General features: G+C 40.2%; 1 protein-coding gene across 3 annotated transcripts; it reads right to left on the bottom strand.

Moving 5' to 3' along the window:
* Positions 1 to 546: 546 nt before the first annotated feature.
* Positions 547 to 57,366, bottom strand: LOC129717879 (uncharacterized). 3 transcript variants are annotated; one of them, XM_055668145.1, is made up of 4 exons: positions 57,013 to 57,366; positions 30,081 to 30,270; positions 12,366 to 12,470; positions 547 to 961 (listed from the first exon to the last, which is right to left on the bottom strand). In XM_055668145.1, the coding sequence occupies exons 1-4, from the start codon at positions 57,019 to 57,021 to the stop codon at positions 639 to 641; spliced, it is 627 nt and encodes a 208-aa protein (XP_055524120.1). In that variant the 5' UTR covers positions 57,022 to 57,366; the 3' UTR covers positions 547 to 638. The 3 variants fall into 3 exon arrangements, with proteins under 3 accessions (XP_055524120.1, XP_055524126.1, XP_055524134.1); XM_055668151.1 differs by lacking the exon at positions 547 to 961 and adding an exon at positions 11,045 to 11,546 and having other exon boundaries at positions 57,013 to 57,359; XM_055668159.1 differs by lacking the exon at positions 547 to 961 and adding an exon at positions 11,236 to 11,759 and having other exon boundaries at positions 57,013 to 57,359.
* Between the last annotated feature and the right edge of the window lie 3,582 nt (positions 57,367 to 60,948).

Below are 60,948 nucleotides of genomic sequence, written 5' to 3'. Positions count from 1 at the left end.
AAACGTTACACTCATGCGCCACCATGTGAGCTTATTGCCTACTAACTTATTTTTGTCAAACGGTTTTTGTCTTTGCTAATGGGTGTGCACGCTTGCTTGAATCAATACAAGCGGCCTTACTGATGGTTTTTGTCTTTGATAATAAATGTGCACGCTTGCTTATAGCGACACTAGCGGAATTATTGCCCACTAGGCCAAATTTCAAAATTATCGTTATATTTCTGGTCGATGAATTCGTCATCGAGTGGCACGACTGTTTGTCTGCGCTATGACTATATCTGCAGAAAAGGACGAAACGGCAGTAACAAATTAACGAAACAATGAATAAAAAACTGCATACAAATTTCAACTTTCACTCAACTCACAGATCGCCTTTCTGTTTGCCAGAATCAATGGAGATGTTTAATTCAAGATAAATGCTAGTTCGTACAAATTCTTTTGAATCGTAATAAAAAAATTACAACAAATAAAATGAAGCTTTAGTTGACGGACTATTTCGGACTGCTTAGCGCTAGACACTTTTAAACTTTAAACACACTTGTTTGCTTTTAATCTTTGTACTTCACGTTTCTATAGTTCTATTTTTGTTCAACGATCTAAACAATCACTATTTACAGGTAACTATACATATACTCTGACTATCGCAGGTGTAAATCACTATTCACTATATACACGGGAACAACATCTGCTGCAGGATTATCAGCGGCCTTCATCCACGGGACGCGGGAATCATGAGTACGATGAGTGATTAATGGAGCGGGTCGCTGAGTTCGTCTATGACGGGATGGCTTTGGTTCCAGTAGTGCCTTGGGACGGCTGACCTTGTACGGTAACAGGGGCGCTGCAGGCCGTAACGGTTTCTTAATACCGCCAGCCCGTACAGGAAGTGGTGGTGGTTTTCTCGGTGGTTTCCGGTAGTACACAACTGGATGACGATGGTTTGGATGCTTCTTACGATACTCTGAAAATACAAGAGGGAAGGAAAAAAACGAGGGGGCACGGAAGAGTTTCGGATCGGTAGGGCGAGGATTTTCAGTCGGGTTAAAGTCGATTAGTCCACGATGAAATGGTTTGATGCAGTGTGGGTCTGTACAAGTTCATTGTCACCTTGGTAGTAAGGAATGGAAGGTTGTGGGTCCCGCAATCAGTTTGACAGCGTCCAGCTGTTTCCCTCCAACAAAACCGGTTCCCTTCAGGTTTGATAGAAGTCGGTTAATGTGATTCCAATCTATATACACATCCACGTCTAAGTCCTCAGTCAGTCGAGTATAGTATTTACATAACCTATAATCGCATGCGCAACGAACGACTTGAATCGATCTGTGGTGCCTTTCTTAGCGCCGCACAGTGCAACGTTCCATAGACAAAAATCAAAAAAGTGAATTTCTTATTGAACCAACTCTATATGCTGGTATGTTTTATACATGTTTGAGACATACTGTGATGATATTATTAATCTCCCAAGTTCACTAAGACGATTATGGCACGCATCTACAGCGAAGTGGTTTCAACTATTCGAGTGACACGTTATTTTTAAAAAAATTTCTTAGTTTTCCAATTAATTTTTTAATATACTTTATATCTTTTCATGTTAAAATCGAAATGGAAACGGTAGAGGCATGTAACTACTGCATTTCACATGTTACTAATGAGACATAACGTAGTGCGTTTGGAAGTTTAAGGCTTCTTAGTCATGTTTATTTATGCTTAGAGAAAAAAGACACTTTCGATTTAAAATCGATTGCCAAAAAAAGTACCACAAAGTACCTCTCTGAATTTCACTTTTTCCTCTTATTTGGAATGTCCTTCAAGCTTTGGAAGTGATTGCCATAGCTCAAGTTTGCTCTTTCAACCGAAATTCGCGTTTGCAAATGATACCTCTGGAACCAAGAGTGAGAACATTGTCGTTATTATTTCCCTTACTTCTATGTATAACACGTAATTTATAGGCAAAACACATAAAAGATTCCTGGATCAACAATGTCTAGATGTTTTGCAACAGTAAACCGTAAATAAACATAATTAAAAGAAGAGAATTAAATAGAAATAATCATAAAAACTGAATGTGATGGCGTTTAGGTCACTTTTTCATAGCCTAGAAATTATTTTAATATGCTTTTCAAGCCTTTTATCTCGAAATAAATAATATTATTGGAAAATTATCATTCTATGCTTCTGTACAAAAAAAAATGACGTTTGAGACATTTTTGCGATGACGAATTTGACATTCGTCAATTGTGCAAATAGTAGCTCTCATCGGTACTAAACATTTTTCGTGTCACATCAATTGAAAAAAAAATACTCGAATGGCTGTTTTGATTTTTGTCTCGGGTTCTCATACATTCAACGCACTGTGCGCCGCCGCCGGAGTGATTGTAGCATTTATATTATAATATACTAAGCAAGCGTCGAGTTTTGATGGAGGTTGAAGACTTCCTCGAACAGCAGCAGCAGTAGGTACCTAACTGGCGAATTCCAACGCACGGCAGGCGTTGATTGGCCGTGTCCAGGTGGGTGTCATTTCTGGCCCGACAATAGTCGCCTGCTGCGTCAGAGAACTGCCTTCATAGTGTACGGTGTAGTAGAAATCTTTAGCAAGCATGATTCTGACCATTATATAAATACTAGTGCAGCTTTTGCATTACCCCCTCGTTACTGGTCAGTCCCCTGCCAGAGCCGGTTATACATGGAGCGCAGCTCAAACATGTGGAATGTGTACACCGTGTGAAAAACTGACGCTGTGTAGACTGCTTTAGCGCGCTTCGAACAGGAAGCGCGACCCCAGAAGTTAGTGGCAAATTTGAATAACACTTCTTGTTGCAAAAGATTACCGTAATCACTAGGTGTATTATTCACATTTTGCATTTCTGATGAACGATGCTCTCACCAGAGTTTTAATAGATTATTAGCATAAGAATAAATGGTTTACCATTAGAACACAAATCGGGTTCTTGTTGGTCTCAATTTGTTCAAGTTTACTTAGCTTCTTATTTTCTGAACCATACTAAATCCGCTTGCTATCAATATCCAATTTTTTGAGTTTCAGAATATTGTAGATTCTGGATTTTGAAATTGAAGTTATTAAATGTTAGGAATTCCAGTTTTTGGTTGTGGGCTTCATGACTTCTACATACAGTGAGTTTGCTGTAGTGTGATTTGAATTCTTCATTTATATTTTTAATTTTTTATTCGTGATGTGGATTGAACACAGGTCATTCGTTCGGTTAATCTTCTAGTACTGATCATTTTCCCATCATTTGTACTTAAAATTCTCTTGTCTTTAAAAGGCATGCTGGGTGCTCATCTTGATCTTAAAGAGAAAACAATTTTCTCCCCTTTTAACAACTGTGAGCTCACATTCAATGTGCCTCACACTATCTGCTGTAGAGAGAGGCCGCAAAGTTAGAGTTTCTGTGGCGAATAAACGTTCCTAATTTGGCGAAGCAGAAGCCCAATAAAACTGTTGTAAATAGCTCATCCGTACACGCAAGATTAATAAAATAAATTGCCCAGCGAACATTTGAGAATTGCTCTACTGTTCTCATCGCTCTGGGGTGCGGCAAAAACAGTATGAAATCGAACGTTCTGCAGAATACGCACCCATGGTGAGTTCTTAATTTTCCTATAATATAAAATTCATAAACTGTTAAGATGTGACTTACACTCCCTAAACTGGATTTCGAGATCCGTTAAAAAAATTCGAGTATACTCGGCAAATTGGGATTCAACCGATATTTCAGCAAAGAAAATGCCGGGTCATCAGATCATTTTGCCGAGACTTCGCCGAAAAAACTACGCTTGACGAATCTCGTCTGTGTATTTTTGGCTGAATTGATCGTTCAACATTGTTGATGCCGAGAACAGCAAAAACATTACTGATATCTCGGCATGAATTTTACTCGTGACCGAGTTTCGACAACAAAGCTGTCATGCTCATTAACGAGTCGGCCGTCATTTTTTTTATTCAAATTTGTGTAAACGTGTTACGTGCGAGAAAATTTGTGCAAACTACAGGTGTTTACCACCCGAAAGCCGAGAAAGGTGTAGTACACATTCATGCGAAGTGGAACCCTAAAAAGTGTGGTTTAAAATCGTGTAAATGTAAAATTATTATATTTATTTCGAGGATAAGCACTAGACGTAGTTTTAGAGTAAATGGTTTGCTCAATGCCTTACTGGCGTACAAGATAAAAGACATACATTCAAATAAACAAACTAACTCAAAATGAATAAATTCCTTTACCTATTAAACTTCATCGAGCTTATAATTCATTTTTTGAAAGAAAACTTTTGAATTCTCAGTGAAATTATTTTCTGTGGTTGGATTCTGCTGAAAAATCGGCTCTTCACTGTGCCGAAACATTCAGATTATTTAACCGAAAGGTCGTTAAACTAGTTTGCCGCCTCTCGGTTAGATTAGCCTAGAACGCAGTCAAATGCGTACCGAGATTATTGGCGTAAAATGACATCTGTCAAAAATTGATTTTCCGAGATTCTCGGCACAATAGATTCAGCCGAGATGGTTGCCGAGCACTCGGCTGTCCAAATCTCGACACAAAATTTTTTAAGCCTGTACATGTTGTGACCGTTGACCAACTTCTCTTTTAGTAACTGAGAAGCTAACAAAAACTGCTTCCTAAATGTGATGATTGTGAGTGAAAATGAACTCTGCGACTAAATGTGGTTAGTTACTTACTCTGTGTGCGAGAAAGCCTACACTCAAAATAATTTTCACGTTATAATTACCGGAAAAGTTATGTCAATATTTTCCACTGTCATTTTCACATAGATTTCACGTGATTGTCATTTGAATTCCTCATGACCTGGTGAAATGATTTTTCCTCTGAATCTTATCTCTGAATCTTTCATGTGAGTTACACGTAGAATTCAACTACCGGTAAAGTGAAAAGTATTTGATTATGTGATAGCTGCTACGTGTTATGCAACATGTAATTTTTAAATTTTGTTTTCCTAATTCTTAAGAGACGGGAAATAGTTTTCAGAAATTATCGAATATGTTGATTAATCACATAGGCATGCGAAATTGCCAATTCGTTGATAAATTAAACGACATAAAATCTGATAAATATTACGACATTTGCCGGCGACAACTAGGTATTGTTAGCTGCAACTGTTTATGAACAGAAAATTTCTCGACCTTTGAAATGAATCGGTGTGGAACCTGTGAGCTCAAGACTCGATGTCAAATTCGTAAGGTTTTCAAAACCTACATACTTAGATTTTATTGCCGAGAACTCAACAGCTGATAAATTCAGCGAAATGTTCTACAAGTTTTCGGCAGAATTTTTAAGAACTTCGGCAAACGAAATTTAATACCTGCTGGTTTACGGTAGATCGATATATTTGCTGAATGTTCGTCGAAATATATTGCTGATATTTGCCGAGATAAATTAAGTGTGTACTTCAAAACCGCTCACCTGTTTTTTTCACTATTTTATGTTCAGGGACTGAATCAGACAACACCTTCGCCATTTTGATTGCTGTACATTTTCGCACAGAGAGTTCACGCGATATTTCTTCTATAACACTCAGTTTGACGACAAAACCCAAAACAAACAGGCACCATGTTGCCAAATATGTTGGAAACGGTTACACGATATTTGACAGATAGATCTCCCCTGGCTGTCACTTTATCAAATGTAAATACCGTAAACACATAATATGACAAAGTCCTCATTGCATTGTTCAAACAATTTTGTGGTCAAAATTAGGTAATTTTGTTTCAGAATGTCAAAAAACGTCAACTTTACATCTGGTTAGAAAACCGAAAATAGACAAAATGCAAATAGCGTTCGATTAGATAAAGATACAGTTGCTAAAATTGAGCAGAGCTTCGAAGAAAGTGTGTTTTTTTATTCACGCAGCCAAACGAACAAGGCTGTCGTGAAAAAGGCGAATCGAGATCGACGTCTATCAGCTACCAAAAAATAACAAAACAAATTTGAGAGTGAGAATGAGTATCCTGTATCCAAAGCCTTAATGCAATATGGCGTCTTTTTTCAGTAAACAATTTAAAAACCATGGTTTTTCTCGACCCCAGTGCAGTATTTACATGAAGATATTACCGCGTAAATGGTGTTAGCAAAATTATGACAATAATAATTGTCATTACTGGCAAATCTTGTCGTGTCTTGCTGTGGCGTGGTCAGTGCTGATAAAACTCATTTTCCCCAGCAAAATTCTTCGAAAATTACAGCCAATCATTTTCAATTTTCACTTCCAATGATCGCAGCACTCTTTAAGATACCTACACTAGATTTTCGTCCTAGTAACGTGCTGTTATACTCATATGAAATAGATCGCGCGCATCGTTCACGGTTACGGAATAAAATTTGACGACAAATCCAACCAAATGAACTTCACTTCAAAGCGAAAAAGAAAAACAAACAGTCCACTCAACCAAAATGAACCTCACCGAAACACTTTTTCACTGACACTGACCGATGGCTTGACAATCTTCGTTGACTGATAAACTGATTTTGTTGTCTTGCTTTCGTCACATGAAATATGATGAGGTGTTTTGACAGTTCACTTCCATGCAAAAAGCGGGAAGGGAGAACTCTGAAAGGATTGTAAAAAAATAACGTTTATGGATGCTTTTTTTGACTTTCACTCAAGAGTGTCAACAAATATCAACCCTGGTCGTGGTACCGCTATAAAATTTGGTAACGCGACTGTTATATCGGATTTGACGTTAATAGCAAGGCCCTGGTTTTCCGTCTCATGCACAAAGAGTGCGAAAACATTTTCATCAACAAAGTCTGAAAGGTAGAGCAGCCTTAAAAAAAACCTTGTTATTAGCAAAAAAAATGAAGGAACGGTTGACCTTGGAACTCCATCATTTATCACTTTCCAAAGCAAAAAAAAAACGATTGAATCCAGCGTCAAACATGATGGAGGTGACTTATGATAAATTCATTAGTTTTCAACTAACTTAAGCTGCTTAGATCACTTCCTATGCAGTTAGAGTCATGGTTCCATGGTTTTATCCGGTGTTGGAGAGCTTGAATTCATTGACGAAATAAGGAAAAAGGAAGTTAACTTGCACATACTGAAGTGAACTTTTCGCAACGTCTAGTCAGCTTATTAATGTTCTCTGATTATCTCCGGTTCTTTTTGAGAGTTGGTTTTTTGTACTTTTTATCTAACCCAAAATTGTTACACGTGATACAGCTTATATGCTGATCAGAGTAAGAATAAAATTAAGAAAGTAGGAATAATAGTTTTACGAAGTTTGATATTAGAAAGCACACGAAGTTAATTCATGAACTTCAATATTTTGAATTTTTTCGTTTGTGTACCGTGCTGGATCGAAACCCGTACAGTATCGAAATCCGTACACCTTGATGTTTTTCTTCAGTTTTAAGCATTATAAAAGTGAAAATTCATGTGATAGTTACATGTACATATCCGTTGAGTTGTTGGCCTTCTGTTAAATTAAACTATGCGCCAGTAGGCCATGAAATAAAAATATTAAAAATGAAAAATCAATCGTGTATCGGTTTCAGTTGTCATTTCGTTGTATCGTTAGAGAATTTACTAAGGAAACGTTCTTCAGATAAAAACGATTTTCAAGTGGGATATAAGTGTTTTACTCTGTGAATCTTTTTGAAATTGATGGAAAAGGTAAGTCTTAGTCATTTTCGAGCTGTATATTGTCTAATAAATAGTGTAAGTTGTATTTATTTAACAAAAACTCTGCCGTGCGGATTTTGATTCATTTTATTTGCTTGAATCGAAATCCGTACAGCGTGTGTATCATGCATATATTGTTGAACTTTCTTCTTGTTTTCAGCATATAATGGAAGAAAACAAATATAAATATACGGCAAACAATTTTAAACGAGCTGTGACTGAGGTGCGCAAGTGAAAGTCGTACCGGGAAGCTTCGAGAGGTTCCGGCGTTCCGGTTACTACGAAACGCTACGAAAATTGCACTATTTCAGCTGATGTCAAAAATTAGAAAACCGTGTGAAACTTTAGGAGCCAGTTGATCCTCAAAATATACTTATTCGGTAATTTAAAGATAAATTATAAATAGAAGATGTTTATTTTTGTACTTCTTCATCTATACGGAGTTTGATTTATTGTTGTATGGACTTTGATCCAGTCTATATCGCGTGTGTGCGGATTTCGATTCAAAAGTGTACGGGTTTTGATTCAGACAACCAACTGTGTACGGATTTCGATTCAAAACATGTTCTATTTAAACATGATTTTTTCGAGTTTCGGAGTGATTTCAATCATTTTGCTGGAAAATAGTGATAAAATATAAGTAGACCTATTACTAAACATGTCAGTTTAAATCAATATGTGATTTCTCGATTTCATATTGACCGTCGAAGATTATCATGTGCTTAGGTGTACGGATTTCGATCCAGCACGGTACATTGACGTTCGTGTACCTTATAACCTTTTGATATGTTCTGATGACTTCCATCATTTTCGGTTTTGCATTATCTAGAATACTCGCCATTTTGTTTTTTAAGGTAAAAAGGTATTTCAAAATTATAACTTTTGCATTGCAACCGTTAGAGAACAAATGTGTTCCACAATATTGTAGTACACTAAGGTCGGTTTTTACGCGGTTTTTTACGCGGCTTTTTTACGCGGATTCCGGAATTTACGCGGTTATTTTACGCGGATTCCAGAATTTACGCGGTTTTTTTACGCGGATTCCAGAATTTACGCGGTATTTTTTTGCCCGGATTTCGGTTTCCCTTCACTCGGAATGCAAAATTAACGTTGGTTTTTTTACGCGGATTCCGGATTTTACGCGGTTTTTTTTACGCGGCACATATTCCCCGCGTAAAAAGCGACTTTAGTGTACTTATAATATTAATGAAGTTTGCCTGAGACCTCAAGTTACCATAACTTCAATTTACTGAGATATGATACGTTCTCTGACAGCAGTACCTTGAAATTAGTTTTTTGGAATTTTCTATACTTTATTCACATTATATTACTAGGGTATGTTCAGCAAAGTTTGAGAAAATGGTAAATCAAAAAGCTCCAAAGGATGCTAAAGAAGAAGATCAAGGGAAAAGTCGCTACGTCGCTACGTAAGCTTGGCCGGGAGGTCGGAGGTCGAGACCAAACAGTGAAAAAGTACCTATATGTCAGGAAGCGGTAGTCCCGTCCACTGGTCTCGGAGGTGCAGGCAATCACGAAGCGGTAGCGGCTGAATAAGATGGTCGAGTCGATTTTCCCGGCGAATCGCGAAGTGGCGGTGGTGATGAACGACGAAATAATTATCACTCTGGATGGCAACGACTGGCAGGGCACTTCGTATTTTACTTCCCAGGCGAAGGAAGTGAGCTCTGAGGTAAAGTTCATGTCATGCACCAAGTTTCCCAAGAAGGTGCTGCTGTGGCTGACAATCAGCGAGAAAATGTCAAAGCCAGGCTTCGAAATGGTCACGGTAGAACCACTTTTCACTGCAATAATCATCTTCTTCTTCCTCTGACGCTACCAAGGCTCGCTGTCTGATTACATTCTTAAGCAAACATGTCAAATGAATTTCGCCATCACGACGTTATTTTCCTCAAACGTATTTTGACATTTTTTCTAGAAATGAGAATTACGCACGTTGAGTGCGTGTATTCTGGAAATTATTTATATCATTGATCTTGTAATAATATTTCTCAACATAAATGAACGAAGTAGACAGAAATAGGCCGAAATAACATCGCTAAACGATTGACAGTGTGCACCTCTTTGATACGCGAGTGTCGTTTGACTATCCTTTTCCTTCTGTGCGCTGAGCGGCGATGGTTTGGTTATTTTACATTTACGAGCGAAAGCCGACTGTGACGCACGCTAAGGAAGCGAGATCAAATGAAAATGGTGACCGTTTACAAGCCTGGTCAAAGCAGCTCTTTTTACGCTCCGGACTGGCCGTGAACGGAGTAATTTATGGTAGGGAATATCATAAGGACGTAAGATCTACTCTAACATTTTTGTCGTGAAAACTGAGGAGGAATTGATAAATAAAACGAAATAAGAACTCAAAAACACGTCTACATACGTGTTTTCGTTCGCCAGGGCCGGTTAACTATCGAAAGACCGCACGCAAGGGCGTAGAATTTTTTTTGCAAATAGGCTATAATTATCTTCTATGGAAATTTATTGAACTCAATTTGCTGTCTTAGTTCTTTTTTATCACCATCAGAAAAAATTTCATTTTATTGTCCAACGGTTGATTGTTTGCATGAAAATTGTATTGGACAAGTAACCACGCTGGTAGAGCAACCGCATCGAACCATTCTCCAAAACACCCTTCATGCGCACACAACCCTCCACCTCTTTTGCTCAAAACACACACACACCTTCCCACCCAAACGTCACAAGATTACGATCTAACAAGGAAGCTAATTTATAACCGCAATACCAATCGACCCACGTCGAAGCTCTCTTCGTTAAGCTGCGGTCAAACCCTCACAAAGCCCACCGCGACAGGCCCGGCCAGGCCACCTCAGGCCACAGCTGATGAACAAACATATTGCAACTGAATTGTCGCGGCGGCGATCGAATTGGCAAGATTATGTGTGTGCGCAAATCCTCACCCCCCTACACTCAACGGCCTCTCAGCCTCCGTTGGGTACATAATCGAACAGTAAGTATTACCACTGTTTTGTGAAGCAATTATTGCACCATAAAAAGTTAATTCTTTCTCCGGCACACGACGGCACCCAGAGCTCTACCGAAGGTATGTGATGTTGATCCTCGCAACACAATGATTGCTAGTGTGTCAAAAGCGTTTTATGATTGGCCTATAATGGAGCCAAGTTAGTTAGCAGCGAGCGGTTCGTTACAACAGGGGACTTTATTGGTCGACCTTGAGCGATTATACGTCTGTCCGGCGATGTTAAGGTGAAAGTCAGTCACTGTCAACGGTCCGTGTCGCCGTCAATGTCAGCGCCGAAAACAAGTAGCCTAATTAAAATTCACTCGCACGCGTCGTATTTACAATTGCCAATATAATTAAGGTTAATGTCCACGAACAGAGGAAGAAAAAACTAGATTGTTTCATTCGGTGTTTGTTTCTTTTTACAATGTCAACTAAAATAATTTATTAAATAGCATTGTTAATTAAATCTATAATACAAGGGTTTCCTACACACTTGGTTTGTTAACCGTTTCTCCTCATTTCCTTACTTCTGTTTTTCTTCGGTTCGGTTTTGTACAAAGCCCGCAAGCAGGCAGGCTGAGGTTTAGACATTGGTTCCAGAATAGTTCGCAAAAATATTCAAGTGGGGACTCGGGAGTAGAAATATTTCAACAGTTTTAACAGAAAATTTGATATGGCATCAAATTCCACCCGGGCGGCGCCGGGGTCAAGTTATCACTTCGCTTCTAACTTCGCTAACCTATAGAGTTGTTGTTTTTATACGATATTTTTATTTCGCCGAAAATGCCAAACTATTAGCTAGAGCGTTTCCAGTCAAAGAACGATGGGATTTACTTTGTAAGGTGGCTGGACTGGACTTAGAAGTATCTTAGATTTCTGAAAAGCGAGTTATAATCTGTGAAAAAGAACGGGAAGGGGCAATGCCAATTATCAGACTTTGCTTTTTCTGTGCTTTTGTTTCCTATCATTGCATTAAACGGTTAGCGTGTGACACAGGGGCTTTACGGGATTCTTTTGGTTATTGACGAACATTCGTTACCAAACAACGGGACTTGTTTAGTTCCGGTTGACCTTGGATTGGGGTTGAGCTAAGTGACTCAAAAGTACACTACGAATTATTAACAACAACGAAACAAAACAAAAAATAATTAGGAGGATTGATTATTTACATCGGATTTGGATTTGTTAGTTTGCTCAATTGCTTATGCGGTAGGTTAGAACCCCGGTAAAATTTATCGTTAAACTGGTCATTGTTACACATTCCTTGATAAATTCCACACGATCATGTAGTTGAAGTTTTTTTGTTGGCAAAGTATTAGTTTTTCATTCATGTTGTTTATAGTTAGCGATTAATTGTTGTTTATATTCTCTATGTGTATAACTTGGTCTCAGGGGTTATGGGATCCCACTACCTCATTCCCACGTAGTGCCTCGGCACCCTCGGTAGACTAATTGGGATTGTTTAGAGTCGCCATTCAGAAATTAGCATGAGAAAACCTCTCTCAGACATGCAGTACAAAGTATAGGCAGGGTTAGATGCTGAAATCAATCACAGCGGCAGAATTTAAATAATTTACGCTGTATGTGGCAGGCAGTTTGTTAGTATCAGCTTGACCAGACACTCGATTAGGCAGTGGTAGCAGTAGTAGTAGCAGTATTAGCACCAGAAGCCAACCTAAGGTGACGCAATTTTTCGATTACGACTCAATCTTACTTTGCGGGGTGTTCGGAGGCACGAAGCCGTAGCCGGAAGCGCCAACAATCACGCCACTGGATTCCATTGGACCATCGTTAGGGGGAGGAGGAAACACGACGGGACCTGCAAAAAATTCAAAGAATGGCCGGAATGTAGTCTATCATTAGTCTAGGCTTGAAAATTAGCATACATTAGTTAAGAATTCGAATGCTTTGTGCTATTCATAGCAAAAAGTCGTGAGAGACAATCCATGTGAGTTAAAGTTGAAATTATGTGACCCGTTTGAAACGTTTCAAGAATGCAGCCACAGTAACAAACGCCAAACTTTCTTTGAAATGTTTCATGTTTTTGCATAGCAACAAATGAAATACAGCAACACAGTACATAAGTAGTTGGAAAGTCGCTTCTACGTCGAAGTTGAAATGAAATTAAATAGAACTCTGGTTCTTATTACTGCGATAGACAGCCCAAAAGTGCGAAAACCGCACATCAAACTTGAAACTCACCACTTCCACCGTTATTACCCAACAAACTCTTACACCGCAACACACACGAAGTAACTGCGAATCAGTTTACATAAATCAACATTACTTTATGGCCGTTCCTCGGTACTTTGTCTTGCGAGTGCTAATCGCATCCACCACCAGAAGGAACCACCCGCCCCGATAGAGATATTTAAATGTCAATCTTATGGAATCTCGTGTCGATCGGTGGCTGATTTGCCACCGCGGTACGAACAGGCAGCAGCCCCCAGAGTCTAATTCCCTAACAAAAAAAAAAACGCTTGCCAGCCCGCCCGCCTAATGGAATCAACACCCTTTCGGTCTGCTTGATTGCGTATCTTGAGCTAGAAATAAATTTAAAAAAACGCTTCTACGAACCAGAAACAAACGCTTTTAATGATAAAAAAACAGTTGAGATATACTCAAATTAAATCAAAAGATTGATAAGCGGTACACCTAAAAGCCAAATATTGGAATGTAGCACCAAGGCTATGCTTTGCCATCTTGATATTGGAAAATTTGTTACTCAAGCTTATCCGCAGCATTCATCGGCAGCCGCTTCAACAAGGTTGGGACGCATATTACAAAACATTTTGGAAGCTCTGAATCTGTCTTACCCAACTGTGCCCTCCATCGGTTTCTGTAACATTTTTAGGGACAGGAAACTCCAGGCAGCCGCTGCAGGCAAGTACTCTAGTACCAACAGTAACAACTAACTTGGATGTCTCGATTCTATTTGGAGACTACAACCAGCCCAAGTGGCATCTCACTCGCAAATAGCAGATGCACTCCGAAGGATACATTCGAGTTTAGTGTCTTTGGAATCTCAACGAATTGAGTTAAAGCAGCCATCAAAAAATTGAAATCTTCCTGTTCAGTTGGTCCAGATGGAATTCCTGCCTTTGTGCTTAAAAAATATAGTGATATTCTGACCCATCCATTGACAGTTCTGTTAAATGCTTCTTTAGCGCAATCGTAATTTTCCTTTTATTGGAAATGTGAAAATGAAACTACATTTCCGAAGCGGTCTATCTCTACCAACCTTGTTTAATAACTCTTGTAACGTGCTTCAAAACCCAAGTTGACGCTGTTTACACGGATCTTACAGCTGCGTTTGATCGAGTGGATCATGGTATTCTCTTAGCAGGATTGGAGAAAATCGGCGTGTCTCTCGCTTTTGTCACCCAGAGCTATATGTTAATATCGGTTCTGCTCAGTCTCAGAGTCCAATCCTTCTGGAGTGCCCCAAAGAAGTAGTCTTGAACCATTGCTGTTTGCACTACGAGATCGAAACAATGCTTCGATCTGGCTGCCAAATGTGTTACGCGGATGATGTTACAATTCATAGGATATTGACGTAGAACTACGTTTTTCTTTAGCCTACCACATAGGGTTGTAAATAGGAAAACTATTAACGAAAAGGGTACGAAAAATGTCCTTTTTAAATGCTTATAAATCGGTTTGTTTTCAACCGACTTCCTTGATTAGCGCAGCAGCGGGTTACGCCAGTAAACACACCACATTACGTAACTAAGCAGCAGTGAACACAAACGTCTTGATATGCCAGTTAAAGGCTTCGGTATTCTTTCCGCGATAAAGTTTTGCTTTATCAACTTCGGCAACAACACATTCTGTGCTGAATTCAAGAAAACACAATCTGTCGCGGCCGTCTTATTTACTGAATGCCAAAACAACTTTTACAGATATTGAACAGCATAATGTCTTTCTCAAGGCAAATAAACAAGTAATTGAATGTTAATGATTCCAGAGGAAATTCCCTTCCGTGAAACAATCCTTCCGAATTACCACGTTATGAAGACCGCTGCCCATGCTTGTCTTTTCTCCTCAGTAAACCTCTAAAGTGCAGGAGAACATCTTGCACTGCGGAAACAACTGTCGTCACACTAAAGAGCAAATCAATACGCTCATGCTAGAAGAGAGCGACAAACGATTTTTTCTGTTGAGCTACCTGAACGCATTGCGGTGAAATCTGAAATCTCTCACTTGCGAGACAATGAACTATGGTGTACTTTCTCACACGTGTGGACTTCACGCACAATAATTACACTGCAGAGCAATCTGCGGTGCGTTTCACAGTTGGTTTCTTGGGCATGGCAGAAGAGGAAAAGAGATTGGGAGAAAAAAAATAGACTGAGTTGCTCGTGCCGCTCGTACCGGTCGAATTTACTCTAGTGGAATTCGTTCGTAGCTTCACGAGGACTACATTTTTCCCGGTTGTTTTTTTTTCACCTTCCGGACTACTCGCCAGTGGACACTGTTGTGCACTTCTGCGTTTTCCCTGTAGAGTGATTCACCACTTTTGTTTCTATCAGATGTGGGGTGAGCTGGAAGTGTGTTTGTCTCTCTGTAAGCTGGTTGAGACACTTTAGAGTGAGAAAGGAGCAGTGTGGTGAAAGCATTTGCTACACGCAGGCACATACTGGAAGGGAAGTGCGCGGTGAATTTTTTCTCCTCTCCTTTCACATACTGAGGAGAATGACAAGCATGCCGCTGTCAGCTTCTTGGACTAACACTTCCCAAATAACAAAACAGGTTTTATCAAGGTTTTATAGCGCTGTTTTGTCTATATTGAATGCTATAAAACTTCGATAAAACCAATATTGTTACTAGGGTTGAACAACGGCACATTGAAAATACGCTAGATCACCAAATGCGTTATAAACAACACACATTCGTTGTACCGGTTCCAAAACTAATCAACGGTTGAGTTAATTTAGCACAATGTTGATGTGGTTCCGCATTATTCAACTTTTGCGTGCAGCTTTGGAGTTTCACGAAGATCTACTGTGCGGTGAAAAAAGATTCTATTTTCGGGAGACTGTATAAACATTACCTTGTAACTATACAAAGGTAACTATACAAAGGCGTGCAGTGTTATACTATATTCTGCCATAACAGTCACATTCCGAGTCGAACAACCAAGCGCATCGGTTGTGTTTATCGGTCGTCTCGATATATTCGCAAAAAGTAATCGAACAACAGGCATCGCTTGCCCGGTCGCGGTCTAACGAGTGCTGTGCAGTGCCAAATAATTCCGCTTTGAAGGTCATCCGCTATTGTTTGCTTTGTTGCTGCGTAGCTGAACCGCCGCTGCTGAACCGATCGTTTCGGTGTTTAGCTGTGTTGAAGACAACCAGAGCTACAAACAAAGAAGAAAGTGTAAATCCGCACAGCTGCCGGCTGCCGGCTGCTGCACCCAACGATTACGTGACCACATTGTCGAAGACAACTTGAGCATCGCTCGAAATCAAGAAAAGGTACGTGTTTCTTGTCGGTGTTAAGGCGCTAGCCTTAGCACAATGGAAGTCGATCCTCCGACACCGAACCCTCCTGACCCTGTCCCTCCTGCTCCTTCCCCCGCTGTTCACTCTTCAGTTCCCCCTCGTGCCAGGCTCTACCTTGACGAAACAGCAGGTTCACGTTTCGTTGTATATTTCCGGCCAAAAGCAGGACCTAAGTCGAAATCCCTGAACATATCACAAATTTCGAAAGACCTGACGTCACGCTTCAAGGCCGTGACTGAAATAATCAAGGTCAGACCAAACAAGCTCCCTGTTGTGGTCAATGACCTGAAACAGGCCAACGATATAGCTTGTTTCGAGCTCTTTACTCGGGAGTATCGCGTATACATACCGGCCCGAGACGTGGGGATCGACGGCGTCGTGACCGATCCGAGTTTGTCCGTCGAGTGCCTCTTGAAGGATGCTGTAGGCTGTTTTAAAAACAGCAGCCTTCCTGAGGTTAAGGTATTAGAGGTTAAACAACTGCGATCTGTGTCGCTCGTCGGCGACAAAAAAGTATACACTCCGTCAGACTCGTTTCGTGTCACGTTCGCCGGGTCTGCATTGCCGAGTCACGTCTTGATCCACCGGGTTCGTCTTCCTGTGCGCTTATTTGTGCCCCGTTTAATGAACTGCACCAATTGCAAGCAGTTAGGTCACACAGCCGCCTACTGTTGCAATAAGGCACGGTGCGGTAAGTGTGGAGAGAACCATGCCGACGATTCCTGTAGTGCGAATGCTGAAAAATGTATCCACTGCGCGGAGAATCAGCATGAGCTCTCCACATGCGCGGTGTACATGCAGCGCAAGGATAAATTGAAACGGTCTCTCAAAGAGCGTTCAAAGCGTTCTTACGCTGATATGCTCAAGAAGACCACGACCACTTCTACCATAACAGCGAACCCCTTTGATCTGTTGTATTCAGATGAAACCGACTCTGACGAACCACTAGAGGGAACTTCTTTTGCCAATCTTGGGGAGTCTAGAAAGAGGAAAAATCTTTCCTCCCCTAAGCTTCCCAGAAAAGGTCCTAAGATTTCCCAAAGTGGAAAGAACAGTACAACCAAAACTAAAGGTGCTACGGAAAAACCCCTCCTGGGCTTGGTAATTTAAAGTCTCAGAAGGAGTTCCCAGCACTTCCAGGAACATCTAAAACCCCAGTTGCTCCTTCTGCACATCCAGTTGACAAAACAAATGCTGGATTGGTGAATTTTTCTAATATTGTGGACTGGATTTTCGAAAATTTCAATATACCTGATCCAATTAAAATCTTTCTTACAGCGCTCCTCCCAACAGTTAGATCATTTTTGAAGCAGTTGACTGCCCAATGGCCCCTCCTTGCAGCGATTGTATCCTTCGATGCCTAATTCAACTGCGTATATGAAGGATTCTATCTCTGTCTTACAGTGGAATTGTAGAAGTATTCTACCAAAAATTGATTCGTTTAAAGTTTTGATAAATAAAAACAAATGCGATGCATTTTCCCTTTGTGAAACTTGGCTTACTTCAAATATTGATCTCAACTTCCATGATTTTAATATTATTCGCCTTGATCGAGACACCCCATATGGAGGAGTACTTTTAGGGATTAAAAAGTGCTATTCTTTCTATCGTATTAACCTCCCCTCGATTCCAGGCATCGAAGTTGTCGCATGTCAAATGACAATACAAGGTAAAGAGCTTTGTATTGCCTCAATATATATTCCTCCCAGAGCACAGGTTGGGCAACGGCTGCTCTTTGATTTAATAGAACTTCTTCCCTCACCACGTTTGATTTTGGGAGACTTCAACTCTCATGGCGTGGCTTGGGGTTCCCCTTACAATGATAACCGCTCCTCTTTAATCTATAACCTTTGCGATGACTTCGACATGACTATTTTAAACAACGGTGAAATGACACGTATCCCGAAACCTCCAGCGCGCCCAAGCGCTTTGGATCTATCCTTATGTTCGACGTCGCTACGGTTGGATTGCACATGGAAGGTAATCCTCGATCCTCACGGTAGCGACCATCTGCCTATTCTTATTTCAATTACTAACGGTTCAACTCGCATGCGACCAATTGACATTCCGTATGACCTCACACGGAATGTCGATTGGAAGTTATACGAGGAAATGATTTCAAAAGCGGTCGAGTCGATTCAACATCATCCACCACTTGAAGAATACAACCTCCTCGCGGGCTTGATTCTCGACGCCGTGTTGCAAGCCCAAACGAAGAAATATCCCGGCGTAACGATCAAAGAACGGCCTCCCACTCCGTGGTGGGACCAAGAGTGCTCCGATGTCTACACGCAAAGATCCGACGCGTTTTTGGCCTACCAGAAGGGAGGTATACCCGACGACTATATACGGTATTCGGAGCTTAATACCAAGCTTAAAAGCCTGGCTAAAGCAAAGAAACGCGGATATTGGCGTCGGTTCGTGAACGAGACGTCGAGGGAGACATCGATGAGCACTCTTTGGAACACAGCCCGAAGAATGCGGAATCGCGTAACGGTCAACGAAAGCGAGGAGTCTTCAAGTCGGTGGATATTTGATTTTGCCAGGAAAGTATGTCCGGACTCTGTTCCTGAGCAAAATATTGTTCGTGATGCGTCTCCGGGCCACGACGCGATAGAATCACGTTTTACGATGGCAGAATTTTCAGTTGCCCTCCTGTCCTGAGCAAAACATTGTACCGCAGGATTGGAGGCAAGTGAAGGTGATCGCCATCCAAAAACCAGGGAAACCAGCTTCTGATCACAACTCTTACAGGCCGATTGCAATGCTATCCTGTATCCGGAAATTGATGGAAAAAATGTTACTCCGTCGTTTAGACCATTGGGTCGAATCAAATGGTCTACTATCAGATACTCAATTTGGCTTCCGCCGCGCCAAAGGGACGAATGATTGTCTTGCGTTGCTTTCAACAGATATTCAGCTGGCGTATGCTCGCAAAGAACAAATGGCGTCTGCGTTCTTGGACATTAAGGGGGCTTTTGATTCCGTTTCTATTGACATTCTTTCGGGTAAACTTCACCGACAAGGATTTTCTCCAATTTTGAACAATTTTTTGCACAATTTGTTGTCCGAAAAGCACATGCATTTTACGCATGGCGATTTGGCAACTTTTCGCATTAGCTACATGGGTCTTCCCCAGGGCTCATGTTTAAGCCCCCTTCTTTACAACTTTTATGTAAATGACATCGACGAATGTCTGGCAAATTCATGCACGATAAGACAACTTGCAGACGACAGTGTAATCTCTGTTACAGGAGCCAAAGCTGCCGATTTGCAAGGACCATTGCAAGATACCTTGGACAATTTGTCTGCTTGGGCTTTACAGCTAGGTATCGAATTCTCTCCGGAGAAGACTGAGATAGTAGTTTTTTCTAGGAAGCATGAACCTGCTCAGCTTCAAACACAGTTAATGGGTAAAACGATTTCTCAGGTTTTAGTACACAAATATCTTGGTGTCTGGTTCGACTCTAAAGGCACCTGGGGTTGTCACGTGAGGTATCTGATGAAAAATGTCAACAAAGAGTGAATTTTCTTCGTACAATAACCGGACAATGGTGGGGAGCCCACCCAGGAGACCTTATAAGGCTTTACCAAACAACGATATTGTCTGTAATTGAATACGGGTGTTTCTGCTTCCGCTTCGCAGCAAACACACATTTGATCAAACTGGAGCGAATACAATATCGTTGTTTGCGTATCGCTTTAGGATGCATGCAGTCGACCCATACGATGAGTCTGGAGGTCTTAGCTGGAGTTCTACCATTGAAAAACCGCTTTTGGAGCCTCTCTTCTCGTATTCTTATTAAATGTGAGGTCTTGAACCGTCCTGTGATTGATAATTTTGAAAGGTTAATCGAACTCAATTCTCAAACCCGTTTTATGACATTGTATTTCAATCACATGTCTCAGAATATTAACCCTTCTCCGAACATTCCAAATCGTGTCAACTTATTGAATACTTCTGATTCTACTGTGTTCTTCGATACATCCATGATAGAAGAAATTCGTGGAATCCCGGATCATTTACGCGTGCAGCAGATCCCTAAAAAATTTTCCAATAAATATCGAAACATCAACTGCGACAATATGTTCTACACTGACGGATCACTTCTGGATGGGTCCACTGGCTTCGGTATCTTCAATAATCATTTAGCCGTCTCCTATAAGCTCGATAATCCTGCTTCTGTTTACGTCGCAGAATTAGCTGCAATTCAGTACACCCTAGAGATTATCGAAAAAATGCCCACGGACCATTATTTCATCTTTACGGACAGTCTCAGTTCTATCGAGGCTCTCCGATCGATGAAAGATGTTAAGCACTCTCCGTATTTCCTGGGGAAAATACGGGAACATTTGAGTGCTTATCCGAAAAATCGTTTCAGATTACCTTAGCGTGAGTCCCTTCTCACTGCTCGATACCGGGCAATGAGAAAGCGGACTCTTTGGCTAAGGTGGGTGCAATAAACGGCGATATTTACGAAAGACCAATTGCTTACAATGAATTTTTCGCATTTGTACGTCAGAATACGATCATCAGTTGGCAAAATTCATGGACTAAAGGGGAACTGGGAAGGTGGTTACATTCCATAATTCCCAAGGTATCGACGAACCCGTGGTTCAAGGGGTTGGATGTAGGTCGAGATTTCATTTGCGTGATGTCTCGGCTTATGTCCAACCACTATAGATTTGACGCGCATCTCCGTCGTATTGGGCTCGAAGAAAGCAGTATCTGTGCCTGTGGTGAAGGTTATCACGACATAGAGCACGTTGTTTGGTCATGCCCTGTTCACCGTGACGCCAGGTCTAAACTTGTAGCTTCCCTTCAGGCCGGAGGTAGACGGCCAGCTGTTCCTGTTCGTGATGTCTTGGCGAGCCGTGATCTACCCTACATGACCCTTATATACGTTTTCCTTAAATCCATCCATGCCCCAGTCTAGTCCCGTTCCCCTCCGTCTACACCCAACAAAACGACAAGAACACGTTTGAACCTTAAGCACAAAACCAGCAACCAGACCCCGCACAATAGAACCAGGACCCAAGGACTACGAGCCTCTGTCCCAACTCACGACATCGTGGCTCAGCAGTACGAATCCATACATGCCATTCGACGATTATCAGACGACCATTGAACAACAAAACACAGATTGGAAATTCCATGCTAGTTTTATAGTCGGCAGCGAGGATAAAAAATTTGCTTTAGTTTTTATGTCATCAGATATAATTGGCGCCGTTAAACATTAAATTGTATTTGTGCCGTGTCAAATAAATGTTATGTGAAGAAAAAAAACAGTGTTATGTCATTATAACATTCTATCGTTCAAAAAATTGTACTCTCAAGCTCAATATGGATCTTGGAAAGGACAGAGATCAAGCAAATATAATCTTTTTATTTGCCACATCTGCCTGGAACCTGAAACCGTTCTGTGCGAAGTGAAAGAAAAAAGCTGTTCGAAAGTTCATTTGTTGAACTTTTTCTGTAGTTAACTGTTCGTGCAAGCATAAAGTAAAAATCGCTCACAAAAACAAAAGAGGAGAAATGTTCATGAAAAAAAAACAATAAGAAACTCATTGCAACTTGATTCCACAGAGAAAAAAACATCTATATTTTATGTGAGGACGAAAACTTACTTTCTGTGCAACACATAAACTATACTTCGTGTACAATATATCCTTCGCTTGGTGAAGGGTATAATGACTGTTTTAGCGGGGTTTACCCCTTCTTCTAAGCACCACAGAGAGGTGGTGTTGGAAGCTGTGACCATAACAGTGGAAGAGAACTCCTCCCTGAAGACACCCTTTTACGGCTTCTACTGTGACAGACATATCTCCCAATACAACTGTGATCTTCCTGCTCGAAAGCATTGTTTGGATCGAGCTCATGCGTGACGTTATGCGTCTGGATCCGAGGCTCTGTAACTCTTCAACGTTCAACTGCGAGGTCGAGCCAGGAAAGTGAATGTTCATAAGAACATCCAGTGTTTCTTTGTTTGTGATAGTCTTATTGCCTTCTCCCTTTTTCAATTACTCAAGACCACTCGTATGATCCTTGGACATCGCTTTATGCAATCACGTTGAATGTCTTCATTCACAGAATCGAATTCTGGACCACCTTCTGGCTTTGCAGACTGTCCATTTCAATAATACACTAGTGACACTGTTAAACGAACGAAGACATCTGTCCAAAGGATTATTTAAACCATAGGAAGTTCTATGACGTCTAATAAACAATAAGTCACGCTCACGCAATCGTCGATTAGGAACATAAAACGACACATTACATAACAATGAAGGACTGTCAAGATTCCCCTGAATCAGATCAAACGCAAAAATCCACTGCAAATTAGTACGCCTGGTGTTTAACGTCTCCAAGGCGATAAGTTTACAGCGGCTTTCATAACTGGGCAGGTTAGCTGGGTCTGATCAAGGCAAGTGGCGAAGGGCAAATCGAATAAAGCAACGCTGGACCTCCCTAGTCGAATAATTTGCGTTGTATGAACTGGCAACCAAACGCATACCGCATATTCCAAAATGCTCCGAACCAGCAAGCAGAACAGCGCCTTGAGAGCATAAATGTCGTTGAAGTCTTTGGTGGTACGTCGAATGAATCCTAGTGTTGCGAACGCTTTAGCGGTTGTGATAGAGATGTGCTCGTCGAACTTAAGTTTACTATCAACGACGACTCCAAGATCTCGGATAGAAGCAACGCGTTGCAAGGTCTTTACTCCAATAGAGTAATCGAATTCGATTCTAGTTTGCCGGCGGGAAAATGTTATGGATTTACATTTTTCGATGTTTAATTCCATCCCGTTTTCGAGGCACCAACGTTGTAGCTCATTTACATCCGTCTGTAGTACATAACAATCGAGGTGAGTCTTCACAATGCGATAAGTTTTCAAATCGTCAGCGGCCAGCAATTTCTCACATTTCAAACGAGAGCACAGATCGTTGATGAACAATATAAAAATAAGCGGACCTAGGACACTACCTTGTGGAACGTCAGATGCGATGGAGAAGATGCGAGAATGCGAGCCGTTGATGTTGACGAAAGCATTTCGCTCTGTCAAATAGGAGCGCAGCCAACCTGTAATCCAGCATGGAAAACCCAAGTAATTGAGTTTAGCTATAGCAATATTATGTGGCACTTTGTCAAACGCCTTTGCGAAGTCGAAATAGATGGTGTCGATCTGTTGTCTGTTCTCGATTTCATTTGAAAGGAAACTGGTAAACGTCACTAGATGTGTAGTTGTTGACCGTTTCTTTACAAATCCGTGTTGAGACTCTGATATCAATGGTAGAGAAGCAGCGTAGAGCACGTCGTGGACTAATCCTTCAGAGATATTCGCCAGGCAGCACAAAATTGAAATACCACGATAATTCTCTACTGCGTGGCTAGAACCAGCTTTGTAAATCGGGCAAATTGAAGCGGTTTTCCATAAACTGGGAAATGTACTTTGACGTAGTGAGTTGTTGAAAATAATTTCTAACGGAGTTTTCAGAGAATCAGCACACTATTTCAGGAACAATGGCGTTAGATTATCAGTTCCCGGTCCCTTAGAGGCGTCTAGCTTTTTCAAGGCAGACCACACATCATACTGGAATATTTCAACGAGCGGAAGATTGAGGTTGAAAGTTGGGCAGTTTCTGAGACTATCAGGTGAAAATGTTGATGAGTTTGTGCTATGCACGGATTCAAAAAAGTCGGCGAACAGATTTGCTAAACCAACAGGTGATTTTGCAGTTGTGCCGTTCAGGGTCATCTCAGCAGGAAGGCGATTGGTGCGTTTGCTGTTGCGTATGAATGCCCAAAACGAAGAGGGATTTTGTTTAGCAGTAGTTTCCATACGAGCAATGTAATTACGAAACGCCACAGTTTGACATTCGCTGTAATGGGACTCAATTGCACGAAGGCTCTCACGGTTTTCGGCTGTTCGTGCACGAAAATAACGCTTTCGGTATTTTCGAACAACATTACGAAGGTGTTGCAGTTTCGCTGTCCACCATGGATTTCGATAAGGAAGTCGTCTACACCGTTTACGCGGAACGTGTGCGCTTAGGATACCGTACAGAGTGTTATGAAATGTACATACCGCTTCATTCGTATCCTTACCACAGAATAGCATTCTCCAGTCAACGGCAGACATAGCAGTGTTTAACCCCGGGAAGTCACAGTCTCGAAAGTCGAAGTCGTCAGTTTGGTTCGGGTCCTCGGTGATCGACAAAAAGGTATCATTCACGTCTATGCGAAGAACAAACGGCATGTGATGATTGTCAATTCTGAGAAGAGCGGAGGGTGGTTCGATAAGTTCGACACTATTTGTTTCATTCACAAAGGCTAAGTCCAGTAAACGTCCGCGTGAATTCAACAGAGTGTTGATTTGATGGAGACCAGAAGCAACCATCGATTCAACCAATACGATTTCCTGTTCAGAAGATGCGTTCGACGGCAGCAAACCATTGATATCTTCGTCGTTACTCCATCTCAGCTGAGGAAGATTGTAATCTCCAAAGACCACAATCGTGTCGGCATCTGACATGCGTTCACGAAGTTGCAGACCAGCGGCAGCGTGCAGAAGTTTGAAGTAACAGCTTCCGTGATCCTAAACTAAGAGATCACTTGCCAGTCGATTCAAATGGTATAACGGGTCGATTTTTGACTTCTGTTCTTCATCTCGATTACGGAAACAGCCACCTTCTGCCATTTTAGGCGGTTTTCCAGAGAGCTGCTCTCGTCAACATCGCAGTCAACTTAAGTCGCCATCTTAGAATTTGAATGGTGTCTGAGGTTGAATTTTGGCCTCTAAGCAACATCTTTATTATAAAAAGACCAATATTGCTTGGTGTTCGGTCATTCTCAACTGTTTTCCAGAAACCAAATGTCGCCATCATAGATTTCGAAATAGTGTTTGGGTCGATTTTTGGCTTCTGTTGAAATCTGTAATTAATTTGAGTGGGACGCCGCCTTCTTTTCACCCCACTCCCATCTCTATATTAGGAAAAGATGACTCTAAAGCTATGTAGAAATTTGTTTAGAAATCAAAGTCTTGGTGCTACATTCCGGTTCGGAATCCGACCTTCTGTTTTATTATATACAGACTTCGCAGCCAACTGTAAAGTGTACAGGACAATTGCGGGCTAGCGCTACGACCCTTTTGACACTAACAGTCTCTCCTGAGCCGAGACTCGAACCTACGACGACTGGCTTGTTAGGCCAGCATCGTACCTCGAGACCAGCTGGGAGGCTAAAAATTTGTTTGGGAGCTCTCTTTTTCAAAAGAGGAAGTGGTATCAAGCCACCTAATAAACATTTCTTGCCCTCAAAAACTTTCGTATGCCAAATTTGGTTCCATTGGCTTGAATAGTTTTCAAGTTTTGTAGAAATTTGTTGATTTAATTTGTGAGGGAACCACTGCTTCTAGAGGAAGGAGGGGTCTCAAACCATCTAAAGAACCTCTGTTGGCCCCAAAAACCCCTGCTTATATATTTTTTTTAATTACAACTAACTCACCACCAGTATAACTTCTACCTACTATCTTGCTTATTCTATGGCCTTTTCATTTTATAAGAGTGGAAGTTTCACTTAGTTCTATCACTTAAGAGCGGGATTTTCACACTTTGCCAATCTCTAAGTGCGCATACATCACTCCACTCGGTATTTTCTCGTGAGATCCCTTCCCTGACTTACGTCTACTTGCATTGGTTCAGCTGCGCAAGAAAGTGCAGTATTACGAGACTCGGATTAACTTAGTTAACCCTGAAAAAATAATCATATTTGGGTCTGCGTGAAAGGATGATCATGCGTCGAAATGACTCCCGACTTTTAAAAATGCAAGTTTTTTTCATAAATTATAGATAAACGTTCATTGCAGTGTTAACACATGTATACATAAATTTAGGTTTAAATATTTCTTTATTGATAAAGAAAGACCGAGAAAAAACCGACGAGTTGTTAGAAGAAAATGAGCAATATTGCTGCAAGCGAGGAGTCAAATTGACGCAGACTATCTTTCCAAGGTTATACAAAACAGAAGGTCGTGTACTGGATTTAACAGTATCGTTTGCAATTTCTTCTCCCGGTAGAAAACCGGTGTTTTTTTCGGATTCTGAATATGTCAAACAAGTGATGGAATCCTGTAGGATGATGTGAGAGGAGCGATGAGTGACGTTACATCCGCCCCCACTTCAATATGATTTGATTTGTGAGGAGAAATTTTACATGTATAACTTTCTATATGAATTCATGCATTTTTCCTGTACGTAAATCTAAGTGCCGTGTGAGCTTCTCGTCAACTGATCTGCCGTAATCTCGCAGACTCAGTCGTGTCGTTCTGCTCATTTGAGATTTCACTTGTCATGCTTGGTTTTCGTTTGATGACCTCTCTTGCGTCTTCCAATAAAGAGGAAGGACTTCATTCTCAAAAATTCCATACGTATCGCCTATCAATTTGGTGTAATCGTTTTTCGCTTCTGATTTTGGATGCATTCATCATTAGCTTAACTTCTGACAGACTTGTCGCTGCTATCATTACATCTTCGACCTCCTTCTACTCATCTTCTCCCCTGGCATGTCGCATATAGGAATAGGTTTCGTCCGGTTAATATCGCGATTGGCCTTATAATTACGCGATGTAAACCCTTCAAATAATCGCGTCTGCGTTTGCTTTCTCAAAAGTATTCAAGATTGGTAATAGATACTTATTTGAATGTACTTAGATGCTTCGATTGGTGGATGATTTCCACCCGCGTCACTCGCATAGGATCGCGGTGTTTGATATGAAAAGTACTCAATATTCGTCTTCGTAATGGGTAGCTTCGCGCGCAGCATCGTTCGATTCCATCATTTAGCACGAAGAAATATTAACACAATACTTCCTTTCCGCCGCAGTCGTGAAAATGCAGCGATAAACTCGAGCTCGGTCTAGTCTTTTAGCCGTAGATTGCTTGCGCGTTGCAAATTGAAGCAATGGATACCGTTTAATAACCCGTAATGAGTTAACTTCGCGCGTGACATTGTTTGAATCTGTCACTTACCACGGTAACACAACTCTTTCTTTCCGTCACAGTCGTGGAGATGCAGAAGTAAACTCGGTCACCGACAACAACGGCTGGTACACTTCCTTCCTCACAACATCCTTCCTTACCCTAAAGATCGTAAGGACGTGGCCGGCGCCGTTATCGATCCATACAAAGCGGTAGCTACTGAATTATTGTACACTGAAGATGGCAAACTAATCCCAAGTTGCAATATACGTGGTTCCTTGTGCAACTTCACTAGCTCAGATCGTTCATGGAGGAGCAACTACCAAATGTGCGGTCGTTCAAGCTCAAGCTCAACACATAAACTGTACTTCGTATACAACCTTTGCGCTGGATATTAAGTCTTTGTGTGTAGACTCAAAATTATTGTGAAAAGAAAATTATTCGTGATTGAAAAAAGCGATGCAGCCAAAATTCCCAAAGAGCGTGGCAATGTTTTTTTTTTGCTAGAGATACTATTTTGGATACTGAAAAAACAGTATTTTGGGACTAACACGCAATATAGACCGTTCCGATAATTATAAATACACTTACGATCAACCGTCATTTCAAATAACGTGCAGTATTCAACCAAACGTTGGCTGCGTTCTGTTGTTTACATCCAAAAGAAACAGATGCTGTCATTTTTTCTAACATTTAGTGCGAAATTTTGAAAATGCGTGGCCTTTCTCCCGAGCAAATAAAGCGAATTGTGCACAAATGGGGCACCTTGAGTGGTCTTTCTATAAGAAAATTAGCCAGAGAAGAAGGTATAAGCACAGACTAACAGACATAACACGTCGAATAAATTTTCAATAAAATCATCGTTCGGACGATTCCAGTACTTTACGTTAGTAACACTAGCACCATCTGCTGTCGCGTTCGCGCTGCGTCATGTATTTCGACATCAGCGCCAGCGTTAATGCATGTATCAAATGGGGAACTACAAAATATGTATGAGATTGCATGACAGCGCCCCAGACGACGTTTTCGCGCGACGACTGTTATTCAATTGAAAATTTGAAATGAACGTTTTTTGTGGCAATGGAGCTAGGTTCCAGTGTTACGTCTGTTAGTCTGTGGTATAAGTGTCGGAGCAGTTCAAACCGCATTGCGGAAGTATTGTGAAGAGTGTACATTTACTGATGCCCCAAGACGTGGTAGAAAACCCGGGCCTGTTGATCCCATGATGGACAAAAAGGTTAGGGAATACTACAAGCGGCATCCTTCAGTATCAGTACGAGATGTGGCGAGAAAGCTTGGAACCTCGGCGAGTAACGTTATGCGTGCCAAGGGAAGAATGGGTCTGCAGACCCGTCGAAAGCAGAAGCAGCCAAAACGAAATCCAAAACAAGCTGAATCTGTGAAACCGAGAGCTCGGAAGCTTTATGACAAACTTCTGACCAAAAAAAATGGAGTGTGTTATCATGGATGACGAAACCTACGTAAAACTGGACTATAAGACTCTGCCAGGACTGCAATTTTATACATCACCGAAGGGAAAGGATGTCCCTGGACCAGTGAAAGCCATTTACACCGAAAAATTCGGCAAGAAGATAATGGTTTGGCAGGCCATTTGTGAATGTGGGAAAACATCTCGTCCATTCATTACGAATGACACAATGAATGGTAAAATTTACGTGAAAGAGTGTTTGCAGAAAAGGTTGTTACCCATGGTTAAGCAGCATAACAATCCTCCAATCTTTTGGCCCGATCTTGCTTTCTGCCATTACTCTAAGGATGCACTAGGGTGGTATTAAACAAATAATTCCACATGTGTCCCAAAGGAGATGAATCCTCCAAACTGCCCTGAAATTCGCCCTATTGAAACTTTTTGGGCTTTGACCAAGGCAAAGCTGAGGAAATATGTCAAACCAGCGGACAATGTTGAAAAATTTAAAAAAGATTGGCTTAAAGTGGTAAAAATGGTCGGAGAACACACTGTGTAAAAGCTAATGAGTAGTGTTAAGAGAAAAGTTAGAGAACTCGCGTATCCTACGAAAAATAATCCCAACTCGAATTGAAACTGGAAAGAAAACACATATTATCTATATTTCAGAATAAAATGACCCGAAAATTTCTGTATTTTTTGTTTTATTCAAGAAAGAAGATGTATTTATAATTTTCGGAACAGTCTATACTAAGTAAAAGAATTGTAACTCATCTAGATTTTAAATTAGTGAAAAAACATCAACCAATATCATAAATATAAAACAAAAACAGGAAGGATTCTATCAATTCTACTATCAACTTTAAAAGTACATGATAAATTTACTCGTCGCAGATACGTATTTCAATCACTGCTTATAATCTTTCTCAGTGCATATGTGAAATGCTGTCTTGCCCTAATATTGATAACCCTCAGCGAGTCGTAGTCCGATCAAACCGCTTAACATAAAACACGCATAGCGCATCACACACATGACTTTTAGTAGCTTAGTGGCGTTATTTCGGCATTATTCATGTTGAATTGATTCGGCCAGACTCCAAACCCCGGCATCAGATGGGCTAATTTGGCAGCGGGCGTGTGTTGTATGCCGTGGCTCCAATAATGCTTCATTAATTTGCGCCCATTAGAGGAAACAACCCGCAAGTCTAATCTCACGCTCATTTCCCTAGCGCACCATCGGCGCCGCCGCCGCTTCATCAAATCGCGGTTCGCTGCTTCCGAATCTGGGCTGCCACCGTCAGAGAGCCGCACGTTCCGTTGCGGTTCATGAATTATTTAAATTCGAGCGTGGAAAAAAATGCAGCAAAAACATTCTGCCCCGAACATTGTTTGCTCTGCTCAGGCAGAGCCGAAGATCACCGGTTTTGTTTCAGTATGTAAACGATGTAAACTAACTGTTTTATGTACTTATTGGAGGAGTTTTTTCTGCTTTTAATTATTTTAACAGAGAAACCAAACTCACCTCGGTTTTGTCGGGGATCGCGCCCGCTGGTGGCCGTTAGCTGATTGGAACTGAAGTCCTGCCCGGCGAAGGCTGTCGGTCCACCAAAGTCACCGGTCAGCGAGCTCAGGTCGAACGATGACAGCGGACTTCCGAAGCGTTGTGCTGTTGCTACTGCCAGGGACAGCAGGAGAGAAAAGCAAATGGCAAACTGTGGGAGAAAACACAAACGCATAACAAAACAATCAGTAATGAATCGAAAGTGATTAGCTGAACGACCACGGTCGCTATTCGTTGGCCACCACCGCACCGTACAAACTAGGTGAAAAATAGGGGACAAGCGAAGAAGTGGCGTCGAAATAAAAATTAAAATCGCCGCCAACGCAGACGGCCATGATCGCGCGACGCGAAAATAAAGAGATCAAAACAATTAAGCTTTATGACAGCGTGGTGCAGCCGCGTGTATGAAAAAGTAAAGAAAACGCCACCGAAAATCACGATCAAGGTTACGGGAAGTTCCGATACCTGCTGCGATGCCGAGGCCGCATTGTCAAGTTGCTTTGCTGTCGCACCAGAAACCGTCATGATTGGAATGAATTACACTGGGCGGCAAAATGAAAAAAAGCTCAAACCGGGAAAAATAAAAGATTACAGCTATTCAACCATTCCCATGAATTTTCTGTTTATAGTCAAATAAACCTGTGATATGTAACTTTCACCGCAACTACCCAATTTAAAACTGACGTTTACAACAGGTAACATTCACTGTCTTCTGCTTAGAAAAGAATATTCCTACATTTACTTGGTTATCTACATTTGAACTATAATGAAACAAGTTAGTTACAAAAATCACGTGAGTTTTTGTATCTAATTAAATTACAAAAGTTGGCATCAGACAAAAAGAGTTATATATTACTGCGTGGAATTCACCATCTGAAAATCTACCTTGACACCTACACGTAGAGAATTTCTATTATCAATCGCATACATCAATGAATTCTTTAGTATAAATTTTATGCACTGCTTGTCCGATGCAACTAAATCCAATGACGGTTCGTTGTCTACTACATAGCCATTTCTTACTTAACTGTATTTATTTGAAACTTATTCAATTTCTGTATGTTTGTTCCAACGTAATCCTGAATGCCTGAACCATTTTCCATTTTCACTTAGCTTGCGTGTTCTTCATTAAAAAAAGGTAGTAATAGAAGTATTAGAAGGAGACAGTGACAACAAAAGGGAAAAAGTGTGTGACAACGAAAGGGAAAGGGCTATCAGATGATAAGACAATTAAAATTTTTTTTGTTCGACGCCATTTCTAAATCCGAGATGATGATCGCCATTACGCCTTCTATTTTGTATAGAGAAGGCGTCATTACGCCGTGTGTGTAACTGGGCCTTTCCTCTGGAAAGCTATATTACAACTTCAATAAACATTCGAAAACTCTTTAATTTGGTGCTTTCAAATCAGCTATTGACTATCTTTATGTCCGTGTTTATAATCAACGGCAACTTCAAGAATCATGTGCACGATTTCGTCGAAAGAATTTTTTGCGTAATTTTTAAACCAAAATCATCGCTAAATGTAACTTTCAACAATTGCAGATCAAGTGAAGATACTCTCATTGTGAGATAAGTACTACAACAGCAAGTCCTTCGGAATCCCTCCGGCAACACTGCGGCCTTTGTTATTTTCAATACCAATGCCAATGAAAAACCATCAAAACATCTTCTCGAAATCCACAAAGCGAAACCCCGTCTCGAACGGTGGTGGTACAATACCACTGAAAACAAGAATTTATTTGTTTATTCTGAAGCACCTGAAGCGATGTAATTGATTTCTTGTAATTGGAACTAAAAGATGAAGTATTTTTTTTTTGCCTAAACCCCGCAGCGCACTGCTAACGAACGCAAGCAAAGTTATTATGAAAATCGATCATAAAATCCCCACCGGGGGTCTACGTTGCGTCAAGCGTTGTCAAGTCGGTCGTCGCCAACTTCGACCGCGGGTTATTCATGCAGAGCCGGCCGCATGGAAGTACCTGCAACGATTCATGTTATGCTTCACACATATTGGCACTGAAAGCGAACCGAGATGCGTTCTGTTTTCATAGCTAGCGCTAAACACGAAAGTGACCCCCTCGGTCGCTAAAGTCTGCCATCCGAGGGACACCGATGCGGTTGAGGGCCACAATCGCAGTGATGCAGGCGAAAACAATAGAACAACATTTTCCACTCGCACGAATAGATGAATTAGGGTCATTGAAGAATTTTCGTCGGAGACGGAATTCCGGTATCGTTACAGATGCTTTTCATCGTGAATAGTGACATACCATGTCAAATTAAGTGCCTCGTTATAAAGGGACGCTTTTTTGCGACCAATTATGCGATTTAGCAACTATCAAATCAATTTGCGCGCCTGCCACCGTTAACAGCCGACGGAATGCAGCGGAAAAATTGGCGGAAAATTGTTAAAAACTGTCGCTAACTAAGCGTGAGTTACAATGAGCTTTTGTTTGTCGCTCAGATTTGCAAATTTACGGTTACTGTTTTAGGCACGGTGCCGTACGACGCTGGGCGGTGACATTCGTCGCGGGCTAATAGAATCCCCGGCCCTGGCCGCTCCAGCAGTGTATTGCATAACTGGTGGCTCCATAACTGTTTTCTATCGCCGCCACACAAGTAGGTAGGTTGTTGGCTATGAAAGAGCCATTCATTAATCCATCGTGCGCAGAACCTTCGGCATTGGTTTTGCTATATCTGTATGTGTGTGTTCAAAGCGTGTGTGATGTACTAATTCGGTTTTGTGAACTGCACAGCCTCGCCCGGTCAGCAGGTTCCCCACAACATTCGTTACAGTACATTACATTTTAATAGGTTTTTAATGCAACTGGCTTTGCCAGGAGAAAACTTGCTTGAATTCTTAGTGTTTTTTTTTTGTTTCACGAAATGCCCTACTTAAGTTGCATTAGTAGTGATACCCATGTCCGTTTTATTTTTCTGTAAATTTATCACCATTCATTTTATTTTAATTACAGACAGTAAAGAAAGTTAATGAAACATTTCGGAAATATTTCAACTGCGCGAAAGGTCTTCTGACCTGTCAGATTTAATAAATGTACTTTTCTTGTAAGTTCCAAAACCAAAAAACAATGTTTTTAAAAACCCCTGAAAATCATTGAAATAATATCACGATTAATCTTGCAACCCATTATTCGCGTTGATCAAAGTCTTTCCCAGCTTGGCTTGGTGTGAAATTTACATTTACATAGGGGTAAACACATAGTACGGCTACGGTGGAAAACCGATTACGCTCGAAGAAAAATATAGGTAATTTTAAATAACTAGATGATTTCTATACACATTCCACAATGCACACACGACGGCGGCGTTTGCGCGCAGCTGTCTGCCGCCCCCCGTTTGAGGCGATCATTTGGTGATTCGATTGGGATTTTTTTCTTCTCTCGACCCTATTGACGGTAGCAGTAACTTTCTCACCGGCTTCCAGCCTCTTCAGGTGGCCCCGGCGTTCGGATTATCTCATCGCATATTCATGATATATGGGGAAGCATTTTCACGACTTCGGCTGTGCATGACTGCAGAAATGTTCGATGATCGGTCGTAAATTGCGCCACCCAAGGATGCCGTCAGTGGAGGTTGTCAATTAAACTAGTTCTGGTATTGTCTGCTTGTAACAAACGAGGTGGCGTAATTTGGAGTGGGTCTTCTATTGTTCGCGACACGCGATCCGGTTCGGTGTTTTATCTAAAAAATTGCTTCACATCCGAGCCCCTATTAGTAGACGCAGATAAAGAAAGAGGATCAACAATAGCTGACATTATGAACCCGCTTAAAAAACACACACAAACCTAACCGCAGTGTGAATGGTAAATGCAGGTAACATTAAAGATATCTTCACACCTGACAGCTGAGCGCGAAAAGTGGCACTTAATTGCATAATATCATCGGCTGAAGAAGCTTCGACACGGGAGAAAGGAAAAGTTCGCTGAGCCGAGCTTCGATTGATCGGTTTGGAAACAGCGATACATATCTGCATATTTTGCTGATATTGAGTGCAACAATAGGTCAGGAAACAACGGCGAAAATATAGCAATATCTTACTCGTGTCCCTGATATAAATTATTATACTGCAGCAGTTTGAATATTGTACAAAACAGAAAACAAAAATGCTTGTGGTAACAAAAATTATAGTTTCTTTTTTATTTTTTTTATGGAAACTAGTCATTTACTTTTAACCACTAGGATAACATTTCTAGGGTAGAGAATGGCTTCGGCAGTGGTTTTCTGAATGAGATTGCTGCCTAAAACCTGTCGAAGAAAACCGTCTCTCACTCAATGTGAAACTGGACGGTGGCTTTTTTCCATACAATTTTGAGGATAGGTTTCTTCTCACATTCTGATGAGTATTATAATGGCCGATCATGATGTGAGCGAAAGATGAAGACACCACTTCGATGAACACTTGAATGGAGTAAAGCAAGAGGATCAAGGCGACGATGGAGAAGATATCGTCGATGCAGTACAGGACATGGATGTGCCACTCGTCGGCAAAGATGGTTTCGAAGCAAAGCTTATCAAGATGGGTTCGAATAAATTGGTCGAGTGCCTGCATCAAGATTTGGGATACCGAACAGCTGGCGGTGAAATGGAAGGATGAGGTTATCTACCGTACCTACAAAAAAGCGATAAACTGGACTGTTAGAACTATCGTGCGATCGCCAAAAGTAAATAGAATCTGGGGAAGTTATTAAGCTGGCTTGGTAAAAGGCCAATCAACAACAGACCAAATCTTCGCTTTGCGGAAGATCCTCAGAAGAGCGGTGAGTACACAGTCCCTATGTACCATCTATTCATCGATTTGAATGCTACATATGATACAATTGAGCGATACGAGCAATGGAAGCTAATGGACGGGAACGGTTTCCCGGGAAGCTGATCTGACTGATCGAGGCTACGGTGGATGAAATTTATGTTATTTATGTTTGACTTCAATTGTACTGTGATTTGGATAGGGTGGTCGCAAAACATATGGAACTAGTACTATGTGAGAATTCCAGGCTTATCCGGATCATTCGAAACCCGCAATGGACTTCGGCAAGGTGATGGTCTCTCTTGTTCGCTGTTCAATATTGTGCTTTGCCGATGTCGTAGACATTAGAAGCGATGGCAGAGCAGTACATCAGACTTGAAGGGTTTGAAGATTAATAGGTCCAAAACGAAGTACATGCTGACTGGAACCGAGCACTACAGGGTCTGCTAAGACGACAATATGACGATCAACGGCGATGACCTTGAGGTAGCCGACGAATACCTCAAACAACGATACCAGCCGTGAGATCCGGAGGTGTCTTATCTAATCGCACATAAGACCGATTGTTCTCTACAGGCACAAGGCATGAACAATGCTCGAGGAGGACTTGCGAGCACTTTGGGTTTTCGAACGACAGGTGCTATCTACGGCTATGTGCAGGAGGACGGTATATGGCGGCGAAGGATAAATCACGAGCTTGAGCAACTCGCTGACGAACCCAGTATCTCAAAAGTGATCAAAGCCAGACAGATACGCCGGGCAGGACTTGTTGCACGAATGCCGGACAATTACTCTACAAAACAAGTAACACAGCGAGTAAGGACTAACTAGAGCAAGACCTGGTAAGCATTAGATGCCCACGGGATTGGTGAAACGCGGCCAGGAATCGATTCAATTGGAGGAATGTTGTTTATCAGGCTATATCTTAATGATGTTACGCCAATGGGATGGAAAGAAGCTCTTTATAGTAGAGCAGCAAGCTTCAAACAGAAGGATGAAACTTCCCACACAAGCACGGATATAAATGATAAACGTGTCACTTATTTTAATAGTACAGAAAACACCTGGGAAATAGATCAAATGTCTCTGGTCGAAGTGCTGAGTCCACACAGAGAAAAAATCCTCCTAGCAGAACTCTGGGAAATGTGAAAAACCTTATTATCTGATCTGATCTGCTTTTAGTACCTTCATTAATTCGAGTGTTTTGGATTCAGTCTTTTGTTTTTGATTTTGTCATACCAAATATTCTACCTTTCGTGACTCTGCTTTTCTTGATTTTCGGTTTTCCATAGGAGGCTCCATTTCGTACTGTCATTCCGACAGTTCAAATCACACCTGGCCAAGCTCACCCACATTTCAATGAAAGTATGTTAGATATAGTACATTCAGCAAATTACAATTTACAATAAAACTCGAGACATTTAATACCTGAACGTCAAAAAACAAATCTATCTTGGGACCTTGTTAAAAATGTTGAGTAGGTACTTGAACTAAAGATCATTTGACGCACTTTAAAAGAAAAATTGTAAAAAATCATTCTGATTTGAATTTGACGATAACTCGAAGTTATTTTCAAATACAACTCATCATATTTTGCAGGGTGTTAGCTAACCTGAGCAACCATTTTGTTTCGCCATTTCTTCATCTCTATCGCATCCCATGTCACCTCTTTACTCTTCTTCAACTTCTTTTTAACAATTGCGCAATATTTCTCATTTGGTCAGAGTAGGGGATAGTTGTTATTTCGTTACCACTGTTAGTAGTACTTCTCCGTGGAAGTGAAAGCTTGCCAATTCAGGCCAAAACTTCACTGGGTCATTGTGAGCTTCAATGTACAGAAGAATACGCTTTTTCAGACCCTTCTGCTGGAGTTTGCAGCAGGGCTCTACATTTTTAAAACCTGACAATGAAACTGAATATTTTGAAATGACTATTTCGATTCGAACGGTTTCATTTTTATTTGATTCCTTTTGGCTACTGTCATCGAATCACAATGCACATTTTCGCTGTCAAACAGATTTGATGACGGATTTCTTTCCCGTCTGATGTTCATCATGTATTTTTTACTAAAACTGATGACTGTCTTAGTTGACAGAGACACTGACGCATATTATGACACTTTCCTTTTCTTCAGTATGTCATTTGAATTACACGTCATTTATATCGCAAGACGCACTTGGAACGGCAAGGGCATCCAATAAAATGGTCACGCATGTTCCGATCAATATTTCGGAGACATTTTTATGATTGATCACTGGCGCCTCATATCCACTTCGAGTTGTGAACCTGGTATTGACGTCCTCCGTTTCGTATCGTCATGATTTTCACAACTCCCTCTTCCCTCTACATGCATGAAGTACATGGAAGCCCCCTGTCTCCGTCAGCGCTTAATGCCATTTTCAATTGACATACGTCAGGTGATAGTAACGCTGTTATTCTCCGCTTCCAATTGTAAATCTTTTTTTTTTTCTTTCCAAGCCCTTCAGCTGTCACAATCAAAGCAACATCATTGAATAGTTTTCATATGACTTACAAAGTGCTCGGAAATTAAACAAATATTATTTAATTGAAAGCGACGGGTCACAGCTTCATTAAAGTTATATCCAGTTAGAATCCAGACTTACTTATTGTGTTATAGCGGCACGAAAAGTGACCGCTGCTAGAATTTTTTACAGCGGTTTGTCAACCTAGGAGCCCACTTTCTGTGGTATAAATTTCATGGTGTTTCGTGCGAGAGGAGGGAAAAAAATCTGCACACCTACGGTCATAATGCGACGTGGTCCGAAATAAAAATGGCAAAAACGTTGAAAATCGCCAAATCAACCGTGTACGATGTGCTCAAACGTTTCAGGGAGCAAAAGAGCGTGGATCGAGTGCCTCAAGGTACGCGTCGTAGTGTTGTGAACCGTCAGATCAAACCCTTGCTTATGATATAATAAAATCGCACAAAAATACGCCGGAGTTCGCAGTACCGTTCGAAGAATTCGTTTGCGAGCAGGATATCGTTCTTATCAAAGAGTGAGATATGACAATATTGGTTGGGTTGATCACCGTGAGTATATACTTTTCCTTTTTTATTGGCTTTTCTCGAAAAACAGCTATCATTTGCGTAACCCGTTTTGGTCTACTTTGCTTCAACCATCATCAGACGCCTAAAACATTTATTGTCTAATTAAATTACAGTTCTATATTTAAACGTTCCACACTTACTAATTGCTGTGTGCAACCTGTCAGTCAAGTCTAAATAACTACACTAACAAACCTAACTCTACCTAACACCCTACATCGCCTACTCCGTCATCGGTAATGTTCATCCGCATTCGGGGTTTCAACTTTCTGCAGAGCCGAGCCAATAGTCCGTTGTAAGTGGTGTTAACATTTCCACACTCACGCTGCAGGTTCACCGTTCGGCTTTCCCCTTGCATTTTGATATGGAATACCTCCGCTATCATCCTGGTCGCTAGGTTTTCTATACTTTCAAGTATTGCGGTATTTTCAAAATTAAAGACATGTCCCTCTTCCATTGCGTGTACAGCTAGTCCTGATCTCGGGTTTGTATTCCTGCAATCGTTTTTATGTTCCGTTATCCTCCCCTCCAGTATGCGTTTCGTTTGGCCCACGTACGATTTTCCATCGTTTATTCCACACGGAACAAATTTTCAATCGCAGTAACGGAGTAGAAAATATAAAAACATCGTAACGTAGCGTAGCAACTTCCACAAACAATGGGCGTTTTGTTATTTAAATTTCGTCGTGGGCATGCGTGGATCAAAATAAACAAAACTATTTATTGAAAGTGCTATACTACGTTACAAAATTTTCATGTTTTTCATTCAGTTACTGCGATTGAAAATTACCCGACCTACAGAAAACGTCAAAATGGGCTGCGAGCACTGTCCGCCATTACAGCTCGTGGGAAGCTGGATAAAAAGTGATATGTCTGCCACGAGTACCTAGACTAAGGAAGAGGCATGCCAAAAAAGATCAAAACAATGATCGCAGTGGTCCCAATCTTACAAAAAAACGAGCCAGCAAGCAACCAAACAGAACGTTGAAGCAAAGTTTCGCCACCAAACTCGAGCTCGGAAATTGTACCAGCAGGTTTTGACGAAATACCAAGAATGCCTGCTCATCAACGATGAAACCCACGTCAATGTGGATTTCGGACAGCTTCCTGGCAAAAAAAAAATCTACATGACGACAGCATGAGGAGAGGTTCTCACGAAGTTTAAGTGTGCTTTTATGAACAAATTTGCCAAAAAAAACTGATGATTTAGCAAAGGATATGCAGCTGCAGAGCAAAGACAAAAGTGTTCGTGACGAAGTTGTACAAGGAAGAATATCTCGAAAATCGCGTACTACTTTTCATTGAAGCCCATGAAGATTCCGTGAAGATTCAGCCAGATTTAGCGAGTTACCACTACAGCAAGTTATCCAGTGGTACCACGATATTTACGTAGATTTCATTGATAAAAACATAAATCCACCCGCAGTTCCAGCCCATCGAGAGATTTTGGGCAATAATGAAGCGGAAGTATAAGAAAAGTGGAGAACGGCTCTTATTTGTACATCAATCCGTTACCGAAATACAGATGATTTTATTTTTCCGGATTCCAAATCGACATAGCTTTATTAGCAGATAATTGTCAATTGTAAACGACTTTGTCAGGCTCTGATCTGCACTCTCGTTTCTCACGAAAACCTGGATTTTTACCCGCAGTTGCAAATATATTGTCAGATCATAAGCTTTGCTAGGGACATGACCTTAAACTGTGATTTTATAGAATTTTTGCCAGAAAGCTGTCGTTAGTCCATGTTTATTGTATAACTTCTATCCTATCGATCGATAGTATGTTAGATAGTATGATATAAATGTTTAAAAACGCTCCACTTGATGAATTCTGCTGATTTCAATGACTCCACGATTTCAAACCTGTCCACGCCGCTTTATTAAATGGGTATCCAATTCTCGATTCGTTTCAGAACTAAAAGAGGTAACAGTTCAAAAAAATCTGCTGCCAAAATAATCCAGATCCGACCAATAGAATCATGCAGTAAAATAAGATATTGAATGACTCGAGCTTTGCCCATCTAAGAATATAAAAATATACTATAAAAATTTTGTTTGTAGTTCTTGTTTAAAAAATGTCAAAATTGTAACAATTGCTCATAGCTTCACTGTTTGCCATTCAACCGTCACTAGTTTTTGTGAATTGAAATCAAAAATTTGTCAGATTGGCCATGAAACGAAATTAAAAGATGCACTTTTTGAGACATTGAGTTTTTATAATTATTCTAGTAGTAGTTTATTGTCGATATAATTTTCCACAATGTACCTATGTTTTTCCCTAGCGCTGCATTTTTTTTCAGCGAAGCAAAGTCAACGTGAAGTGGCTCTTAACCCTTTATAAGGCCGTGGAAACTGCACTAGGAACCGACACAAGTTCAGTTGAACGTAAATAGAATGTAAAAATTAAGTTCAAAGTATTATCATCTGCTGAACAAACCGAAAATACAAAAACAGTGAATTTGTTTTCAATGAATTCATCTTAATGAAATAGCAAAATCCGTATATCACCCATTATCCGTTGAAAGCTCTTTCGACAATTTTTTTTACAACCCTTGCCATTGACTATAAATAGGATTGTATCATACTGTTTAACGACTCCGTTGAACCGTTGATAGAAACAAACAAAAAATACCCGAATAATAGTTATGAGAAAATTGACAGACATTAAGGGTTTCAATTCACAAGGAAGCTAACAGCCAAAGTCCGGTATAAAACGTATCCACAAAATAGTACCGGCTTCCGATGTTGTTTAACGCCTCGATTGGGATCAACAATCTTCGCACAGCACGATCAACACATTATCATCGGAGCAGTTTTCGGTATTCTCTTCTGCCTTATACTCCACAGTACCACTGAACCACAACACACCCAATTAGCCGGTCGTTATGCGCCATTTTCACTCTTCTTCTCTGTTAGTTTTTTTTTTCGTATATATATTTTGCTTTCGTCCCGTTCGTTGCGACAGACTATGCCACTAGAGGTACCCTACCAATCAGGAAGTCCCGTTCCGCGATGCAACGTCAATCGGGTTGCTTCTTCACTATCTCGGAATCTCGTTTTCTATGGGATAAATGGTATGATTAAAGTTATAATCCGGTTTACACGTTGCTCCGTTAGATTAAAAGCAACAAACTTTAGTCTCAAAGTGTAATTTAGGTTGTGCAATACCCTTCACTGCATTCCAGTTTAGGAAAAAAACATACGACATGACAATTGACGATTCTTTTTGAAGCAAGTCCCGTTACCCTCTCTCAACCGGTTGCGATTAATTGATCATGATCGCAATAACTATTTCAATCCAATCTGTTCACATCAGTATCAGGAAACCTAATCAAGCCACCTGATGAATTTTCATGAGCATGACGGGTGCGCTCAAATCTCGCGTCAGTTGTACTCCAATTAGGATAGCTGCATCATAAGTTGATACCAGTCATCATCAACACCAACTACCACGGAGGAATTTAATTGGTCAATTGACACCCGCTAGGGTATATGTGTGTGTGTGTGTGTGTGTGTGTAAATAAAGGTTAAAATTGCAAGTCACTACTGCACTCTTGAGAAACTAGCGGACACTGCATTACTTCAAGTTGACAGTCAATGTCAATGTCAACATGGCAGATTAATTTTCCATCGCAGAAGGCCAAGCAGTTTTCGGTGATTGCTGATTAACAGCCTCGAACTTGGTAACGGTTGGATGACGATGTGGTGGTCCATTTTCGCCAGGGTCAATCTCGTCGTACGACTAAACGCTACACAAAAGATGGCACGCGTGTGATCTACCCATAACAATCAAAACCAATAAAGCACGCTTAATTAGTGATTTCACGTTGACTGAGCACGCGCTCCTCAGAGGGGCGTAAACAGCTAGTCACCGGAGCTGTTACGGTAGCTTGCGCAAAGCCCCCGCAGCAGAGGTCAAAAACGCGACGCGTTGAATGCGTTCGGAAACGAGTTTTTCAGCGATGCTTCCGAGTTATGACCGGCGCTCGGAGCTGCAGCCGGCGGCTGTTATGTATAGTTTTTTTCCATAGCCGGTGCTGTTGATACAACTATCTATCTGACGGTAAAGAGTTGCGTTTACAGTAGGTTCCGAGCAAAAAAAAAACGAAGGCACGAGATGAATTTAAAGTGCATATTTCGCTCACTTCTCGCGACTCCGCGATCAACGATCTCTGTGGTCAGTCAGCGAAGCGCGTGACTGCAATGCGTAGCAGCGCAGGGCGGGGGAAGGCTGCAGATTAGGCGAAGCCTGCGTTACCAACCGGTACGGTTGTGACCATATTTGAAAGTAGTTTGACAGAGAACTTGAAAAATTGCCTTCGCTACCTTCGACCGGTTGTTACCCGGAAAAGTTAATCGTTGGACGAGCAGGCTCCTGTCGGGTCAATGACTGAAATAGCTACGAATATTATAGAAGCACGCAGATCATGCAAAAGTAGAGCGTGTATTGGAGACGCGAAGCATGGAAGATCGTGACCTATTCGCAACGGCCCTAGTTGACTCATCTCGTGAAGTAACGGGAACCTCCTGTACAGCCGCCTGTCGATACTCATTTCATTTGGATTCGATAATTGCTTCTCTCATCCGCTGATGATCTGTTCACGAGATGTGAAATTAATTACCCACCTATTCGATCATCAGCAGCGGCGGCTCTACTGCGATCCTAATCTTCATAATTAGCGCCTTGTTCGGTCCCAAAGCCGCGTGCCGTTTATTTCCAACGATGCGACCCGAACGAGGAAGCGAGCGATCTTCTTCCCGGATCGCACAAAAGTGATTGACCGCACATCCTTGGCTCCCACGAGCCCCGGATCCAATCAATTCAGACAGGGGCAATCTAAAAAGTGCTCCGATCGGATTGCCATCATTCATGGTAATTAAACTGTACTTTACGTTTTTGCTTCCAGCGGTATTGCCGTACACATACATAAATAAATATATCAAGGCTATCCAGATCAGATGACGCAGGCTGCGACCTGTGCGAGCATTTCGTGCACTGCTTTTTGTTTAACTACCGCAAATGAACTCACTCGCATTGAACGTCATCCGAATCCTATCAAGCTGGAGTTTGCAAGCAGCTGGGTAGTTTGCATTCCTAGCGATGTCGGCAACTGTTGCAGAACGGCGTGTTCAGCAGATCCGGACAGGCGGTAAACTGCGCAAGGAACTGAATTAATTGGATCGTTGTGTTGTGTTGTCTTGTACACCCCTTGGACGCGGTCTCGTTTGGCGTGACGATTCGCGAAACGGTTCGCGAAGATCAATGAGTGACACGATGATGTGAGAAAATAGGCAATTTGGATGCGGATGAGTGATCGACACGCGATCGCTAACGAGCTCGATTCTGCCGAGCTTATTAGAATATTCTGCGGTTTATTTCGCATGTACCATTATTGGATTTATTGTTCTGCTAATTTGTTATTGAAGTTGAAGAAAAATTTCGAAATAAAAGCTCTGTATTTCTGGGGGTTTCACTGAACTTATCAAATAAGGTAATATTATAGCTATATATTTTACCGGAAAAGGCTATGGAAAACCCTTATATGAGCATACAGGCCTGTACAAATATAGAATAAAGATTAGAAAATCGCGAATTAGTTAGGCCGAAAGGAAACAAAAGAACATCATTGTCTTCCGAAAATAAAAACAAATGGCTGTTTTTTTCTTGAGGAATTATCGAACTAAATAAGAAGCAAATCATAGCCTAATCATAGCGCAAAAAGTTTTGAATTGATTTTTCAATTACTTTATGTTATATTATTAGTTGAAAAAATTCAAAAGTGCATCATTGCTGAATGTCATTGCCAGATAATGTTGAGTTAATAAATTCACTGTTTGATAACACTGTTATAGCTTTACATTATATACTCTGCAGCTCTTTCTGAGGCTGATACAAATTTTGAAAAGTTTTTATATCCACGGTTATCAAAGTCAGCTAAGGGGAGGGCAAAAAATAAATTACACTAAGAAAAAAAGGAATAGCTTTCATACAAAATTGTGCGAAGGTTACGACGTTTGTAACTTGCATACAAAAGTGTGTTGAAAAATATCACATTATTATCATTATTAATCATTGGGCTTGCCTTTTGATGACACTTTCACTGTCACTGGACTTGTTTGTTGCTAAATTAAGCATATACGATGTTGAAAAGTCAATACACTAAATTCTATTTTTACGCGACTGTTTTTTACGTGATTATATTTTACGCGATTTTCTCGAAATTACGCGATTTTTTTACGCGATTTTCTTGAAATTACGCGATGTGTGACATGGGAAATATTGTTTATGAGCCAATATGTAACACACACACACAAACGTACACATACATATACATACATAGACATACATACACACACACACTTACCACATAGCGAAAGGTTTTGTAACGACGCTTTTTTTACGCGATTTGCTCTAAATCACGCGATTTTTTTTTACGCGATTTGCTCGAAATTACGCGATTTTTTTACGATTCTTTTTTTGCGCTCACGTATCAATCGCGTAAAAAGAGAATCCAGTGTAATATAAACAAAACGGTTTGAACTTTTTATCTTCCCCTTCCAATTTTCAACATTTTTAAAGGGAGGGGTGGTGACATAAAATGAAAATGAAATTTGTATCGGCCTTACTAATAAAAAATATCGGTGTCATGATTGAAAGAAAATATGCATTTAAATAAATTTCTTATTGAGCGTCTTAGTAGAATGGAATTGAGCATTGATAATAGGTTATGTTTCCATTCCAGAGTTTTACTTCAAAAATAGTTAAATTAAATAGAAACATAACCTGTTCTCAATATTCAATCAAGGTATGCAATTTTAGCACCGGTTTCATGAATTGTTTTCAAGAGTCAAAAAGAATCCGTTGAGTTGAAAATAGCACTAGCAAACTATGTAATTTTTATGAAATTGAAGGTTGTGAAACCTCAAGCTATTCTTTTATTAACTAGCTCTCAATTGATCAATCAAAACATTTGATGAGTAAAACCGAATGAATTCCTAATTAGCCAATGCTTTTTGACTGCCAACTGCGAGTGCATTCAACATACAGTTTCTCCGTCCGTCCCTGCTCAGTTTAGGTTTTGGTTCAAAGGTTTCATTACTGGGAGCTACTCTAATTGGTCACAGTGTCTGCCCTATAGTCATGCTTTTTACAGTCGCTAAAATATACATTTTCACATTTTGGAAAAGAGCGAAATGTGCTGATTAAGTCGCAAAGCAACTAAGTGGCACTGCGATTTTGCAAAATGTGATGGAACATCGTCATGAAGATAAATCATTCCATTAATGATGTCAAGCAAGATTTGGAAAAAATTAACTCCCCCCCCCTCCCCCTTGTCACAAACTGTCACAACTTTCTTAACCCCCCACTTAATGATGTCACGTTTTTATACTCCCCCTTTGATTATAATTGACTGAAAATTGAGAAATTTGAAAAAAAAATTGTTTTTTCAAAAATTAGAACGATTTTGAGGAAAGAAAAACTGACACTAAAAGGAGAAGAAGATTATAAAAAATAACTAGTAAGAGCGTTTAATCCTTAGTCCAAGGATTATCTTGATGGAGTCGCATATCGACAACATAGAAAGCCGAGGCAGCATAATTTGCCGATTTCTGAAAGACCATCCATATTCAGTTCCTCTTCTTCAATCAATTCGCAACCCAAATCTTGTCCAAATGTTAGTAGGAATGAGAGAGTTAAAAATGAATGAACTTGCGCAGTCATTCATAAATAAGCATGCACGGTAAAACTGAGCTAACAAACATTATGCTTTTTGAACGAAAAAAAAGGTTGCCTATTATTTCATCTTAAGCAAATCTTGAACAAAAAAAGAGATCGTAGAACTATGAACGAATGATGCAAGTATCATAAATAATTCTGAGTTGAACTTTGTGGTATAGGGATGTGTTTTCTTCATATTTTTTTCAGTTGAAATGTGATGTCATTCTCAAGCTAAACCCCCCCCCTCCCCCATATGTCACAAAATGTAACACAATAATTGAAAAATGTTACATTGACTTTCCTTTAACTTCGTGTAGCACTCCCTTGCTGATGTTTGGAATCTGTTCCTCGAAACTCTTTTTGTCAAAGCTTGCAGCGATTGCAATGAAATTTCAGAAGGTTAATTAAAACTGAACAATACATTTTTATAAGAGTTTCGTTTTTATTGCATACGAGAACATTTTTAACAAAAAAAAAAAATATTTTTGGAATGCTAAAAATTGTATTACAAATTTCACCGAAAATGAGTTCGCTTTCTGTAACTCACTTTCAGCAGCCAGAAGGTGCAGAATAAGTTGAAATCGAGTTAACTGAAAATCAATGAAAACTATAAATGAAAACATTGCAAAGTTAAAAGGTATTTACCTTATTATTAACTTCAAGAATCGAAAATGTCAAAAGAAAAAAAATCAGGATAAATCAAAAGAGAACGGAAAGTGACATAAAATTTTGTATGTGAAAAAAATACGAATGTTAAAAAGAGTAAGAAAGTAGGCTTTTATCCAAAAAAAAATCGAGATAAAATAAACAATGTCAAAAACCATGAATAAATGTCTCAAAAGTTTTCAAAAATTAGTAAAAAAAGAGCAAGGAGTCAAAGAATTAAAAAAACTCAAAATGTATAAAATAAACAAGTCAAAAAAAACAAGGAAAAAAGTTGAATTGTTGGAACTTTAAAAAGTGGAGAATTGATTGATGAAATCAATATTAAAAAGTCGACATGTTCAAAAGTCGAAAAGTTAAATAGCCATCAAATCAAAAATCCTGTCGAAATTCCAAGAAAACCAAACTATCAAACCGTTCAAAAGGTGGAAATGTCGAACATTCGAAAAGCAAGCAAGTCAAAAGGATAAACAATAATCTGAAAATTGAGATGGCAAAACTTCAAGTCAAATAGTAGCAAAGTGGACTTGGTATATAGCATATACAGGGTAAGACTCGACGGCGGACCGAATGTCATTTTGAGGAATTTTCTTCCAAGCTTTGAGCAGAGACTTTTTCAACTCGTCTAAACTTGTGTGTTTTCGTGAGCAGGCCTTTGCTCCTAACAACAATAGCGCACGTTAGCCTGGAGGGCTAATAGCAGTCTCGATCAACTAGATTAGTTGAAAAATTCGTTATCGATATTGTTTTTAGCACATTTTGCATGTTGTTGAATAAGTACAACGATACACCGTGCCCCTGACTGAGTCGAGAAAATTTCCAGCTCGAAAAGATCCTTAACCTGATCGGGAATCGAACCGGACATCACAACCGTGTGGGAGAGCAAGCCAATCGTTAATCACAGCACCACGGGGACCACCCATATTAATATTATTGCTCCTATTATCCCTCAAATCAAGAAGTCCATCACGCTGTGATCTGGCGAGTTTGGAGGCCACCCATTCTTGGTGATGACAGAAGGAAAGTTGAACTTACACCAGTCTTGAACGGTCTTTTTTGTGAGAGCCGGGGCACCGTCTTGCATGAAGTTTTGATTGTTATTCGTTTTCTGGGCCCAACCCATCACATCTTCAAAATCTCATCTAGGTAGTAATCATAATCGATTTTTACTCCGTTTCCTTTTAAGAGTTTCTCGTCGGCGAAGAGCGTCCGCCATTAGGTGCTCGCAACGAATGGTCCGGGCAAGAAGATTCTTGCATTGCACGGACCTTTTTATTGTTTGCGCGTCGGACAGAGCCTGTTTTTCTGGTGTTTGTATGGAAACAGTTGTGGTTGTTTTTAATTGCTTTTACTGAATAAATTATTTTTAGTTCGAAAGTTTTCTCTTACTTGCCAAAAACATGGTTAACGGTCATCTGTTTCTTGTTGCAATAATTATGGCGCACCCTGTAGACCCAAGTAATATTTCAGGTTTTAAGGCCAAACGGTGTTGAAGCTATAAATGGCCGATTTTGAGCCACCACCACGAATTTTCAAAGGCCTTGGTAACAGTTAATGCATCACCTGTGAAAACGTTATTGTATGTTTGCTGCACTGAAGCATAAAATACCGTTTCATAGAATAGCGTTTTCGTTGTGCTTCTGAAAATGCGAGGTGGTGACTCGAAATCGGCCGTTTTCTGCTTCAATACCGTTTCACCTCAAAGTCGTCAAGAAAATTTCGTCCAAGGGAGTTTTGATGAAAAAAAATGTGAATTTTGAGAGCATTGAAAATAGAAGCAGATTGAAAGACAGACAGTAACCTTAATCAATTACTATCAATTTACAAAACGGCATTACAATAACAGTGGTTTGGCGCACTCACATCCCTCATTCTCAATCCGGGTTGCGTTGCACCAGAGAAAAGAGTGCCGAGAAAAAATTGAAGAGAGAGAATAGAAGAACTTAGGAGATGAAATGTTTTATTGCTATCATTACCGATAGCGCTTACCGTGCAAGGCACGTGCTGTTGAAATTAATCATTGCTTAATTCAGTCAACGATCAATTCGAAAACAACATTCAAATCAACTCAAAAGTTTTGTCTTTTCGAAAAAAGTCCCAATGCAAAACTGCAGCTTAATCGTGCAGTAGCTTCTTTTCCAGAAGTATATTCACAAAACTCCATTCCCACATACAGACATTTGATGCAACCTTCCCTTCTGTTGTCAGAAACAGTATGTTTTTCCGACAGTCCTTCGCCTGAATGAAGTGCTGATACTAGACACCTTGTTTTCCACGGGAGAAACAACGACGACCGCATGGCAGCAAAATGATTAGGTAGCAAAAAAAGAAAAGCGAGAATGTTTTCGAAGCCAAGAAATAAAAAGCTAGAAATCGCAAAAGAAAATTGTTTCTCTCCGATGTTTCAGTAGAATTCATTCAATAAAATCAATCTAGCAACAGACATCCGGAAGTCGTGATTCAAAGCGGTTAAAGGTTTACTATTTTGGCCGATGATAAATGACTTACGATTTTTGATATCGAAAAAAAAATTGTTTATACAAAATGTTTTAGAAACAGGTGGATAGTCGAGTCAGTGGTGTTTCGAACTGGAAGACAGAAAACCAATTTTGCTTTTTTTTTTCGAGACAACCTATTTATAAATTGAATTTGGAGGTCAAATTGCAATCTTTTGGCACCAGAGTTCGGAAAAAGTGACAGAACTGTGTGAAGGCGAATAATAAGAGCATTCAGAGTACAATATTTCAAACTACAACTTCATTATACTCATACTTATACACCGTGTCCAATATATTCTCATACAAATTGAAACTACATTTATTTTACAACAGCTGTTCCAATTTTGATAACTATTGTTCGATTTGAAAGGTACTATATTATTAATAAATTACAACAAGTGTTTTGGAATAACTCCACCTTCAACCCTTTTAACGAGCTTCAAACGTTTCTCAAATCCGTCGCAGGCGGCACGAACGACTTCCATGGGCATTTCGTCCCATATACGAAGGATTACGGTTTTGAATCGGGCCAATGTAGGTATCCTGTGCTCGTTTATCTTCGACAACATGTATGACCATACGAAGTAATCCAAGGGATTCAGATCTGGTGAACTGGGAGGCCATTCATTTTTGGCCAAAAAGTCGGTCAAATTTTCCTGACACCAGTTCTGAACCAGATTCGCTGTGTGAGAGGGTGCTCTGTCCTGTTGAAACACATAATGATCTTCTCCGTACATTCTATCTACGCTTGGCTTTACAACTTTCTCCAAAATTTCCCTTTTGTAATAAATAGCGTTAATTTTAACGCCTTTCTCAATGAAAACAAGCGGTAGCTTCTCTCGCTTGCAAATACCTCCCAAAACCATCACTGAAGCGGCACTTTGGAACCGAGGCACGTTTCTGTCACTGTCCGGGATATTCTGCGAAGAGTAGGCCCAAGGTGTCATTTTGGACATTGTGAGACTGTTGCAGAACAAATAATTTTTCACCCGAAAAGATGAATTCTTTTCCGGCGTTTCGCGATAGTAGGAGAGTAGTTCTTTCGTAACTTTTTGTCTTCGAAGCTGCTGATACTCCGTGAACTTTACGTTTCTTGAAAGCTTGGCATCTCAGGTCTTGTTTCAGCACGTTGTGTATGGTTGATTTAGACACGTTAAGATCAGCGGCCATTTTACGTACAGAGCGGTGCGATTTTCGTCGAATTCGTTCTCTTACGATCTTAACCACTCGCTTAGTCCTAGCTGAACGTGGCCGACTGGATCTCTTTCGGTCATCCAGTGAGGAAGTGTCACGATACCTTCTAATGGTCCGATAGACATAATCACGCTTTACTCCCAGGTTTTTCAAGATTTTGAAAATATGGCCTGGGCGCTCACCTTCCAAAAACCTTTTTATCACTTTGGCACGAAATTGTTTTATCGTCAATAAACAATGGACACTTAATGAAAGGGAACAAACTGCATCTTGAATAGTCTGTGTGAACATGGTACAAAATTACACCAATTAATATTTCTGGAGGAACATTTCAAAAGGTCCTATCTGCTTTGATCGATTTTTTGATCGATCACTTTCATTCAACCACTACAACTTATTAAACACCTTAAATGACACGTTATTTGCACGAGTTGATAGCGGAGGGATCATTCTAGCCTTCTGAACGGAAACCAGGTTTAGGAGAGCTACCGAAACAGAACCATTACCAAAATAAAAAGGCACTTCGGAAACACGATGAAAGCAGATAGGACCTTTTGAAATGTTTATCTAGATTTGTGCATATGTGCTACCAATTTATCACAACAATGAGATAAAAAATGTATGAGAATATGTTGGACACGGAGTACAGCATGCTCTGACGAAAACTTTTTACCGTGCAATAGCGGTGTGAATCTCTCGTTCGTTCAAATTTCAACTAGGTACTTTGCGCTTGCTTGACTGAAGTCTCTGTTCAAAATTCTATCAATTCGTTGGATTGATAGTTACCCAGTCCGCACAAATAGCATGTTGGTGACCTTTAAAACAAAATTCATATTCGTACGAAGAATATTTTCTGTAAATGGTCAGGAATGCTGGAAAAGCGTCGAAAAGGCGGGGCTTAGAGCCTCATACAAACTTTTGGTAATTGTCGCGAAGTGGTTTGTTAGAATGTTCTGCTTTTTCGTATTAACAAATTGGCGATGTTTATAGGAGAAACCAGAAACGTCTCCTTTGTTTGGAATTGTCACCACGAGTCGTATTTTTATCAATACATGCATGAATATTTTTCGTGACAAAGTTCTAGAATAAAATATTTCATTCGTGATCAATTTCCATAACTGATTTAAATTCTTTTTAATTCGCTGATGGAAATTAGAAATGACTGAATGTGTTCATATAAGTGATAAGTTGGAATTGCGTTAAATGCCAAAAGTGTTTTTCAAATACAATTCCATTTTTGTGGTGAAAGTATATCGCCTACCCTCAAATTTTTTATGCGCTTTCAGAAAAATTAGGTATTGAATAACATTCGGAATATTTTAAATATTTCAGAAACACAAAAATATTACATTCATTTTTCTTTTTAATCATATGTCTGTACTAATGCAACCCCTGTTATATTATTGTTACAAAATCTATGAACTTTACGGGGAAATTGTGTAAATAATATTATTATATATTTTCAATATATATATTTTTACCGCTTTTAGTAATTATCACCACCATCTTGATAAACCAAAAAAACTATAGGAACTCGTCACCAATTATTTTTGGTGACCTTCATAGAAAAAGATTCTTTTCGATAATGATCATAGACTATTTAATGGCGATCAATTGATACGGAGACTCTTGTGAGACAATACTAATCGAACGTTGGCTGGAGGGAATATGTTATATTGAAGTAATGTTTTCTTTGTTTTTTGATCGAAAAGAGATAATTTCATAAACTCATGTGACAATGTTAATAAGCTATATTTTTTTCGAAAGGTTCACATATTCTGAAGCAACATTTGGCATATATTTCCTAACAAAAGTCACGGTGATCAAACAGGGATATTTTTCGGTCGAAGCCTGATGTTTACTTTTCCTGATATCAACTCAAACCAAAAGAGATGATTACCAAAATCACTGTGACAATGCTAATAACTTGTGAGTCTTTTAAAAGGTCACACATTCTTTCAAACAAAACTGTTGTTGTATATTTCCTCTTGAAAGTCACAGTGACTATCTGGCAAAACTATTTCTCTGGACAAAATGTCTTTTGTGTTTCATATTATCACCGTGACTACTTAATGATAAAAATACCCTTGCTTCCAAAGTAAAGTAATTTAGTCTGTGATTCTTTGGAGAAAAACTGTGTCACAGAGACAACAATTAGAAAGGGTTGTTTTTTAATGAAAACTTTTGTGACTCTTGTGAGAAAATTCGCAAAAGTTTTTCTATAAAAAATAATAGTTACTCAAATACAAAAACTGTTGCCCCATTTTTTTTCTAAAACGTTTAGGGGACAATATTGAGACCAAAGTCTTATTTTTTTTTGTGACTCTCGTGCGGATTGGGTATTGTCCAATTCCTGGTGCTGTAATAACTATTAGCCATTGGTTTCTTGTAAAATGGTTCTATAGTAACACTAATTTAAAGAATCATGCTTCATCCTGTAGAGCACCCAATGCTTGCTGTAGCCTGACGAAACTAAATAGGCGCTATAAGTTTGATATCATTCATTACTTTCTTGAACGAATGAACGGCAAAGCATGGCAAAAAGTAACACCAGCCGAATCAGTAAAACGTTAAATTTGGGATAAGGGTAACTAGATTCAATTCAGTATCACTGCAAAGGGTGAGAGTTAGTGCACAGTGAGCTTCATTTCAGGTGTAATCCAAGCATTGAATGTGAGATTTAGGAGCTCTAATTGGCACTCTAATAAACAATAATGATGAACCCTAATATTGAAACCCCCCAGCGCCACTGCTCTAGCGTATTGTCAATATATTAGATGGCTCAAAAACATTACACTTATAAAGTTTTTACCGGTGTTGGTATCGTTAGAGCAGTGCAGTCAGCAATAATCAGACTGATGAAAATATTAACTGATCGATTGACTTTCATGAATCCGGTCATTAAAAAACATCATCGAACTGACAACAAGGTCAATGAATTTATTGCATAACTGTTGCGTTATGCATTTCACATATTTTGAAACTTTGCATCTAGTACCAGATGAAAACAAGCCATCTGAAGCAGAAAGCTGGATTTTTTCTATCGTCGTCATTCCCATACACCCACTGGTGCCATTAGAAATACAAGACTTCGGGGCAGAGAGCTGATCTTTACCCATATTTCCAGTTTCGTGCTATCGAGAAAATAAATCAATGCTACCGATGGACGATCAACAACGCTGTTACAATTCTGCCGATTGATCTTGTTTCCTGGTGCTTATATTTGAAAATGAGCTCCCTTCTAGTCATCTTTTAGCGCAGCGCAACACCGAATTTCTTAATTAAAATCAATCACGAGCTCGCTTTCTGTTCACGCTGATGTAAAAGGCTCCACCCTTTTTTATGCTAGCTCATTCTACCAGATTCACAAACTCAAAGAGATTTTACGTTTCATTTTACGAAGAATGAATCTCATGTCGTGTTGGCATATGCTATGCTACAATTAAGCAATTAAATTTTTGAATAAAGGTGGATGATACATTCTGGGCGAACGATGGCAAGTAAATTTTTTGCTTGCTCTCGCGGCTAGTGGATGGATTATGTATAGCTGAGGAGACAGCCGATGGCAGCTGATTACTGGGAGTTCTATTGCAGTTTCGCATGCGGCTTTGCGCTCGGTAGAAGAGATGTGAAGCTTTCACATGGCTCTCGCTTGCGGAGCTGTCAAAAAGAACTAGTTCACCTTAGTAAGCGGAACCACTCTGATTCGCTCACTGTAGTAAACCATTATTCCCACCTCTAAACATCACCGTTTTTTCAGAGCGTTTTTTCGTATGAATGGATAGTTGAAAATCCCTGAAGAATACAAGCCTCTATTTTTTCGGGCAGTTCCACAAGTTTTCACTTCATACAACTTCTTCTCAAAGCCATTCTTATTTATGCAAGTTCAGTATTCCAATAGGACGTGTCAAAGGCTTACTCCTTGAAATCCATTTTAGAAACTTTCTTCCATTCTTTAAAATTGTTTTACAATTTTAATTGCTCGAATAAAGTTATCATACAGAACAGACTTATAATCGCATCCCAAGTCCGCCCCGTTTGTTGACCGGCATCGATAACAGTGTTACCGGGTAAAGGTAAAACACATTAGCCTAATCAATTAGGCAGCAAGCATTTTTTTGCGCGAGAATGACGCCCGGATGATTGACGATTGCTGTTGGCAATTAGCAACCGTTTTTCCCAAGCAACCCGCACCGCACGTTATCCGCCAGATAGCTCCGATAGAGACTCATTAGTATGCACAACCAGCGGTAAGATAGAATTTTCAATCATATCTTGCTTAAATGCCGTGGCGCGGAATTCGCAAAGAGGAGAAGAATAAAAATCGCATTAGATGCAGCGAATAAAATCGCACTAAACTATCGCCATCGCCACATGAACAATGGAGCCACACGGTTTGTGGCCGTGCATAAAATTCGGGCCATTACCTCGACATTGGCCAACTTGTAACTGGGCTATGCTGGAGACATTTAGTACCGACCGGGGCGTAGTGGGCTGCGAGTTCGCACATGTAGGCTTTCATCATCGCGTTGGGTAATAGCCTAGCGATGACAGAATGACGATGACTATGTGATAAGCTCATACGAACGCGACAAACTTGACCCAGAAAAATTTGCGACAGCCATCATGCCGAGTCTCGGAAATTTACAACAGACGGGGGAGACTGCATTTTCCGCAGCGTGACCAAAAATAACCGTCTGTTGGATTAAGTTTTCATGAGACACGGTGGGCTTTGATCGACGTAGGCGGTGATTCAGAATAGTTCTAATAACCACTGGTGCATTCCTGCAGACTAATTGAGTTGTCAAAAGCTTCCGTCTGTACGAACCCCCAAGCACAGCACACCTGTTCAGTCTGTCTAACACGTTGTAGGTAGCGTTTGTACGTTTAAAGTGGCAATCGATCACTTAAAACATTCTGATCTTTCGTCAGCTATGTATGTAACGTGCGCAAACATATCGCTTGTTACCCTACGAGAGACCGGTACTAATTATAGTCCTCACCAGCGCTCCATTCAATCCAATAGCTGCTATCTCGTTAAGTTTAGTTGAATAAACCGTCTTCGCAAACTGCCAATCTGACTAAGTATAGCGATTACAAGCGGCACGTAGCGTGGTAATTCCGGACCAGTACGGGGTTGCGGCTGTTCGTCCGGTCTGACTTCGGTAGTCGGGCGGCCGAGCGGTAGCAGCCGGTGATGCCGAAAGTCAAGGACCCGTTTTGAGACGGTGCGCGCCTCCTGCCTCACAGCTTATTACACGTGCACGCAAATTCCGATCGAGATTATGGTTCTTCTCGCCAGCGGCAGCGCACACATTATGTCCCTGCTCGGTTCAGGCGGCAACGGCGCGGTTTGATACAGAACCAATCTATCGAACGCGACATTCGGCCGAATGCTGGGAGGAGACTTAGGCATGGTCAGTATGCGAGGAAGGGGCTTGTATGTTAACTCTTGAAGTTTATATTAGGTAATTAGGTGATATTCATCTGAAACCTGGTATTGATTTGAATTGTTTTGTTGGATTGACAAATCTCCATTTATCCGTTAAGTGCTCGACGGGATATCCAGGTACCAATTCACATTTTATAATAACGATGGGAAGTATCACGAAAAATTTGAAAAATATTAATATTTAGCAATCACAATACCCACACAACGTTACTGCTCGATTGATTCCACATTTGACAGCTCTACCTGGTTCCAAAATCAAAAATATTTCAAAACCAGATGAATCCTAACTGATAGAAAGACAAAAAATCCAAAATCAGATTCAAAATCACTCGAAAACACTTGAAATAGCAGAAGCAATCAATAGACAATTTGACAAAATTTTCGAAGGTTGAAATTTTACAGTTGCACTAGGAAACCTTCAAGAGAGAGCAACTTTTCAAAAAAAAAATATGAAAATGACTGGCAACATTTTGAACAAGAAATAAAAATCAGCGAATCGTAATTGAGCCTGAGCTTGAAGCTTGAACGACCGCAAATTTCGTAGTTGCTCCTTTATGATGGATCTGTACTAGTGAAGTTACACAAAGGACCACATGTAGATGGTTATTTGGCATTAAATTACCATTTTCAAAGAACAACAAATCAGTAGCTTCCGCTTTGTATGTATCGATAACGGTTTCGGCTACGTCCTTACGGTCGGTTAGGGAAGAAAAGAAGAAAGTGTTACAATCTAGAGATCCAGTTTACCTTCGCATCTCTAACGACTATAACGGAAAGGAAGATTACTTTGTCACCATGGTCAGTGAAGAATTCTCCTATGATTCGAACTCATTCAGTTGACAAAGCTGATTCTGTAATCTCAGGGCTACGAGCACAAGAGTAATATTTCAGCAAAATAGATGAGCCAATACTTGAATATAACACCATAAACCCTCTCCTTGTGTTCCTAATTATCAACTACCAAAAAAACTTTCCCACTTAAAAGACATTCACCGAACAAAAAAAAAGAATTGTGTAAGCCAAGCACAATCAAACGGAAAGCGGAAGTTTTTTTCCGCCTGCAGTTTCCAAGATTGGCACAATTTGTATATTAACGAGAATTAACCTTCTCATGTTCGAGCTCACCTCGATGTCATCAAACTTTCACTCACAACAAGTCTGGCAAAGTGCAGCCGGTCTGACTGTCTGTATGGAACCGTTTTCAGAGCGCATCGTTTGTGATGATCGGCCCACACACGCGCACGGCACGAAAGAGGAATTCGCCCATTTATTCACCTGCGTGAAAACTGACCGAATCGATAGACCACGCGAACGCGCTTGTATCAGGCCACCAACGCCATTAAGTGAGGTTTTCAATTTTCATCACAATTAGTTTTGTTTATGTTTAATTGCCCACCTCCGAATGATCTTCGAACTTTAAATTTTACACCGCATATAAAGATATAATATCGAAAATCAGCTCGCTATGAACGAAAAACACTTTCCCCAAGCAGAACACAAAAAATACGGTTTAAAAAAAACTTACTACTTTCATTGTGACTGACAGTTGTGCACGTTTCCTTCACAGACTAGATCGCAGTTTCCACTCTCCGCTCCTTATGGATACGATAACAACACAAACTTCCGGGATTAACAGCACTGTTCTCTCCAATACCGAAAACCAGCGGGTTCTTTTCGAGCGCACTCCTTAGGATAGGTATAAGGGGATCGGGAAAACAGCCTCCAATCACACCGTAAAACACATTCACACACTCCCACGAAGGCGACCGACACGGCTGGGAAAAGGATCTGGGCAACGGCGGTTCGAGACACGACGGTCTGTTACGCTTTTGGCGGGAAATCCAAACGCTTCCAACACTGGCTAAACAGTAAATGACTTACGGTCAGTCTACGGTATCCGATTTTATATATAAAACGTGTACGATCGAGCCCACAAAATCGCTCTCACTCGGCTGCTGTTGCAAATACGATCACGATCACGACCGCATGACGTTGATTCAACGAGCGGCATTACGATGCGGATTGCGAGAGCATGGAAAAATCAACTCCGCACTCTGGTGATGAACAGGAAATGTGAAGCCTTATTGCTCTCGCGCGAGAGTTTAATCAACTATTTTCCGACCAACTCCGGAGAGTCGCACCTTCGCACGTGCGGAACCAAACCAACTCCCCGGATGGTGTACGTGACTAAAACCATTTTAGCCCCTCTCTAAAACCAACCGGCCGCTATTTGGTGACCATGTTTTTCCATCGCCACAGTTGAGATTTTCTGACGGCACGAGTTCTCCGTTCTGCAGTTCGTCGCTGGCTGGTAGACACGCGTGTAGAACCGTTTGAGAAGTGGTGTCCGCCGTTCAGCGGCAGTCCCGAATGCATTTTATTATGTGTTCGCTGATCTAGACAATAGATATAGTCGGTTCGGTGGTTCCTGTGCGAGTCATTGAAGGGCCTGCAAGACGCGATCGCGTACTTGCCGATACATGATCATGGAAACAACCCTCAGTAATGGCAGCAGCAGCAACAGCAGGTCGCCGGGAAAATTGGCGGTCACTCTTGCTGGCGGATGCATGTCAGTACTCTGAACAGTGTTTGCAGTATAGAGCAGGTTTGGCGTTCTACTTAGTCTACCGCATACCCGCTGCCGGAATGTAAATCGGTGTAATTGAAACCGCTCACAAGACAGAAAACCTTCACACGGGGAAAAAGTATCTCCAGAATAAGCGCGCGAACTGCTGGTACGAAGCAATTGCTTTTTGCTGACAAATAGATGTGCAGATTTCTGTGTGACATAAACTGCACTGTAGAAAAAATGAAGCATCTCACACAGACGATCAAATATTCTCATTTGTACACAAACATCAGAGACTTAAAGAAGAGGTTTTTAAATGTCATTTGATTCTGAGGTTATTTTATTTTGAAAAATTGTTAACGTTTTCAATATAGAAACAAACAAGACTGTATTTAAGAGGCACTAAAAAACACAAATTATTGATAACAAAAAGCTTAATCAATAGTCATGATTGGGGATTCTTCAGTATAATGATGTCAACTGAATCAATAAACCAAACAAAATAAGGCCATCAACAAGGTCTTAGAAAAGACAAGAAAATAAAATTATTACAAATTAAAGAAAAAATATGGTCTTTTTTGCATTTATCATGTCAATAATTTATAATTGCCATTAAAAACCTTTTTTTTTTTTGTTGCTCAAACTTGTGAGAACCCGATTTTTTACGGTAGGTTTTTCATCATTCAAAACCTATTATACAGTCCGAAGCAATATATAGTTTGAAACTATTTGTTTCAGTAAAATAGATTGATCGAAACTATGAGATAATGTTAATTATTACACAGAAAGGTAAATTTCTCCGTTAGTTGCTGCATTGTAAGTAGGTGCAAGCGTGAAGAAAATCAATCTGAATTAAACAAATGCAATCCATTACCTGTGAAATTGTGATTTCCAAACGATTTTTGCAGCTTCCATTTAAAATACCTGTACAAATTTTGTCGAGTTTTTGACTTTGTTGGAGTATATGTTTCAAAAAATTTATTGGAAAAAAATGTTGGAGTTTTATTCGAAACCTCAATGCATAATTTTCTTCAAGTTTTGGCCTGGGCCAGATACCATTTATATTTAGCATATTAATCGACTTTCTTTGTTCGTTCTTTCTGATCATTTAAAACTAGTTTCAGCAGTTTCTAGTTTGATCAGTATTCACATCTCTGACTTCACCGGTTTTAAGAAGATTTTTGAGCGATTTTAGGCACAATTTGTTATTAATTGAGTTTTTTATGTCTTTTTCTTTTTAGAAGCCTTTTTTTTCTATGTGGACTCATCGCTGTGACCAGAGACGTTTCCTGTTTTTTTTTTTGTACTCCGCACTTCATATTATTTGTAGTATCACTATTCAAGTAAGTTACACGCTTTTTATTTATATCCGTGCTTGTGTGTGAGGATTCTTCCTTCCTACTACTGCTCTACTATACAGAGCTTCTTTCCATCCAACCAATATCACCAACTTACAAGAAAGAGAAAGAGAGACTTCACCTAACGTGTCTCTCTTTCTTTGTCTTTTCCCTGGAGAAGTTTCGCTCTGGCCAGTTTTATTATAAGAGGGACTTATTTTGTTAAGAGGAAGTCACACCAAGGGATTATATAATTCAGCCTAAAAGAAGGATAAGTTGTGAGGGGCCTGAGAACCCATGTTTAAGTCCTTGTTAGACATCGAAAAGCCTGATTCTACTATCCGCTTAACAAAGCGGACTCTGTAACCTTGCGGTTACGCAGCTCCAGGTTTATTCTAAGAAAGACGAATTAGTTATAACTAGGGACAATGGTAAATCGCAATTTCGCGGGAGCCGCGAATTCCGCGAAATCCAGTATCGGCCGCGAAATTACCAAAAATCCGCGAAATGCCGCGAAACCCAGCAACCTGGACAAATCTAAAGATTAGGGGCACCTCGATGGCAACGGGAGGCCTTTTCCTACGCAACCGATAAGATGGAATCGAATCTCTTACAACGAGATTTTGTCAGCATGGCCTGAATTGTTTTCGGGTTCGGTTACTAGATCCTCTTCAAGCAAAGATTTTGGCGATTGGGAACCTGCATGGTAGAATTCCAGGATGTACAAAATCGAAGTTGCAAGATGTACCTACTTATTTCAAGTAGCAAGCATTTTTGCATTTTTAAAAATACGCGACAGCGAGATTGATATCATAATTTTGGAAAGTATTCAAAACGCGGACGGTTTCTTGAACCTTTTCGGTTGGCAAATAAATATTTATCGAATCCTGGAAACTCGGTGGATGCGGTATGCAGCGTGAGTCAGAATAACTTAAATAATACGTGCCTGCCGATATCAAAATATGATTAAAGACAATTTGACACAGTAGTCTGTACTGTAAAAAAATTATGAACCGTACGGTTAAATTTCTGTATATAAAATCAAATGAAACAGTTTTTTTTTATTATTTTACCAAAAAAGAACTTTATTTGGCGTTTTCTAAAGAAGCCGCGAAATTACCGCGTATTTTGTTTTTTTTTTTTTATTTTGCCACCCGCGAATTTTCATTTTTTTTTTGCCGCGAATCAATTAACTTTGACTTTAGACATAAGGCTTTTGAACTTAGAATAATTTCTTTTTAACAAGGTCTTCTTATCAGTTGGCTCCAAAAAATAAAGTTTTTTTACTCATATCGTGAGGTTTGATATCGAAGAATATTGTATAAACATTCCGAAGCATAACTCACAATGGTTTTGGAGATACAGGCCCGAAAACCGGCCAATGTTTTGACATCTGAAAACACGAGGGAAATTTTCATAAAAGCATGTTTTTCAATTTAGCGTGCTTGCTTCCAGAAACATTACTTAAGCTATGTATACAAAATTACAATCGTTTTTTTTTTTTTTTCTTCACATAACATTTATTTGACACGGCACAAATACAATTTAATGTTTA

The sequence above is a fragment of the Wyeomyia smithii genome, chromosome 1 (genome assembly GCF_029784165.1).
Source record: "Wyeomyia smithii strain HCP4-BCI-WySm-NY-G18 chromosome 1, ASM2978416v1, whole genome shotgun sequence".
NCBI lineage: Eukaryota > Metazoa > Arthropoda > Insecta > Diptera > Culicidae > Wyeomyia > Wyeomyia smithii.
This window is presented reverse-complemented; position numbering and strand designations above follow the sequence as displayed.

Bases quoted from the DNA above. Each gene is read 5' to 3' on its own strand.
- LOC129717879 (XM_055668145.1), bottom strand. The intron at 12,471-30,080 runs GTGAGTTTGGTT...AATTTTTTGCAG, and splicing joins CGATCCCCGACAAAACCGAG to GTCCCGTCGTGTTTCCTCCT. The intron at 962-12,365 runs GTAAGATTGAGT...TTGTATTTTCAG, and splicing joins GCCTCCGAACACCCCGCAAA to AGTATCGTAAGAAGCATCCA.